Consider the following 72,089-nt stretch of genomic DNA (forward strand, 5'->3'; position numbering starts at 1 on the left):
ATCATTAATTTCAAACACTGACTCCACGACATAATATTTCCAACACTAATTCAACGTCATAATGTAAACAGAGAATCAATCCACATCATACAACTCAAACATTTTTGAGATCATATTTTATCGTGTATAGCCAATTAGTTAATGTCAAACTCTGACAATAACTAAATTTTTAACAAAATAAAATGACGAGCTTAACACATATAAATAATCAGGTGACTATTTTATAATTTATAATAGTTGAAAAACTCAGCAAAATAAAGAGAATATTTTATTACTTTTAATGGTTAAAAGATTCCACAAAACTATATCTTATAATCAAAAAAACCGTTTGTATACTTTACCCTGTACTTAAATTACGTCTTTTTACATTAACCAATCATTTGTATACGTATGTTCATTTATATATATATATACGCACACATATTCAAGCTCTTCACCATTTTTCATCACTTCAAGAAGAAAAAACCACCCCACTTTCACCAGTCTCCAATCCCACCTCCTTTGAGCTTTGTTCTTGTCATCTCCGTCCCCCCTTTCAAGGAAAGGAAGCCTTGATTAGGCAAATTTTCGTAAAAAACCTGCTGTGAGAGTCTTGATAGGGATGGCTGAAATTGCAGCTAATGAAGTTGATATCATTTATATATTTAGTATTGTGGAAATGACAACGCAGGTAGTTGGCGATCTGATTGATACTGTAATTTACGCGCAAGTAATCCTACAGGCAAACCAAGCAGCTGGCTGCAGCACCATTGCTTTAGTCGCTAAAGAATATGTATAATAATTCCAACTGGGTGCAATGGGAAATAAGTATGACAACAAAATGCAGTGTTTTTGTAATAGATATGGTGCAAAACAATTTAAATAGTCGGCTCATTATCCAATCACATAATTCTCTCGCATGCAAAAGACCAATAACTCAAAGATGCAAATCATATCCCAAGATGCTTGCAGTATCCCACAACTTTAGCATTGCAAATCCGTAATCCTGCCAGGACAAAATGAAACCGGTTAATCTTCAACTCACTTTGGCTAAATGATGATGATTACAAAAACAATGAAATTCTAATAATGCTATAATGATAAAACTAGTTTTCACTTTATTATGGTCCTTCCTCCTTCCCTGAATATTTCACAACCAATACGAATGTAGACCTGCTTGGTGCAAAAGCATACCATCCATTCAATCAAAATCCAGAAAGGAGAAACATAAAATTTAATGCTATAGTGCACAATCACAGTTTCTTTATATTAGACGGTTCAAATTTAGCATTTTGCAAACGGAAATTAGTGAAGGAAGATCTATATTAGAATAGAAACTGCAGGTATAATGAATATATCCAACGCAACAATCAAACAATAATTCAATTGAGGTAATTCACTCACTATCTTCTAGAAGATAATGCTGCCCGGTTGCCCTGCCATGGTATGAGACAGTTAAAAGCTTAATTAGTTGAGGCATAAAAATACACTTATAAATGACCATCATATATTTGCAGGGTTTTAATTTAAGCCATGTACCTGCCATGCTGCTTTCCAACAAAATTAGAATTAGACCTTCCAAGACCAGAGGCTTTGCTTTCAACATTAGTCACACTTGATCTCTCAGAATTTGTTCCATTAGATTTGCTCAGTATTTTTACATTTGAGAGATTTCCAGCCACACCAAAAGAAATGCCATTTGGATGTGGATTCTGCATCCCTAACAGCTGTGAATGATCATCAGCTGCATTTCTGGAGATGACCACATACCCCTTGAAAGCAGCATTCCCATTCTTCACATGATTGGAATCAGCTGATGGGAGACCACTCTTTGGTCGATTAGGCTGTGCCATTGGAGTAACAGCAACAGAAGGCAAAACGGGTGAGTAAGGAGATGAGGCTGCGGCTGCTGCAGCAACTTTAGCAACAGCAGCAGTGGCTGCTATCATCTCTTGTGCTCCCTCTCGAAGCTGAATATAATCCCCCTCAATCAGAAACAGCTGAAATCACAATTTCAGATCTTCAGAAAGTACAGTCCACAGGCCTATAAAAAGAAATGTAAAAGATGCAAGAAACAAACCTCAAGGTGAGTGGCAACAAAGTCATCCAGCTTTCCATACTTCTTGTAATCATGCCAGTGTAAAGGAGCGAGCATTTTCTCAAGCCTATTTGGTAGCTGCAATTGACGGACACAAGTCAAACCCCATTCATGCAGGACCTAATACCAAAGTTGACCTATGAAAAATTATTAGCAGACCAACCGTGGAACTGATCCGAATTCTGCCACCAGTTGGTATTGTGCGAACAATGCATGCCAACAATGACCTTTCATCAAGCAGAGCGGTCTCCGAAGTCTTAGCTGATATCAAGTTATTAGTCTGCTCAGTTGAGACCTTTTCGGGCAGAATGGCATCAGTTCCATTTTTTACAATTGTTTCACATAATTCAACAGAATGCACTGAAGTATCATGAGATGGGCTGCTAGCAGCAGCAGTACTTGTTTCCTCTGCCGTTCGAATTTGATCCTCCACTTGATTATTTATGTTTAAAATATTCTGTTCCTGTCCAGTTCAAATTGAAGTAGAGGTTAGAACTGAAAGATTCCCAACTGCTTGAAGACTAACCAAGCTGACAAACCTCAGGTTCACAGCTCAATCTTAATGCCTCGTGAAATTGTGAAGAAACCTGCGGCAAGGTTGGCTCAAGTTGAGAGCCCACAAGGTAACTTGCATTAATTGACTCAACAACCTGTAAAGAAATGGTCTCAGTAAGTAGCAATAACAGATAAAAACAGCACTGAGCACAGTGAGTAGAATAATTTTGATTTAAAGAACCTGTGCTTTCCCAGAAGATGATGGTATCACAGAATTCGGCTCTGGCACTTTGCTTACATGCTCTAGATACTCTGGACGAATGGTTTGCTCCTTTAGAGCCACGTCATATTCATACTTTACATCTGAGCTCCCAAGGTTTTGATCAGTTTGGGATAGTGGCATACGATCCTGTGCAGACAGCTGTAAACCCTCCGAAGAAGTCTGGAAAACATGAAGAAAAACCATTACAGATAACAACAAAAAACTTGTCAACAATTGATAATGTATAGGTTTTGACCATACCAGTTTCCTCTGCCACTGTTGGATGGACGGTGTATCTAGCATTGTGTAGTGTCCTCTAACATGCGGTGTCACAGAATGGGAAGCCCCCTGTTGTTGCAAGATAAACGAATGCAGAGCAGATACCTGCCCAGGTGGGAAATATGTAGGCATCCCAACTGGAGCAACAGGAACACTTGGAACATGGTCATTCTGATTCTGAAAGTAAATACAATCACTCAAAGAACAAAAAGATAAAAGTAATAAAACGATTCATACACAAAAGGATCACGAATTGACCATTAAAAAAAGCCTAAGCTTTACAGCTAAAAACTTACAAAATGAGTTTACAAGAACCATGTCATTTCATAAATTAGAAAAAATATAGAAAGATGGAGGGAGGGAGGGAGGGAGGAAGGGAGGGAGGGGAAGAGAGATCAACTATAAAACTAAAGAAAATAGTTGTATCAAATGTTGGCAATGAAATAAATTACCATATGAAGAAAGATGTACACCTATAGCACAGATGGTTATAAACATTAAATTTCAGATTACAACACAATTCAGCAATGACACTTCAGAAAAAACCAGCAATCTTACAGGATTTGGTGCATTGCTAGCTGGAACAAATTGCACATTGTCAGAAGCTCCAGTTGAAATGACCACAGTATTAGCATTTGCTGTACCACTTCCATTAGAATCCAATTGTTGTCCATTATTTTGACCAAACTGAGATAAATCTTTTGATTTTCTTTGGGAAATATGTGATTCAACAGTATAGGAACCATTCCTCTCTCTAACATCAGCCAACTCCAGTTGAAGCTGATGTATTGTATGTAAATGAAGTCTCTCCATCTCTGCAAACTAACATTAACAACCACAAACAAGTTCAACTTAAATTGCTGAAAATGACATGAAATCTATTTATTCAAGGAATGTAAGAAACTTGTAAACAAGAAAGTAACAACTCATCTACCTGTCTCTGACAGCCATGCCAAAGCTGGTTATATTGCTCCGTACGTTCTCGCAACTCAGCCTGTAAGGAATGGTTTGTACTTGACTGCAAAGCATCCATCTCCTGGACACGTGAAATCCATGTTTGGGCTTCTCTCAACTGTTCATCCCTATAAAGGATGGCTTCTTGAGCAGCACTATACTGAAGAATACGACTACCATTAGCAAATGCAGCTTGCTGCCTTCTAGAAATCAACATTATAGTTAATGGAAATTGTTACATGGCTTAAATGTCCCACACAAAAACAAATCTGTTTGTCATAGTTTTAGTTGATATGAAAGTATTGTAATTTTCAATAAACTTACAGATGCACACCAGGGCAGTATAACAATATTCACACCTTAATCTCCGGAACTAAGAATAGTAAAAGGTGAATTAAAATCAAGAAAATGTACGGACCTGTTCCTGCAACTCAATAAACTGCCTCTCTTTCTCTTGAACATGCTCTTGAAGATCTTGTATCTGATTTATATGCTGGGTTCTCTCAGCTTCTGAATGATTGTGTTCTCTTCTGCCAAAAGACAGAACAGGAACCCATAAAAGTTTTGGAAGATTCAGACCTCAGCTGCGAGTTTAATGCACTAAAAGCAGTAACCAATAAAAGAAGCTCCCAAGCAGTTGGGAATGTCATTTAGAAAATTTCAGGGTTATCATTCCCACAGCAACTGTAAATACAGATAAAGCATTCAGATCGATGGCAATCCTTTGAGTCTTATGTTCACCACAATTAAAAAAGGCCTTAAATATAAAACATAAATACAGACCTGAAAGTATCAAGTTCCTTGTTTTGTTCTCTGAGAAGGTCATCCTTTGCCCAGGCCTGAGAAGATAACCAAGAAGCGCTAATTTATACATGACTTACTAAACACCACACTTTATTTCAAAAGAAAAACAAAGCTCGTCAAAAAGCAGAATAAAAAATGGCCAACCTCTTCTTTATCCACTTTGATGGCATGCAATTCTCTGTCTCTCTCTTCCATTTCCCTTTCCAATTCATGTATGGTCTGCTCTCTTTCATGGAGTTGCTCCTATTCAAGTAAATAAAGAATAAATACAGATTGGAAGTCACAAAAAGACAGCAACACCATAGAACCTAGTTGTAGCATGCCTGGAAATAATTTCTCAAGTGTCAATGGATGTGATTGGTAATTTATAGACCACTCAAACATCACATATTCAATATGTGATTTCAAATAAATAACAATATGCCTTGTATACTAGTCCAGGAAAAAAGGGACAGGTCTTACTAATTGGCTTCAACAGTCAAAACATGATGACATATATTACTTAATGTTTATGATCTGAAATTCTACTTTCATTTTCTTGTTCATAAATCAAGATCATATTATCATTCATCAAAGCAATTAAAACTTCTCTTTTTCTCTGAAAGTTGAATTCCAGAATCATCATACTGTGAATCACATTCTAAATTCAAACCTCAAGCTTAGCAACACCATTGGCATGGGAAGCTACTTTAGCATCACAACTGCTCTGCATTTCTAGGACCCTTGACCTTGCAATTGCCTGTGCTCGGAGTTTAACCTCCATTTGCAGCAGCTCTTCTCTTTGTCTAGTAATATTGTCGATTTGCTGCTGTAAAATGTCATTTGAACTTCCATCAACCTTGATTGAGAAGTTAACATCAGAAGGCTCTCTCCCATGCTGCACATTGATAAGCATTCAAAAATTTTCACTTCTCATCATTCTAAAAAAAAGAATCTAATTTTAAGATTAAAAAGCCTTACCTCATAAATGGTTCTCTCATCTGATTGTCCCAACTTTGATCTGTCCATTTCCTGCATGTCGCAAGAAAACTGAATAAAACATTCAATGAAAGGTGATGGTCTATTAATAACAGCAACAATAATATTTCACAGCGTAATCAACATCACTTGATGCTCTTCTGCTCACAGCTGGACATTTCCCCATAGCAGTCACTAAACCAAAACACTTACTAAGCTCTTAGGATTACATAAACACTTAATCTAGTTGACATGAACCCAATTAACATTGCAAATTATTACAACAAACAATGGACCACAAACTTGTCACCAAAGTGAACTAAATGTTTTAACTTTTAATTAATGCATCAAAATGCTGCAATGTAGAGCACAAGATTGGTTCATAAATGACATAAAAAAATCTCTCTTTTTGCTAACAGAGAACAGAGAAAAAACCCAAACACTAGGCAAAACTAAATCAAACACGATAACTTTTTTTTACTTGTTCATAGGGCCCAAACAATGAGGACTTTTCGTCCTCAATTCAATATTATCTCAGAACCCAAATAATACCAAAAAAATGGAGGAGTATTCATCAACAAATTAAATAACCATTCATCCCATGATTACGAACCGGATGATGGTCGGAAATGACACGCCACTCCTTACGCGACGATGATGACATTGGGAGCGATCCGCTCCGTGCGGCGGCAACACTGGCCGCTACCTCCATTGAATCAGAATGTTCCACGACACACCAACTCTCACACTTTCTTTATCTACAAAATAGCAGACCCAAAAAGGAAAAGGAAAGAAAAATAGGGTTTCTTTTAAATTTCAATTGAAGATACAAACCAAACCCTAGAATCGAATAAATTTAGAAGAAAGTATGCAAATGCTAAAAGAGTAGAGGTGGAGAACAATGGGGGAAATTGGGTTTTAAAGATAGGGATTTGGAGGGGTTTTGGAGAATAATTAATTTCAGTTTGATAAACAGTGAGATTTTAACGCCATTGAGAGCGGGAGAGATGAGTGGGAGCGTGAAGTTTCGACCCAGGCAAGGCTCCCGCCATTTATAGGGCAAAGTTCATCGACAATAAGATTCCATCACGAATTCTGGTCGCGCGTGGTCTACACATTTCTGGTCAAGCAGTCAATATTTATGAGATAAATTTCCGTTACTAAATTATTATCATTATTTTTTATCATCTAACTATATTTTATATTTATTAATTAAATTTTAAAATTATTGAAATTGAGTATTTATGAGCTAAAAAAAACTAAGCCTCTGCTATTTTATAATTACTTTAAATTATTTAAAAAAATAATTTTTGTTGTATCTTATTTTAAAGTTAGAACTATGCATATGTTACTTACATATTTAATCACACAACTATAAATTTAGTTTCGTATTGGTTATTTAACTATTATTTCAAAATCAACACTAATGTTATGTTTAAATAGGTTATCGTGTCTATTTTAGAGTTGTAGATAATTATAAATAATGTTAAGTATTATACCAAAAATTAAGCTTATAATATTCAAATGTATATCTAAAATATTTAATTTTTAAATATTTAATCCTAATTTTGATAAACTAAAAGGAATTGTGAAAACCCAAATTGGAAAATTGGAAATGTTCAAATTTAAACCAAAAACAATTAAAGTCAAAACAAAAATTAAAATTGAAGTGCCAATTCGACAAATGAACTAATGGTATGCTGTGACTATTTAGTTTGGTCACCTACAAAGATCAAGTCATTGATATTTTAAATTATTGACTAAAAAATATTATATATTTAACAAAAATATGATAATTAATAAATGAAAATATATTTGGATTAATTATATAATTCTATTGTCTAACAATAAGCAAATGCTTTTTGCTTGCGAATTAAATTAAATAGTTATACCAACAACTAATTAATTTAGTAGAATGAGACATTAGATTCTTAAATGATCAAATTTAAAAAATTTAAATTTTGACGTTTGTGAATGGAGTAACTGAGCTGAAAGGATCACCTCCATGTTAGACCTATGATGATGCACAACATGACGTATTTCATATTAAATTAGTTAATAGATCGAATATCTGTGATTAATTAAAAAATAAAAATATTCATTGTCTTGTTGTCTCCGATCCAAACAGAGCCGTGACGATGCATTCAAAGCTGATTCACAACATGACGTATTTCCAACTCTTATAAATTTCATCAATCCTAAACTAACAATTAAAATAAAAACAAACATAATCTGATTATATAAATATGATAAATTAATTTTTATTTAAGAGTTAATTGCACTATTCATTCCTAAAGTATTATTCTTATTTTAATTTCATCCCCAAATTATACTTACATTATAAATTAATTCTCAAACTTTTGAACATTATAAGTTCATCCTCAAACTATGGCCCTCATTATATATTGGTCCCAAAATGATGTCGTTTTGTAAACATCATTATTGTTATAGAAAGATCTATCCACGTTGTTGTACCATTAAATTTTAATGGCTCAATGACATAATTGAAGTTAGAATCAAAATTTAATACTATAATTAGAAAAATAAAAGTTCAATAGTATAAATGATATATGACTTAAAATTTAGTGGTATCTAATATAGTTTTACCTAAAAATTGTTTAGAAACAACAAATTGAGTATATGGTATTGGTTTGTCGAGTCCCTCGACTATTAAAAGTTATAAAATTGTCTCATGAGTATTAGAATTTACTTTGTTGAGTCCCCTGACTATTAAAAGTTACAAAATGGTCACCTAACAATTCATATGTTCCAAACTTATCATTTTCTATTAAAAAATTTTACGGTATTTTGAGTTGGACGTTAACTTGTTGATTGAGATATGATAAAATTTGGTCTCATAATTTTTTAATATTTTGTGAATTGAGTCTCCATTTACATTATGTTTTCGAACTGATGCTTGAAACATTATGTCGTCAAGCTAGTGCTTAAAAGTAACGACGGTGCCGATATACATCATTAAAATATAATTTTATCATATCTCAATCAATAGGTTAGCGTCCGACTCAAACGACCATCAATTTTTTAACAGAAAATGACGAGTTTGAAACATATGAATAGTCAGGTGATCATTTTATAACTTTTAATAGTCGAAGACTCAACAAAACAATATCCTATAATCATGAGACTATTTTATAACTTTTAATAGTTGAGAACTCAACAAAATAATATTATATAGTCAAAGGACCATTTATGAATTTTACCCTAAATTCCGGCAGTTTGGGTCTTGTACGCATTCTGAATAGAAAAGCTTTGATTTTATTTTTAATATTTAAATCAAATTTCATTTTTAATATTTAAATCAAATTTCATTTTTTAAATCAAATAATTAAATTTAAAATACAATTAGGAGTTGGACCCACACATTTACATTTTTTGAACAAGGAAAGTGCGACTTTTCCAATTAATACTCACAGCTACCTGTGAATTGTGATTTGAACTTTTCTCATCAACTTTCAAATTTATAGTTCATTACCAACCTTTTCTCCTTCCTTTTCTTCTTCTTCTTCTCAATTTTCTCGCCGTGCTGGTTTCTCAGTTGCGAATCAAATCCTGAAGCTTTAGTTCTCACCGTCCGATGATTTGACTGAGAACGAACGGTTAGTGAGAACTCCTGCGTTCAGAATCATGGGCCATTGCTGCAGCAAAAACGTCTCCGCAATCGACAATGAAGCTACCTCCACCGCTAACCAATACCAGATGCCACCGATTCCGGCGCCGTCGACTCCATACGTCGAAACCAACTCTTACTCGTTTAGTCCATTTGGCAGTCCACTTCCCGCAGGAGTCGCACCGTCTCCATCCCCTGCTAGAACGCCGGGTAGGAAGTTCAGGTGGCCTTTTCCGCCTCCTTCTCCTGCTAAGCCAATCATGGTCGCGCTAATGAGACGAAAGGGGTCGAACAAGGCAGCTCTGGTGGAAGGAACGATCCCCGAGGACGGTGAAGGAGCAGTGCTAGATAAGAATTTTGGGTACGGGAAGAAGTTAGGGGTTAAATTTGAGCTGGGGAAGGAGGTGGGGCGAGGGCATTTTGGTCATACTTGCTGGGCCAAGGGAAAGAAAGGAGAGCTAAAGGGACAGACGGTGGCCGTTAAGATCATTTCTAAAGCTAAGGTATGTCGTTTTTGGTATGTTCTTTGTTTTGTTTTGTTTTGCTTTTTCAATTTATTTTTTCATGTTCCATGGTTCATGCTATTATTGACTAAGAGGAAGAAATTATAGTTTTCGCTGTTAGAATGTATTGAGTCACTTGAAAATGCATTTTGTTTCGAAGAGATTCCATTACAGTTTACAATGGCTGAATATCATGAGAATAAAATACTTGAAGTTAAGTCTTCAAAATTTGGATATATTGCAAAGATCGGAAAATGCCAAAAAAAGAGAGGAAAAAACTTATATTTACGTTATCAACAAACCTTTGGGGGGCTATCTTCAAATGCAATTCGCTGATGGCATGAAGATATGAATTCTGAACTCTAAACCCGTTGATTGAAGTTGAAAAACATAGCTGCATCATGCATGCTTTACTTATTTATTTTAATGTATTTAAGATGTGATGCAATTAAGATTTCTAAAGATAAAACCAAGGACGGAGCCAGAACTAAATATTGATAGGGTCGAAATATTGAATTATTTAAAAAATATATAAAAATTTATTAGGTATTTAAACTCAAAATTCAGCACGAACCAAGCGACCTTAGTGATTAAGGGATTATTTTTACCCTTGAGGTCTCGAGTTCGAGCACTTTGTATGTAGAGGTATGAGCGTTCATTGTCAACTAGTTAAGAGTCTTTATACATATACTACCTTGTATTCATCATAGATTTATTAAAAAATCTCAAAATTCGCAAAAGATAACTACTAATTTGTCTAATATTTAAACTTATAATGACTTAAATTATTATTAGACCAAAAATTTTGATAACACGGGTTATACTTCTTTAGTTTGGTCCTTGATTAAATATTTAATAAATTTTTATATTTTTAATTTAAATATTTATTTTTACATGAATCAAAATACTATTAGACTAAAATTATATCGAATATACAAATTTTAACATGGGCCGTGGCCCCTTTGGTCCCTCACTAAGCTCCGCCCGTAGAATGGTAACGTTTTTAGCAAGATAGTTCGATGAATGTGTGTTTAGTAATCAATGATTTGGGATATTTCAATGTATGCGTGGTTTGTAATGCATAACTTGGGACCGGCTTAAGTTTTGTTCCATCTTCAATGGAGAATTAAGATCTGGCTATAATCCTGAGTGAACCTCCCCTCGCCCTTCATGTCCGGAATGCTTTGCTGGAAACCAGTTGAGATATTTTATGCAATCATAGCTTTGTTCTTCATGCTTCTTAACTAACATTTTATTTTTAGACAAAATGCACCACTCAGGAATGGTTAATGGTTTTGAGAAGAATCGCTGACTGGATGTTATTTGGCAGATGACCGCAGCAATATCAGTTGAAGATGTTCGGCGCGAGGTCAAAATACTGAAAGCCTTATCTGGTCATAAACACATGATCAAATTTCATGATACTTTTGAGGATGCTAATAATATCTATATCGTCATGGAGTATGTTTGTTCTTGCTATAGTTTATTTTAAGATCTCTTATTATTTGTAGTAGTCCTTCCTCAGTCTTTAAGTTTAATCTTATCACCAATCATGCATGTCCGATACCTTTTCATAGATGAACTGATTAAAATGAAGCATTGCACCAGAATATTGAATAATATGCATCATTCATATAAATTAAGCCATAATATCAAAATAATATGCATCATGCATATGAATTTGTCTTTAAGCTAATCTGCAATTGGTCTAGGCGTGCATTCTACAACTTAATAGTGACATATTCTTTTGTTGTCAGATTATGTGAAGGTGGAGAACTACTTGACAGAATTTTATCTAGGTATTGAAGGACCGCTTTATTCTCTTGTACCTCTTAACTCTTAAGGCAATTCTTAACCTCATCGTTATGATCATGTTTAATATTGTTCCTTTGTTGCAGAGGTGGTAGATACACTGAAGGGGATGCTAAGAAAATAATTGTGCAAATTTTAACTGTGGTTGCTTTTTGCCACCTTCAAGGGGTTGTTCACCGTGATCTAAAACCAGAGGTATGCATAGAGGAATATGATGCGTAGATTTTAATTTAGTTCTATGCTGTGTTTTATTGTTAATATGTGGCACAATTATTCTTGTTCGATCCATTTCTAGTTATTAACCAATTATTTACTTCAATGTGGTCTGTTTTGCAGAATTTTCTTTTTACTACAAGAGATGAGGATGGTCCAATGAAAATTATTGATTTCGGTTTATCTGATTTTATTAGGCCAGGTAAGAGTTAATTGCCTTTTTCCATATTTTGATAAATTTTGGTGTTTCATTTGTCAAAGGCTTCCGATCTCACACTGACACAATTATTTTAATCCTGTAATAGACAACTCCCCTCCCCTCCATATCAATAATTTATCAGCAATTTGTTTGAACACAAAGCATTCAGTTTTCATTCATTTGCAGATCAACGTCTCAATGATATTGTTGGTAGTGCATACTATGTTGCACCGGAAGTACTACATAGATCTTACAGTGTTGAAGCTGATATGTGGAGTATTGGTGTCATAACTTATATATTGTTGTGTGAGAGCAGACCTTTCTGGGCTAGAACTGAATCAGGAATTTTTCGTTCTGTGCTCAGAGCTGATCCTAACTTTGATGATTCACCCTGGCCTTCTGTATCGACAGAAGCCAAAGATTTTGTGAAAAGGCTTCTGAACAAGGATCACAGGAAAAGAATGACTGCTGCCCAAGCTTTAGGTAAGTCATATTACAAAAATGATATTTAGTGTATGACCTCGTGTATAAGCAGCTTTTATAATTTTTGCTTCCTCTCCCTCTCTTTCTCTTGGCATAAAATATTTACAACATTGGTTTGAAGTTGCTAGTGTAATTATATATAATCTCGGAAACTAATAAAGACCTCTATATTGTCAGCTCATCCATGGTTACGAGATGAAAACTGTGTCGTGCGTTAGTCAAGTCATATATTCGTGCTACCCCTTTCAAACGAGCAGCACTAAAGGTAATTACTGGTTCCTATAATCAGTAAAAGGACACATTATTTGGAAAATAATATAGTATCTGAAAAGAAAAATGTTTGAATCAGCAAAATGGTTATGCTTGTTTTACACAGGCAGGCGTTTTAATAATATGATTGCACAGGGTTACTCTAGCATTCCTTTTAATGTTTTGTTATGGCTTCATTTTGTTGTTTGCAGGAACTTTCAAAAGCTTTACCAGATGGTGCACATGTGTATCTTATGACACAATTTCGGCTTTTAGAACCAAAAGATGGATGCGTATCCCTCAGTAATTTTAAAGCTGTTAGTTCTTGGTTTTACTAGTTTACTTCTTTCCAACTTTTCCAAGGAGAGACGTAGCTACTTTCAGGCTTGCTGTAGGCTGTAGCTATAGACTAGTTTTAAACCTATTGCTTTCAATTTGATATGTCCATCTTTAACTTGTTTTAGCATGTGTCATGTACACTTTGCAGTGATTTCTCATGACCATCATCATGAAAAATTGCAGGCTCTAACGAGGAATAAAACCAATGCCATGCAGGAGTCGAGGGTTTTCGACATTATAAATGTGGTGAGATATCCTTTTTTATGTTCCAGTGGCTCACAGATTTCATTTTATTGTAGATTGAATAGCACCGCTTATTTTAAAGAGTGTAGCGTGGTTCTAGCGACTTTTGTTTTCCATCTTTAAAGATTTATAGTGCAATTACGGCACAAAAGTTTTTTGCATGATTCGAGAGTAAGAGGATTTCGATATTGATACATGATTTCTCATTAGCATATTTTAAGATGAAGCTCAAGAGGAAATCCATTTTTCTTTGTATTAGAGCACCGATAGGAAAGCTATGCACGGACAATATTCGATTCCTAGAATCTTTTTGTATATACGACTTCTCGTGGGTTTGGGATGTGTTTTTAAATTTTAGCATGTAGTATAATGCAGATGGTTTTATTTTTTTTAAGATGGAACCACTGTATTACAAGAAGATGGACTTCGAAGAGTTCTGTGCCGCAGCTATCAGTGCATATCAGCTTGAAGCATTTGAAGAATGGGAGAGTATTGCAAGCAAAGCCTTTGAGTATTTCGAACAAGAAGGAAACAAGATCATTTCAGTGGAGGAATTGGCACTGGTATGCACTGTAAACCCGGAGTTGAGTCCAGTTTCGAGGTCGTTATCGGTGTTGGTTTTGTTGCAGGAACTAAATCTGGGTCCATCGGCTCATTCTTTGCTTAGAGATTGGATAAGGGGTTCGGACACCTCGGGTATATGAAATTTTTACATGGGGTGACAATTCGAGCTTCTAATACAAGACGTGGATAGCATTATAAGGATGTGGATATAGGGAATTTTTCTTCTTTTTTAGTAAATTTTAACAGAAAAAATATTTTGTTTTCTTTATATATATATATATATATATATGCAAAAGTGTTACGGGTTAATAGTGCATTCCACTTTAGCTTTTTTCCCCTGGTTGCATTTGGCCAATTTTAATTCTTATACTTCTCATTTGAATGAAATTGAGCCTAGATGATAAGATTGACAAATAAACAATTTTTTTACGATAATATATCAATAATTTTATTTATACTCTATTTGACTTATACCCAAGTTAACTTGAATTGATATAAAATCGATTAGTTAAATATTGACTCGATCTAAAAATTGGCTCAACTTAATTTGGCTTATCATATATTTGAACTAAATTCGGATTAAGTCTCATATCGAATATGAATCGAATGTACTCTTCGACCCAATTCGAACGATCCATTTACCATCTCTATTTAAAATGTATTTTTTGTTTCTTGTAGTAAAGTACCCTACTTTGTTCTTGATTAATCTTGGAGGAATTCTTAAAAAAAAAAAGTGGATATAAAAGTCAAATTGAAGAGCCGATAAAAGAATATTGATTTTTAAGCCACTTGTAAAACAGAAAATGGCAAACATATGAAAAAGAAAGCTCAACGATATCCCCAAAAATTAGCTGGAAATCACACGCATCAAATGAAAGAGAATATGCTTATGAAAATACCTCGAAAGCCATGTGGGTTGGCTGCATGCTTCAACAATTTGCTTACTTTTTTTTTTATAATCCAAGGTGATTAAAAAAATAATATAAATTTATAATCTTCCTGATCATTGATAATACATACACATCCTACAAACGAAATTATTAAAACATCATGCCATAAAAAATAATAACATTCCCTTCAACCAACTTCACACCACAATTAATGAAATACTCAAAGGCCATCACAAGAAGATGGACTTTTTAATAGGATAGTCAACAAAGTAATGTTGTATAGTGGAGACTATTTGTTTAATTTATCCTTAATAAAAGAAGCGTTTCTACAGTCATAACGAGGAGTGTGGGAAGCAAATCCTAGTGATCTACGAAAGGCCATTACAAGTAAACAACTATTGGAAGCGTTCACATTAACAAGAAAGTTGGAATGCAGAAACGAATGAATTTTATGTACAAAGAATAATCCTTTCATTCATTTTCTTTCTTGCAAAGACTAGAAAAGAACATAAAACAAATCAGCGTGATGACATTTTAAGAATCGAATAATTCAAACCCTAAAACACCAGACATGATGATGGTGATGTTCTTTATTGATCATGCCTTGAACATTACGAAACTCCTGGACATGGCAAGGGATGATGATGGGACCTTCATGATCGAATCCGTACTCTTCCTCAGCTTCCTTCAACAGTTGCATGAACAGCGGGTGGGTGATATGCATCAAAGGAATCACAAACCTCTGTTGCTCTTCCCCTTGACCCACCAGGATTGCCAGACTACCATTTGGGACATCTTTGAGCTCCTTGTTTTCCTGATGATGGAAATGAAACCCATGAAGATGAAGGTGAAATTTCACGTGCTGTTTTTGTCTCCAATAATCCCCATTTTTTTTATCTCCCGCAAAAGAGGTGTTAGAAGAAAACGAAAGAGAAAGGCCAAGGGTCAGATGAAGAAATGGCGAGCTTGAAGAGGGTAAAAGAAGAGTCTGTTAAAGAACTGGGAACGTTGCTCATCATAAGCCCAGAATCAAACAAGAAAAAGGAGAGAAATGAGAGATTGTTGGGAAGAAGATATGGGTATTTATAATACCCAGAAATGAAGAGAGGGTTTGCTTAGCCTATACACAATTTGACCAGGGCAAGGAGATGACCGTGTCCGTGTCTCTTGCCCCATCCATATTTTACCTCTCATCTTCATTTTACAGCTGGAACCAAATTTTAGGTCAAACTTGTTGGCATACATATGAAATCAACTATGAATATTTATAATTGCAATCAATTAATTAAATTTTATAGTCAAATACAAATAATTTTATTAGGATCTAAATAAAAAAAAATTAAGAGATTGTTGTTCTCTAAAGATCCTTGGTTCGAGTTTGCAAGGTGTATGATGTATTGTCAATGATTAATTTTTTTTTGAACAAATACTATACCGTAATCACCCCAAACAATTTAAAAATAATTAAAAGATAAACTATACCATATATCACTTAATTTTGAAAGATATATTGTTTATACCATTGAACTTTCAATTTATCTAATTAGAACACTAAACTTTAATTTTAACATTAATTATGCCACTGAATCGTTAAATTTTAACAGCACGGTGATATGGATGGATTTTTCCTTCATTGTGATGATATGGATAAAACGATATCATTTTGATGCAACTATTAATGTTTAAAACGATGCTAGACATTTGATTTTAAAATTGTATTCAATTTTAATACTACACTATAAAAAAAATCAGTTTTTGACATCAAATTTTTTTATCGCATTGACGGCTAATCGTTATTTGTCACCAGTTATTTTTCGCATAAAAATTGGTATCAAAACACTCATATTTAATACGACCTAATTTAATCCACTCACACATTTGATAAAAGTAATTCAGTGCCACATAATAAACGCCGACTTTCTTTGCTTCTATTCCTAGGGGTGTTCAAATTTTCGAATTAATTCGGTTAACTGATCGAACCGAATTAGTTCGGTTAATTTGATCGGTTACCGAATTAGTTCGGTCGGTTAATGGTTAAGAAAAATTTTAAAATTCAGTTAACGGTTAATTCGGTTCGAAATCGATTAATTAACCGAATTAAAATTTTAAATATTAAATATATTATATATAACATATGCTCAGCCCAAACCATTTAAAACTCAATTAATAATTTAAGATCCAATAACTTTTAAACCTAAATCAATATTAATTAATTAAAAATTATATAAAATTTTTATTTTATAATTATATATTATTTAAATTAATTGTAAACTGTTTATTTAATTAAAAAATATTAAATATATTATATATAACATATGGGCTCAGTCCAAACCATTTAAAACCCAATTAATAATTTAAGATCTAATAACTTTTAAACCTAAATCAATATTAATTAATTAAAAAAAATTATATAAAATTTATATTTTATAATTATATATTATTTAAATTAATTATAAACTGTTTTTTTGAATTATAAAATATTTAAATTTTTATATAAATTAGAAAATTTTAAAAAATTTCGGTTAATTCGAAAATTTACCGAATTAACCGAAATTTATTCGGTTCAGTTAATATTTTCGAAAAAAAAATCGGTTCGGTTAACGGGTAATTTTTTTTTGATTAATTCGGTTAATGGTAGTTCGATCGGTTCGGCCACCGAATTAACCGAATGAACAACCCTATATATTCCTACACACACTAATATTAATGAGATTCTATTATATCGTGTACAAAACTCTTCCTCACTTGAGATTTCGTATAAAATGTGTTTTCTTTTATACTTTGAAAAATATCTATTTATTTCTTAAATTTTATTTCTGATAAAATTTTAATTGTTTATTTATTAAATTATTATTTTCTTATTTATAATAATACAAATTGCAAATACAAATTTATATGTAATTTATTAAACTTAATAAGTTCAAGAGGTGGCTAACTGCAAGCAAATATCAAACAAATGCTCCTATTTCCCCCCAAGAACATAGGCGTTAATAAGCATATGAAGCCTATTGTCTTTCAAGTTCTGCTGAACCAACCATCCAGCTCATATAATTTTATATTAAAAGATAAATTTAAAAAAATTTAAAAATAAAAATAAATTATCAATAAAAATATATAAATTATAAAATAATTTAATTTTTTTAAGAAAACAAATACCCGTCAACCCATCCCCAATTCAATTCATCCTTCCTCACATTTGCAAACCCTCACATTTGCAAACCCTATCCACCGAAGTTTTAGACCATGACATGAGTCAACTCATTTCCGTGATTGACCTTGTGGAGTCCCTTGAGTCATTCATTAGCATTCGCCTACCTTTGCTTCATGGAACTCTCTGGGTTCATCATCCTATTGTTTTGCTCTATGGCAAGTAAGATTTCTTGAAGCAAAAAACGATGAACCCATAAAGTTTATTGAAATAAAGGTTAATGGATGCCAATGAACGACTCCAGGGACTGGGTAAGGACAATCACACAATGAAGTTTACTCGAATCATGTTCTAAAACTTTGGTGGAAAGGTTTTGCAAAATGAGGACATTCACCAATATTTGTGCTCTTATTTTTCATTTCAAGCTTGACTCTCTATGTGGAGGGGAAGGATTTCCCCACTTGTCCTTGCTTGACTTTAATAATCGTAGCTTGAAATCGAAAACAAGAGTACAAATATTCAAATTCATTGATGAGATAAATGCATAGTTGGCAAGATCGAGTCAAATATAGCTGTAAACTTTAAATAAAAAAAAGTAAATTGATAAAATTTAAGAAATAGATAGAATTTAAGATTAAGTGATATATATATATAAGGAGAAAAACAAATAATTTAGGAGAACAAAGATTAAATTAATAGAATTTTTAAATTAATCAAACCAGTCGAACTAGGAACGAACACCTTATAGATGTGTTTTTCTACATGAATGATATAAATTTTTAATATTATTTAATTTCTTTATGTAATTATAGATCCATGAAAATGGTGGCCAACTTATACAAAAAGTAGTTCCCCAACTCTTTGTTTCGGAATACGGCTATCGGATAGAGCAAATTTGTAACTGATAATTTAAGAAAATAAAAGTGAAGATAAAGAAGACACAAATTTTACGTGAAAAACTCCTAAATAACATATGGTAAAAACCACGAGCAACAGTAGAATAATTTCACTATGAGAAAAAAGGAATTACAACTTCTCTCGATCTACCAAAGGAGAAAACAATGATAATTCTTGTAACACCCCAACCCGTATCCGACCCGAATATGAATCCAAGATGTCACATTGACTTTTAAAAACTATATTCTTACAAAATATCAAAACATTTGAACTCTTTTTAAGAAAATACAATAATATATTGTTGAATCATGTTTGTTATAACTAATTTAAGAAAATATATGTTTTATGAACAGTGAACAATATCATATGAACAGTAATGAATAGTACCGTGAACAGTGCCGAATGTTAAAATTTTTTCAGATTGTTTGAGGGGAACCGATTCCCCTGCTACAGGGTATCGATTCTCTGCTACAGTACTTTCGTAAAAATACGTATAATTTTATAAAAATCTAAGTTTTCATATGTATAAAATTTATCAATTACATATACGCATTTAAAACATTAAAAACTCAATCGTATGACTTTTCAAAACCGATTAGAACATATCAGATTTAATCCTTTATTTACATGCCAACCACTATCCTTATTACAAAATACATACTATACATTTCTTTTCTGATCTGATCTTTGGAAAGGAGAAACTGACATGTCTTGCATAATTTTTACCAATCTTCCTCTTCTCGAAACCTACGCGTGAAACAATCACACGCTAAGTCGTTGACTTAGTGAGACATATAAACATATAATGGAAACCATAAAATATTTCATATAACAAAATGTATAAATGCACATATACCATCATTATCATGATCTCTATCATAATCATTAACATGCTTATCGGTACTTATATTACTATCACTAATTTCTTTTTATCATATAAGCATATACACATCATTTCATAACAGAGCACACATAGTATCACATCAATTAATTTATTTACTCTCTTAAAATCTTATGTATTAGCCCATGTATACTTTTGAGAACTTAAGGTATGTGAGTACATTGAGGTTGTGCACCACTATGCTGTCACCACAGCTCGTATAAATGTCTAGAAGGACCAGTCCATAGATTCCGAAGAACCAGTCCATAGATTCCGAAGAACCTAGGTAATCAGTCCATATGTCCCGATGAACATAGGTAAACAATCTATATGTCCCAAAGAACATAGGTAAACAATCTATATGTCCCAAAGAACATAGGTAAACAGTCCATATGTCCCGAAGAACATAGGTAAACCCTCGACCCTTGGCATGCCAACTATACCCCTAGCTCTTATATCACATAACATGGGCATTATCATTTATAACAGTTCACATTACTTAATCATATCATTTCTCTCATAAACACATATCTTTTCTTTTCAGTCACGTATCACATGTACGTGTAATCATTGATCTTATAATCACATGTTCCTTCTCTTCTGTCACATACCACATGTATGTGTAAACATATATCTAATATCATATAACATGTATCACATATTGCATATTCATGTAATCATATAGATCATGTCACATAGCTTATATCATTTCTCATATTCATATATATATATGGCTCATTTTCAAATATCACATATTCCTTTTCTCCTATTTTTCATATCACGTCTCATATAACCACATATGTCTGTCTTATCTCATATGCTTCACATACATCACATATATCACATTCATATCACATATTCATATAGGCTCATGATTTTATCACCCATCATGTCATTTCACATATACACTTTTATATCGCATAAACCCATATCCTTTTATCACATAGCTTCTTATTATATCATTCACATCATATAACTTATTGTCACATAATCTCATATCACATATACTATATTCACATACTTCAATATAATTTGACTTATTTCACTTTATTACATTAAAAGATATACATATAGTCTTATGTGCTCTATCAATAGTATCTGTTCATATGATCTCCTTTTAGCTTATCAGTAAATACTACTTATTTTATCTCATCTTTCCATTTATTTACATAAGTCACCTAGCATTTACAAGAACATATCCACTCATATAATCAAGCATACATACCTTTCATGTCATTCATTTCATTCTCTATATCCTTATCACATAACTTGTTCACATATATTTCCCATATAACTCATATTTTTTTATTCATATCTTATTCTTATATCTCGTATATGTTCATTCACTTAATCTTCTATGTTCATATATCTATATATATCACAACACATAGAACAACATGTCAAACATATCATAACATTTTAAGAGTTACTTCTTACCATAACAACTCTATCACTGGCTCATCGCAAGCCAATGTTTGTTCTATAACATATGCACAAATTAAATTGCACTCACCTTAGCCTTGCTTTGATTCGATCCTAATCCTTTGATTATTCCAAAACTTGTTTAGGCTCAATATCTACATAAATATAACATTTCAAAACAATTATCAGAAGCCTAAACCTTAAACTTGATGTTAATAACTTAAGCCAGTTTAATGAACCAAAATTCTATTTTTCATTTAAAGGGAATCGATACCCCCCAGGGGGAATCTGTACTCCCTGTGTAATCTGGAATTTTTCGTTCAAGCCCAGAAAATCACTGTTCATGTACGAAAATTCAATATATCAACTTAAATTCTTCATGTTTCATTCCCTTTCATATTCTTAACTCAAATATACATAGTTAAACTAATTTATATCCATTTATTTCATCTTAAACCTCAAAATTCTATTCTTCGTATAGAAATCAATAATCATGCCAAATTTTCCATGTTATCCAAACTTAATTCTAACATTTCTAACTTCATATTCTCATAGATGACAAGTCAAATTCATCCTCCAAATTCATTTAAACCTTTATATTCAAAATTTCACTTCAAAACCCATTTTCTTTAATATGCCATAACTCCTTTATCTTTTGATTTTAAGATAACTTAAGCTTTCCTTAAGCTTAATTATCATTTAATGATCAAAACCCAACTATAAAATCAATAAATAATCAACTAAATGAAAACTCACCTTTGCTCAGCACGTTGGAGAAGAAGAAAACAAGAAGAAGAAGAGTTTTTCAGATACTTTTCCCCCTCAATGTGTTTATCTCTTCTTAAAGAGATAAAAAAAATATCTTTCATGACAAATGACCATTTTACCCTTTAATTCCTTTAATAATTACTAATAACTTTCAGGAAATATCCACAAATAAATCATTGAAATATTCAACATTTCCACTTTAATCAACAAATTCTGAAATTTTACAATTTAGTCACTAACATGTAGTTTGGGATGTTACAATTCTCTCTTAATAAAAAGGAGAAAACAACTCTCAAGAAACTCTCTAAATTCTCTAGTATTGGGAGAAAGCTAGAATGCTTTGGGATGATTTTGAAGCTTAATGGGTTAGGGTATTTATAGTTAAAGCTTAAGGACTAATCTTGTAAATACCCTAAAGTACAATTACTAAATGTGTAATTTTACCATTGCCAAAAAATCAACAATTGCTAGCTACTTTTCGGTGCCATTAATTGTGCACTTTCGGTGCCCCCCAAATTTGACAATTAACTTGTACTTTCAACAATCTCCCACTTGAATATTTGATTTGAACAATCATTTCTTCATACCATTCTTTCTACCTTGTACCATCATGTTGCTTACGTCTCTGACAGGCCACAAGAGTATCGACACCAAGTAAATTTATCAGCATTGATCACCTTCGTTATGAAATCTGCTATATTGTCTTTGGTATGGATCTTCTGCATATTTACCGTCCTTTCTTCCACCTTTTCACGAATGAAATAGTGCTGAACTCGTATGTGCTTTGTCCTTGAATGAAATGTTAGATTCCTTGCTAGATGCAAGGCGCTTTGACTGTCACAAAACAGAGAGACATACTCTTGCTTGTGCCTAAGCTCCTCCAATAGCATTTTCGACCAAATTACTTCTTTACTGGCTTGTGTAGCTGCTACATATTCTGCCTCTGTTGTGGATGTAGCCACAACTAACTGTAATTTTGAAACCCAAATTACAGCTCCACCAGCAATTTTGAACACATATCCTGTAGTAGATTTGTTTCTATCCAAATCCCCTGCATAGTCAGAATCGACAAACCCATTGATAAGTAAGTTTGATCCTCCATAACATAATGCAACATCTGAGGTCCCTTTGATGTATCTCAGGATCCTCTTTATTGTATTCCAATGCTCTTTGCCTGGATTCTCCATGTACCGACTAACCACTCCCACTGCTTGTGCAATATCTGGTCTTGTGCATATCATAACGAACATTAAACTTCCCACTGCCGATGTATGCGACACTCGAGACATCTCCATCATCTCTTTTTCACTGTTAGGACTCATACTGGAGGATAATTTGAAGTTAATAGGAAGAGAGGTAGAAATTGAATTACAATCTTGCATGTTGAATCGTGACAAGATCTTTTTCAAGTAATTCTTTTATGAAAGCCAAATCTTCCTATTACTTATGTCTTAGTGAATTTGTATCCCTAGAATCTTGTTTGCTGATCCCAAGTCCTTCATTTCAAATTCCTTAGCCAGTTGTACCTTCAATTCTTCAATATGATCTTTGTTGGGTCCTGGAACCAACATGTCATCCACATACAACAACAATATAACAAAATCGTTATCACCAAACCTCTTGAAATAAGCACAAGGGTCTGCATTAAGTCTGTTGTATCCAAGCCAAATAATGAAGGAATCAAATATTTTATACCAACACCTCAGCGCCTGCTTTAGACCGTATAGAGATTTGTTCAACCTGCAAACCAAGTTCTTCTTTTCTTTTTCTTCAAAACCTTCAGGCTAGAGCATATAAATCTCTTCTTCAAGATTTTCATGAAGAAAAGCTGTTTTAACATCTAACTGCTCTAGATGTAAGTTAAATGTAGCACACATTGCCAAGACTACTCGAACTGTTGTTAGTCGAACCACAGGAGAAAATATTTCATTGAAATCAATACCTTATTTTTTGAGCATATCATTTGACCACCAGTCTTGCACGATACCTCTAAACTTGATCGTCACCATTTTGCTTGATTTTGAAGACTCATTTGTTACCAATTGGCTTCCTTCATTGTGGTAGTGGCACAAGGTCCCATGTATTATTTTTATGAAGGGCATCAATTTCTTCTTGCATCGCCATCATCCACAGTGAAGCATCTGAGCTGTTTATTACCTCTTGGAATGTTGATGGCTCACCGTCCTCTGTTAAAAGGCAGTATGCAATATTTCATTTTATAACATAATCTGAGTGTCAATTGGGACGTCTTTTCACATGATCTGATTGACGAGTTGTTGGAGCTTCAAAACTCTCTGGTTCTTGATCATCATGTGCTGGTTCTGCTTTAGATAAATCTCTTTGTTCAAACTTTTTTTTCATATGTATCTGTGTAGTCTCTGACCTTTCAACGCTATTATCGTCTTCTTTTCTTTGTAGTTTATCTTCTACAAAGATAACATCACTGTTGATTATCACTTTACGAGCAGTGGGATCCCATATGCGATACTCCTTTACTCCATTAGCATATCCCAAGAATTTGCATTTCCTGGATTTTGATTCCAACTTTGAAATTTCTTGGGAGTTGTACATCACGTACACAATACTTCCAAATACATAGAGGTTTGAATAATCAGCAGGTTTACCAGTCCATATCTCCATTGGTGTTTTCAGCTCTATTGTTGTTGATAGAGCTCAATTCACCAAATAACAGGCGGTATTGACTGCTTCTGCCCAAAATGATTTTTCTAGGCATGCAGCCCTCAACATTGCTCTTGTTCTTTCTAACAATGTTATGTTCATTCGCTCTTCCACTCCATTTTATTGTGGAGTGTTCGCCACTGTGAATTATCTTTTGATGCCTTATTTCTTACAAGTCATCAAATTCTTCACTTGTGTATTCTCCTCCTTTATTTGTTCTGAAACACTTGATCTTATTTCCAGAATCAAGTTCCATCCGCGCTTTAAAGTTTTTGAAAGTTGAAAACACGTCTGACTTTTTCTTAATAGGGTACACCTTACATCTTCTGGAGTAGTCATCAATAAATGAGACAAAGTATTTTGCTCCGCCTAGAGATGTAACTGGTGCTTGCCATACGTCAAAGTGAACCAATTCTAGAACATTTTTGCCTCTAGAATTTGATGTGTTGAATTTCAACCGATGTTTCTTACTTGTTATGCAATACTCACACAAAGTAAGTGATATCTTTGTTAAGCCTGGAAGTAGTTTTTGCTCCACAAGAACTTTCATCATTGTTCTGACATGTGTCCAAGTTTCTGATGTCATAACATTGCAAAACCTGAACTACTTGAGGCAACAGAGGCTTTTACTTCTAGTAAAGTCTCTCCCTTCAGCATGTAGAAGTTTGATGTTATATTTTCTCCTTTCAGCACCACAAGCGCTCCTCAGAACACCTTCATGATTCCTTTCCGTGTTTCAATCTTGCTTGCTTTATTATCCAACAATCCGTAGGATAATAAATTTTTCTTCAGACCTTTCACGTATCGCACATCTCGAACAACTTTAATAGTTTCATCATACATCTTCAATTTGATGGTTCTAACGCCAACGATCTCTAAGGCATGATCATTGCAACTATACACAGATCCTCCTGAGACATGTTCATAATAATGGAACCATTCTCTTCTTGAGGTCATGTGATATGTTGTTCCCGAATCAATGAGCCATATATCTGCAAATCTTTTTCTTCATTCCATAGTGGTTGACGCTTCATAACATAGAGCATCTACATCATTTGAAGTGTTTACTGTATTGCCTTGTGGATTGGAGTTTTTTTTAGACTCCAACAATCCTTCTTCAAGTGACCCTTCTTTCCACAGTTGTAACACTTTAAATTCTTCTTGCTTCTCGACTTTGATTTACCATGTTTGTGCCTGCTGCTTTAGCCACGTTCTGTTGATCTCCCTCTCATTGTTGTCAACGCTTCTGCTTATTGCAGATTTACTAGTCTGTCTTCCTTGTTCTTGCACCAATTTTCTTCTTATATAACAACAGTTGCAACGTCATCGAATACTAGATTGGTGACATTAATGTTTGTCAATTTGATGATGAGTTGATAATACAAATCCGGTATACTTTGAAGTAGAAGTTAAACACGTTCTTGTTCTTATATTTTATAACTTAAAGATGTAAGCTGAGAAAATAAAGTGTTCAGAGTGTTTCAGTGCTCCGTCACTGAAGTAGATTCTGGCATACGGAGAGTGTACAATTTCCTCTAAAGGAAAATTTTATTGTGCAACGATGTAGCCTCGTATAGTTTGGTGAGATGATCCCATATCTCCTTAGTTGTATTCTTCTCCTCGATGCTTGACAATACTTCATCTACTAATGCTATATGAAAGTTTTCCATAACATTCTCGTCCATTTCTATCCATTTGTTGTCATATGTGAAATCTACCGGCCTTTCACTGATAGTTGCTAGACAACCATCTTTCCTCAGGATGACCTTCATCTTCAATTTCCACAATGAGAAATTTCTCCCATTGAACTTTTCAATATCAAATTTCGTTGCCATAGCTTCTATTACGGATAGCTCCCACTATTTCACTATCGTGAATAGTTCTTTGGAACCTTCAAAGAATGGGTAATACCTTCTTACTTTCTTATGTTGGAGGATCCACCTTTTTTGGTGGCAACTGATAATTTGAGAAAATAAAAATAAAGATAAAGAAGACACAAATTTTACATGAAAAACCCCTAAATAACATAGGGTAAAAACCACGGGCAACGGTAGAAGAATTTCACTATGAGAAAATAAGAATTACAACTTCTCTCGATCTACCAAGGGAGAAAACAATGATAATTATCTCTTGATAAAAAGGAGAAAACAACTCTCAATAAACTCTCTAAATTCTCTAGTATTGGGAGAAAGCTATAATGCTTTGGGATGATTTTTTGAAGCTTAATGGGTTAGGGTATTTATAGTTGAAGTTTAAGGACTAATCTTGTAAATACCCTAAAGTACAATGACTAAATGTGTAATTTTACCATTGCCAAAAAATCAACAATTGCTAGCTACTTTTCGGTGCCATTAATTGTGCACTTTCGATGCCCCCCAATTTTGACAATTAACTTGTACTTTCAACACTCTTTGTTTGTAGGGAATCTACCGAGAATTCCACGCTTGCTCCAAGCTATCTTTAACATCTAGGAATAAACATTCCATCTTCTTTGAACTCGAAGAAGGCTGCCACGGTAAGAAATGATAACAACATCATGTGTTGTTGCACTTCATTTTGTGTCAGTCGACTTGTGAAACTCTCCTTGGCTTGACCTTAATTTTTCATATCTCAGAAGTGCTATAGACGAATCTTTGAGGATGTTGTGAACATGACGATGAAACAAAATTTGTTTATATATTTGACGTCGAAAGATGTCTTTTCGACGTATGACATACATACTACTTGCATATATACACATCCTTAAAGATCAATATGCAACACTTCCAAGACATTGAAAATCAAGGACAAGTCAAGGAGAGCCTCACAAATCGATTGACCCAAATAGAAATACAATAACACATGATGTTGTTGCTATTTCTTTCCATGGTACCCTCTTTTCCCTTTATAGAAATGCAATAACACTGTTTTTCCTCAAATATTAAAGATAGCTTGGGAAAAGAGTAGAAATTTCTTGATAGATTCCATATAAAGAAAGAGTTTCGGGCACTCTTTTCCCTTTATAGTTTCTCTACCTTCAAGTTGGTCACGAAGGGTTTTTGAACGGAGGCCATCTTTCAATAATAATAATAATAATAATAATAGTAGTAGTAGTAAAAACAAGCATGCATACTTACCAATTTAATTTGAGATAAAATACATTCAAGTTCACTCAATTATGTATTTGGTCACAAATAATTTTTTTCTAAACTATTATAACCACAAAATTAAAATTTGTTATAAACATGTCGCTCACCATATTAGATAAAATAATGATGTAGTCTAATATAATAATAATTTGAGTCTCTAAAATTTATACATTCTATCAATTTGGTCCTATTTTAAAATTTTTCAATAATTCTATCCATTTAAATTTAAAAATTCTATCAATTCAATTTGTATTCTCATAGATTGCTTGCTCTTCTCCGAGATATATTTGTTTTAACTTAAATTCTATCAATTTACATTAATTTTTGTTAAAATTTTACAGCTATATTTGGCTTAATCTTCCCAAATATGCATTTGTCTCATCATTGAATTTAAATTTGTGCTCTCTTTTTCATTTCAAGCGACAAGTATAGGGCTTTAATAATTGTGGCTTGAGATAGAAAAGAGAGCACAAGTATTTAAACCCAATGATAATAAAAATGCATATTTGATAAAATCAAGTCAAATATAGCTATAAACTTTTGATAAAAATTAAGATAAATTGATAAATTTAAGATTAAATCATATATGTTTGAGGAGAAAACAAGTAATTTAAGAGAACAAATATTATATTAACATAATTTTTAAATTTTAAGGTAATTATTTAAGGTCGGGTTGGTGTTGGTGTACCCTAAACCTAATTTTCCCCCTACCCCAATCCCCCTAAAATATTTTCCTAAATTCAATTCTCTAAAAATATTGGACCATATAAAACTAAATTATATCGGAATCCATCGATTTTAGATTTTTTAATTATAATTATATGTAAAAGTTTTCATTTTCTCATTTTTTAACAGTTCATACTGATTCACTTAATTTTTAATTTTACCCCATTAATCAAACCAGGCGAACTAGGAACTAACATTCTCTATGTGTTTCTCAACATGAATTTTAACATTACGAAATAATAAAAGAACATTACAAAAATATTAGAAAGATTCAAAAGTATATAAGTAATTTCCAAAATTATAATCAAAATTGTATTAATTAATTATGACGGCTTATATAGAAATTTGTTAAAGGTTACGGAAAAGTGTACCTAATTCTTCATTGTAAACCATATGGTGAAAACAATTATGACACGAAATAATAATTTAAGTTGTTCATCATTTACCAATGGAATGTGGTCATATTTTATTTTCATAAATTATTTCAGTTAATGTCAATATCTCGTTTTATAATAATTGTACCAATAATTTGTACCTAAAGAAAGCTAACAACTAATATTTATAATCTTATCCTTAGTGAAGTATATTGCGATCTCCATGATGCACATTCATGAGAGTTACCGGTATTCATGCGAACTCAAATTGAAAGAGCAATCTATTCTTGACCAGAACCCTCGCCGGGTTAGTTGTCAATATAATTGTTTTTATCTTCATATCTATAGTAGTCTGTGTCTTGTGTCTTAAAAGAGTTATTTTATGTAGTAATTTCTTGTCATGTCCTTCATTTACTTGAGGTCTATGGGTTTGTCCAAGATTCTCTGCCGCGTGACGTGCGTAGTTGCAGCGGAACACCCCCATGAGATGACGCCCGTTGAACAGAAGGGTGATGTTAATTTCATTTCACCCTCGCCATTTCATCCAACGGCTATGGCTGACAGATTCTCTCTTTCTTTTCTTTCAATTTCCATTTCAGAACAGGCACTTGTGATTCCAGTGGAACCCATCTCTGCCCCGCGTCCCATAAAATAATATTCTTCGCAACGCATGCGTGACGGATGCAAGTATAAGTCAAGATGAGTAAATATTATCATAAAATCTATTTTTTTTCTGTTAACTATTATTTTTAATAATGTCCATTTTTAAAATTTTGTTTGTGATCAATTCGTATGAAAAATTTATATTATTAATATATAATATAAATCATTAAAAATATTTTTATTAGGACAAGCTTTGTCTGCGCCTGAACTCATTTTATTGGAACTGTTGTGAAACGCCTCGTGCCCTATCCGTGTCAAGAAAACTTGGAAGCACCAGTGCCGAGTTAGGGGTTCGGGCATCCGCTGCAGCCATTCCGCTTGGCTTTTGCCTTTCATCTCAAATAGAGGTGGTTCGACTTCCGTTTTTAGTCTGCTACTGTTTCTACTAGATTTTAAGGAATTTACTAACGAATTATAGTTGTATAATAAACTTATAAATAACTTCAATATTAAAAAGAAATATTATTCTTTTTAATATTTTCAGGTTTAAGTAGTTTTGTATATTCTACAAAATATTTTATAATAACACGGTCTTTTTATTTATGATGTTCGTTTTCGTCTAATTATGATCTTGTTTAGTCTATTATCATATTGTGGCATCGTCTATTCGACCAAACTTTCAAGATGGATAGAAAATATTACAAGACTATAGAGTTTTTAGGCATTTTTTCAAAAGTTCTTTTCAACTGCAATATAAATGAAGAATTAGAACTAAATTTAGCGTGGGTTCTGTCAAGATTTAGGAATAATAATTAAAAAAATAAAAATTGAAAATAACTCTTGTAGTTTTTCAAAAAATTAACATGACTCAAATTATTTTTATGTGACCCTCCAACTCAGAGAACATATTTAATGTGATATTTTGACTGATATTTTTCGTGATTAACCGTTACAGTATTAGTGTGATATTACATAATATTGATGTAACGACTCACGATAATTGATGTAATACTTCACAGTGGCTGACGACATGGTAAATGACATGATAGATAAACTAAATTTGATTTTTTGGTCTTGTTCGAGAGTTAAATTAGTTTTAATTATATTTAAATATTCTTTTGGAACTCATCAAATAGCGTCGATAGTAAAAAGAAATGTTATTCTTCTTAAAAATGTTAAATCTAAACATCTACGTCTACAACATACATGTTGTAAAATGATTAAGAAAAAATAATTATAAAACAATAAAAAATTATATTCCTTTGAATACATTAATTATAATTAAAATATAGCCTAACAAAATTGTAGACAAGAATTTTCGCCCAAAGCCCAGATATAAGGGAAGTTTTGATATTTTTTCAATTAAAGACAATCGATAAATTAATTGGTACTGTAAGGACGGTTCAAAGGTGTTAATCTTTCCTTGACCGTAACTGACTCCCGAATTCGACACATTTCTGGTAAAATGCATATCAGATAAAATGATGTTCGATCCGCCTAAATGTTTGTTAAAGTGATCGGTGGTGACTCTAACCCAATTCTTCCAAGTCGAAGCCTAATTCCGGGCTCAACTAAAAAAATTAGAATAAAAATTAAACAAATCTAACCGACAGATTCAATCCATATTTTTCAACGCATGGAAGAATATAACACTTTAAAGTTCCATTCTCTCCGGTCAGAAAAGAACCAACTAAAGTGTAAGCGCACTAAACTCATCCCAACAAAGAACCAGGTTGACAAGTAATCCACTCTTGCAATAATTTAAGATTCTTTTTTTATTCGAAAAATCAAAACCCCATTTTTATATTATAAGACAATTTTGTTTCTTTTTTATTGCTAGTGAAATAACAGCAGCTGACAAATGTGTGTCCCTGTTTCATGTGCTCCCTCCCTCGAAAATTCTAAAATGCAACTTATTGATATAAGAGTAAAAAATAGTAGAAATCAATTATAATAATTTTTTTTATTAAAATTAAATGCAAAAATAAATGGGTAAATTATATTTAAAATTAATTTTAGGTGTGTAAAGAAATTTTTGGTAAAAATATGTGTCTAACATTTCAGATGTTACACTTTTAAGTATTTGCCGTTAAATTCGACTGTTAAATGACACATGTCATGATTATAAAATTTTAAATTTTTATTTAATTTTTTTTTGTAATTTTATATACATAACATGTATCACTTAACAATCGAATTTAATAGTATTAACAGTCCAAACACCTAAAAGTGTAACGTTGAAAATGATAGACAACTAATTTTAACAAAAAAAATTAGACACCTAAAATTAACTTTAAATATAATTTGAACCCTTATTTTTACATTAAACTTTTTATGAAAAATATAACTTTTTAAATTACATAACATTTTTTATTATAAATTTTAAACCATCTAATGTAATTTTAAATTAAATTGTTGCACTCTTTTTTTTATACACGCACTCTTTTCTTTTAATCAATTATTAATATCCGTTCTATTAATTAACTCGTCGAATTTTGCATATACCCACTTCTCTCTCTTTCATTTCATATTAGAAGTAGGCCAACATATGGACACCACACCACAAATTCTCCCTTTAAAGTGTTTCATTCTTTTTGGCTTTAAGACCAGCTCTTCCCTAGTAGAGTAGGTGATTTTCATCTCTTTGAAGACTCCATAGCTTTTCCTTTTCCCCCTTTTTCTGAATCTGTTATCCATGGATACCGCTCAGTGGCCGCAGGTAAAAGAAGGGTTTGTTTCTTTTATTAATGTTTTTTTTCACTTGAAATCATGATTTTTTTCTCTCTCTGGGTTGAGTTTTTCAAATCTAATTAGCTTTAGGTTTTGGGTTTATTTACTTGCTTTAAAGTTTCACTTTTTTGACATTAGATGATGTTGTTCACGCCACCACTAAAAGTTGAATTTATGTTGTTGTCGTTTAAGATCTTTCATTCTTTTTCTCTTTGAGAAAGTACTGCACCTTTTCTCTCTCCCTTTTCACCTGCGAAGCAGCATCCTTTGTTTTTGTGTCTTGTTTGTTCCTTATCTCATCTTTCGTTATATTTATATATCTTTTTAAAAATTTCAGGGAATTGGGGTAGTTAAGCCCTTGGAAGCTTCAAGAGGCATGGTGGAGAGGAGTAGGACTCAAAATGATCAAACTTTGAACTGTCCCAGGTGCAATTCAACAAATACCAAGTTCTGTTACTATAATAACTACAGTCTTTCTCAGCCAAGATACTTCTGCAAGACTTGTCGACGGTATTGGACAGAAGGTGGTTCCCTCAGGAATGTTCCTGTCGGAGGTGGTTCAAGGAAGAACAAGAGAGCTTTATCCTCACCATCACTATCATCATCAGCAGCAGCTCCTCAAAACCATAAGATCCATGGAGGTCAAGACCTTAACCTAGCTTACCCACCACCCACTGAAGACTATAATAGCTTACCCAAGTTCATTGAGGTGCCCTACAGCAGCACTTGTGACAAAACTCACCTTCAAAACTCCACCTCTTCTTCAACCCCAACACATCTCAATGCTATGGAGCTGCTTAAGACTGGTATTAACTCAAGGAGTTTGAGTTCGTTCATGTCCATGTCAATTCCTGATTCAAATACAGTGTACTCAAGTGGGTTCCCAATGCAAGAATTCAAACCAACTCTCAGTTTTTCTCTTGATGGATTCGAAACTGGCTATGGAAATCTTCAAGGGGTTGAAGAGAGTGGTGCAAGGATTTTATTTCCCACTAACGAATTAGAGCAGAATAGAGGGCAAGGAGAATCTTCTGGCAATTGGAGTGGAATGTTGGGTGGAGGGCCTTGGTGAAAATGAACAGTAAAAAATAACAACATGGTTAAAAAGGACGAAGATGGAGCTTATGCCTTTTACTTTACACGCATGGTTGGTACTAGTTGATGTTTGATTATTAACAGTCGGAACTTTAGGGGGGGGAATGAGGCTTCACTCTTTCTTTCTACTTTTCCTTTTTACCACATTTCGATTCCCCTTTTTTTTTAACTGTAATGCTGTAGTACATTTCTCTACTCTTTGATCAGTGTGGATGTTTGAAGCTTCTTTTTAGGTTTGCTTCAAAAGGAACTGGAGTTCTTGGCTACTTACTGCTTCTTGGGGTTGCATTGACCACAGTTACACTCACTTTCATCTTGTTCACATGTCCGGGAGTGTTGGAGTAGATACCCTAAGTAAAATGAATAACTAATTAAAGAAATTCGGGATTCAGGATGTACGCTTATCTATCCTGAACCACGCTTGCCTAAAAACAATATATGTAAATTAGCAGTTGAACTAAGAAACTGTGCTTGTCTGATTGGTGTACTTAGTTTTAAACATGGATTTTCTTTGGTAATATTTTTGGTTGAGGAGGAAGTGAGTTGTCAATCCTTTAATTTCTTGTTTTTCTATATTCTTTTCGCTTTTCGATGGGTCACAAAATGTCGGGGTCTTATCGGCAACATCTGGGTTTTGAGAGATTCTTCCAACTCCACTCCCACTCTTAAAAGCAAAGCCTTCATTAGTAAGTGTGTACCATATTGAGAAGGAATACCCTAAAATAATATGAACTACTTAGGTTAGATCTGACCCGTCCCTGCACATGCTTTTCCACTTTCTAATGTAGGCTTACCACTACGGCCGTAAATGAATAGGATTTTGAACGATGAATAAGATTGTGATTATATTTGTTTGTTTAATTTTTAAAGGTATTTTTGTTCAATTGATGTTTATTTAAATTTTTAATATCATGTTCGTGTTCTTTATTTATTTTTGAAGGTGTTTATGTTATGTTCGATTATCATTTGTGAATTTATTTATTTAACTTTAGCGAACATGTTGATTTATATATTCATTAACATATTTGTTTAGCGTTAATCAATATGTTCGTTTATATAGCTTGAGCCACCTCGACAACCAACTATATCTTTTTATCCTTTCATTTTTGTTAGCTAAAGAAAAATGATAAAAATTAGCCACTAGTCTTTAAACTCATTAGACTTAATGGTTTTAATTCCAAAGTTCACTTTGTATTCGATTTAATCTCTACCTTCAAGGATATTTAAAATTTAAGAAATAAAAAAAGAATCAAATAAACGAGCTTATAAATGACTCGATAAACAAGATTATAAACGAGCTTGTTCGTGTAATAAACAAATCGAACACGTCTTTTTTCGTGTTCGTTCGTTTATTAAATGAACATAATTGTTCTTATTTATTGAACTTAATAAATAAATATTATACGAACAATTCATCGAACGTTCTCTTCATTTACCCTTCTATTTATTCTATATCATTTTCTTTTTTTTTCTTTTAAATGAACATGAGAATAATTTATATTGATATTAGAATAATTCATAACATATTAGGCTATACATGCTTTTGTTTCTTATGTAGCAATGTACTTTCCCATTTACATGAAACATGGTTACTTGCACATTTCCCATGGTAATTTCCTTTATTTAAAAGCAAAATCCCATATATATTATGTGGTAATGGATAGGACCCACAAACATTCCTCTTGGGAGTGGCGCAGAATAATAATTTCCATCAAACTTGCAAAATCTTTGAGGAGAACCCTATGGTATTCCATGATTTATGTTCATACATAAAACTATATAATATATTAATATATGTGTAGGCCTAGCACTCCAAAGACAAATTGGTAGTTTTTTTTAATATTATTAATCTCCCAAGGTGTTCACCACTTAATGAACAAATGTGTTTCAAAGCCGTGAATTGAGGTTTACCATCCCCTCATCATGGAGGTCTTTTTCTTGCCAAACTTGGGTATCAAGTAATTGTATTTTATTCTATTTATTATTATTATTATTATTATTTTTTCCTTTGGGTATCAAAGCTTCGGTACTTCAATTTTTTGTATTCCAGTTATCTCATTCTTTGAATTTATATTATGCTATATTAAAATTTTAAATCTATGAGAAATATATGCTTATGTTATAAATAAATGCTTATACTTAGTAGAGACAAATCTAGAAATATTTTTTAGGGTACCCACATATATATTAATAACAAAAAAAATTTATATGGTGTAAACACAAATAAAATTTTATGTGGACATATATATATTAATAACAAAAACATTTCGTATGATGAAAGTACATATATACTAGAAACAACAAAAAATTCGTATAGCGTAGGTAGGGCCGTGGCTGGGGGGCACAAATTGCGCGACCGCGCAGGGCCTCCCAAAAAATGGGGCTCAAAAAAAATATATAGTGACATTTTATCAATAAACGCCACTATAGATAGACCTATTGCGACGTTTTTTCAAAAAAAAACACCACTATTATTGTGGCTTTATTGATAAAACGCCATTATAGATGGATTTATTGCGGCGTTTGTCAAGAAAACGCCACTATTATTACCCTAAAATCGAATATATCTAGAAAATAGGGGTCTCTTTATACGAATTTGTACAGGGCCCCCGAAAACCCTGCCACGGCCCTGAGCGTAGGCACAAATAAAATTTTAAGATGAACACCTTCAGTAAAATTAACAACTAAAATAAGAAAATCTAAATTTCAGAGTAGAGACGTACCCACCCTGACCTCCATGTACGTCCGCCACTAATACTTAGAATACTAAGATATCGAAAATTTATAAGAAAATGTCTTTTAAAACTTAAAGTAAACTCAACTATAAAAAAATGTTAATTTTTTTAAAATATTAGGTTTAAACATTTATGTTCGTAAGATGTATTTTAATATAAAAAATATCTAATAATTCAATCAAATTGCTTATAGCAAAATAATAATAATAATAATTTCATTATTTTTTCCCACTAAGGTTGCGTTTGGTTCACGGAAAGTAAGATTACCAGTGGGAATATGATTACTGTAATGTTGTATTTTGTGTTTGGTTGGTTTAACAGGAATGTAAGATTATCGTGTTTGGTTAAAGGAATAAAAGATTATTTGAATGTATATTTAACCAAATTGTCCTTATTATATATTTATTTTTTTAACAAGTTAGAAATTATTTATATATTTTCTTTAAAAAAAATTAAATTCATAAAATTTATATAATTTTTTTTACAAAATTGAAAATATAAAAAGGTTTAATGAAAGGGTAAAATTTTATTTTATCCCCTGAACTTTATATAAAATTTTAATTATATATATATTTTTTTATAAATCTAAAATAGTTTAAGAATAAATTTGTAATTTAACCTTCGTAGAATTTTATTATTCAATGACAGAATAATGATATTTTTTAAAGAAATCTTTTAAGGGCATTTTAGTCAAAAACGCCGGTAATCCAATAATACCTAAAGAAATGGAGGTAATATGCCCAAAAAATCTACTATTGATAATGTAAAATTACCGGAAATGACATTTCCGACCAACCAAACGAGAGAATGTATATTAAATTCCCAAAAGAATCTCACATTCTCCAAACCAAACCCACACAATTTGTAAATAGCTATGGCATAGGGAGGCATTGCGTATGGTGAATGTAGTAAAGCTACATTAAAATCTGTGATGGACAGGCTGAGGCTTTTGCAATGTCACCATCACATTCAACCTTCAATCCCTTTCATTTTCCTATTGGATAGTTATGATAAGTCGGTAATCTAATTTAAGATGATTTTAATCTATAATATTATTATGTTTAATTTATAAATTTATACACATTTATAACATATTCGATTGTGACTGAAAAATTACATTACGAGTGGTCTAGAATTTACAATAAAAAATGTTATAATAAAAGTAACATTTTCGATTACAATCAAAATTATTATAAATAATGTAACATTTTAATTGTAATCGAAAATATTATTCCGTCTAATCCAAAGAATTACCCTCTTGATAAGGTTTTTAATTATAACTAATTTCTATTATTAAATCTTATATTAACAAATTATATTTTAATTTTTTTTTTTACTTTGGGTTCATTTTGTTTACCATTATGAATCATCACAATTAAAGAACTAATCTTCCATACAACTTTGATACAGAAAATGATCGCAAATTCACATTAGGTGCAAAGGATTTCATTTCATCATAATCAAAGTTTTATAAGCAAAAGAGTCAAAGCTTGATACAATATTACAAGAAAAAAATAAATTGTGTATTTAATTATTTAACTATTTATGCGATTTTGTTTTGATTAAACAATTATTTTTTTTCAAAATCATATTTAACATTTTATTTTTTTATTTTGATTATCTGTCGTTAAAAAAATAACGATAATGATGATGTGAGATTATCTTGTAATGACGAATGACCAAAATGAAATCAAAACGTAACATTAAATATGATTTTGAAAAAAAAATAATTACACGATCGAATTTAAACAAAAACTCAAATAAATATATTAATTAGATTCAATTTAAAATTTAAAATCGATTTCTCTCTCGTACAAACAAGTAATGAACCTAAATTTGACAAGGTCCAGGTCGACCTCCAAAATACAACCACGAAGGGTACGAGGTTTTGGAGATATTACTGAAGATAAACCAAGCCAGCTTGGACTGTGAGTGGGTGACAGAAATCCAGCTATGACAAAATCCTTATCACATGAACCACAAACCCAGATTTTTCAAGAGATAAAAAGGAAAAAAATCCTAATGGATGTCCCACTTCTAAAACAAGCATCCAACAATCTCTTTGAAACAACACCAAAATGACATTCAGTTCAAATAACACTCCCTCAATCACCATACTCTTTTAACAGCTTATATGTGTTAAAAGTTATACTACATACAACTGATCTTTTGTCAAGAAGAAAATGGCTGCACTTGCTTCAATCACCCCAAACTCAACTTCATCCTCTTCAGTATACCCCAATTTTAGGTCCTCCCCATTGACTATCTCTTCCAAAATTACTCCAGATTGTTCTTGCCTTGTGACTCTAAGATCAGGTCATGCATCTAAGCAAAGACTAGCTTCGCAGACTCGGCGTGGCCTTATTATCCGATGTGCTGCAACAAAGCCTGCAAAGTCACCAGGTACTACTGTTCTTGTTTATAAGATGATTGATTGGTAAACAGAACCTCCTGCTTAGCTGACTTCAATTTTCTGCTCTTGTTTTGGAGGGATTAGCTGAAGAAGAATGGAAGGTTAAGAGGGAACTTCTCTTGGAGAAAAGGGTATTCATCTCCTACTATTTCTAATGCTTAACTGCAAGTTTTGATGCATAAGAAGACTACCCTTTCTTAGTTTGGACCAGTAGAAGCTAATCAACAATGGAGATTTGTTCCTTGCAGGTAAGAAGTGTGGATGCAAAGGAAGCTTTTCGCCTTCAAAAAGAGAATAACTTTGTGATTCTTGATGTACGACCTGAAGCGGAATTTAAAGAGGTCAGTTTCAACCGCGAGATAAATCGTTGGCGAAAGGGGTTTCGGTTCATTTTCAAACTTACACAATGACAGGAACAGAACAGCAAAGTTCTGACTCTAAATTTGATGCCTTTTGATGCAGGCTCATCCCACAGGTGCCGTTAATATTCAGATATATAGGCTCATAAAGGAGTGGACGGCATGGGACATTGCCAGGCGTGCGGCATTTGCATTTTTCGGCATCTTTTCCGGCACAGAAGAGAATCCCGAGTTCATCCAAGGTAGAACCGCGTTCCCTATGTTTCTTCTATTGTCTACCCACCATGTACTACTTAGCAGATATAAAGGAACCAAGTATTTGGTATTTAAGCAGGCGTAGAATCAAAATTTGACAAGGATGCAAAGATAATAGTGGCATGCACCACTGGGGGTACGATGAAGCCATCCCAAAATCTCCCTGAAGGTCAACAGTCAAGGTAAAGTATTTACAGCATTTTGAAAATATAAAGTGAAAAGGCAGTAATTATCATAGCATCAAACAAACTACAATCTTACATGTTTAAAACTACCACACAATAGTGTTACACTTGTATAGGTTTAATTTAACCACTTTACTAGAAACTTTTTACAAAATAATGACATGCATAGTGATATCATAATAAAAGAGATATCAAGATTTTAGGTGGAAAACTCTTTCGGGAAAATCACGGGCAGAAAAGGAGAATTTTCACTGATGTTGAAAATAAAAAAATACAAGAATATTTGCAGAATCGACTAATCTTCTAATCCTAATCTATTTAGTTCAAGTCTTATAGCTAGATGCAAATGCTACTTGCAGGTCACTCATAGCAGCCTACTTGTTGGTGCTCAATGGGTACAAAAATGTTTTTCACTTAGAAGGGGGTCTTTACACATGGTTCAAAGAAGAACTGCCATCGGAATCCGAAGACTGATGGATCAAATGATTAGATGGTGCTTCCATTGAAGCTCAAGTTTTGTCCCTAAGGCTGATTTCTCTCCCTTTTCCCTTTAGGTTTTGAATGTGAATTCTCTTTCGACATTTTAATGGTACCAAGAACTTTGTACCTTATCATCCTAAGTTTGGACATTTAAACTATATTCTTCATAACAGCACATTAATCATCTACATCATTAAACCAGTTCCAAGTCATACCTGGAATCAAAGTCTACACACCATACAAAGAACACTGTATTCAGGTAGTTTTTAAACCTCAGCTTTGGGGCTTTACACTTGCGCTCACGAGGAAGAGTGGAACCAAGAGCACAACTCGACATTAATCAAGTCTAATTAACTTTTTACAAGTCAAACCCGAATAGCTTTAGAGCATAGGTGTCTGAAAAACGTTCAGACTTTTATCTATGTACAGAGTTATTGTCCATTTCTTTTGGAATGCTTTTACAAATCAATGAAATCTTTGCATTTGAAAAGAAAAAGCCACCCTTATTATTACAAAGGATCGGAAAGATCCCAAAAACAAGGCCAGTCTCAAAAAGTGATCCACCACATAACATCCCAATTAAGATGAATCAACAGGGTAATTTATAAATAACACATAACTAAAAGATTTCGCTTCCTAACTTCCCCAAGCACCCTTGAATTTGCTGCATCTAATATTACGGGGGAAAAGAATTGGAGCCAAAAGCCAATTGGAAAGTTTAAACTAAAACCGTTTCAAAACTGCCATCACAAGCTTGAACCTGATCGCGTGGCGGCATCTGAGCACATAACTGCAAATTTCAGGTATCCTGGGAATCTGATCGAAGGTTAACAATTTGAGAAACTACAAGCTTGGAGAGTTCATTGATTGCAGCTTGAACCTGATAATCATCTGATTCCCTTTGCCTTGACCATCCAGATAACTGTGAACTTAACCTGCTATATTCATTTGCAGCAACCCCAGTCTTCTTTGATGTGGCAAGAACTTTCTCCAAATCAGTCTGTGATAATGGCCTTGGAGTCTGAAAAAAGACGATGGAAGATGAATAAAAAGCCTTGACATGATAAATAAACAACCATAAGTAGTTTAGAAAATTGCTAGAGGAAAAAGACCCAATTCAATCAATTACAATTTACACATGCAAAAATAAGTTTTATAATTACTTTATGTTTAAAAACAATAAAATGATCTTCCTTGAATCTCTCATTCCAACTATAATCATGTACTTGTGGCCAAGAAAAAGTTAGATTCAGTCTCTCATCGCAGAACAGAATTTTAAAATGTGTGAGATAATTCGTAAATATATACACAAAATATGCTTACTCCAGATGGTTTTCCTTTCTTCTCCTCATCTAGTAAGTCCCTGATAGGAAAGTAGGCTGCTTTCTTGCAGAGTTCAAGAAGATCCGAACCTGTGTAACCTTCACACAAACTAGCTATGTAGTCGAAGTCAATGTTTGGTTCAACCCTCTCACCCTTCAAAATTACCTTCAAAATCTCAGCCCTCTCCCTGCGGTCAGGTACTCCAATCTCAAAAGCCTGAGGGAGACGTCTGAGTATCGCTTCATCTAGTTCTGATGGACGATTTGTTGCAGCAAGAACCATAACTCGTGCATTCTCTGCATAACATTATAATATCATTAAATTTTACGTTTAATAACAATACCTAGACATTCTTCAGGGAACCCTTCATCAAAAACCAAATAGAATATAGTTGTAGGAGAACTGATAGCATTATGTAACAGCCTTTAGATAAAAAAATACTCACGATCAGTGGTAAATCCATCCCATAAAGCCATAAACTCAGTCTTCATGTTTGTCATTGCTTCATGATCTGTATTACGACGCTGTCCCAAGAAACTGTCGACCTCGTCAATAAATATAATAGCAGGCTGGAGTTTATAAGCCAAACTAAATACAGCTGCCACTGCAAATAAATAATTCAATCTGAGACATATGAAACAACAAACTTGCATGGGGTATTACAGCCATTAGAAAACGCATAGAACGTAGTTGTGATCACAAAACCATTTTTGGGCCACAAGCCAAAAGAGATGGTACAAAACCATCTTAGCGTGACCTTAGGATGGTCAAATGAGTAAACCTTCTCTTAAAAAAGTTCTTTTCACCTACATCTTGGTTTTAAAAAGCGTAAAGCGCCCTAAAGCACCTAGGGTCCTAGACGCCGAAGCGCTAAGCGCTCGCTTTATGCACATGAAGCGCCAGACAGACCGAAATTCACAAAAAAATACAGAATATTTACAAATTAACGTATAAATACTTAAATATCAAAGTGTCAATGCATATATTCAAAACTTATAAGTACTTAAACACCAAAATATAATTCTCAATTTACTTATAAGTTATAAATACTTAAATACTTATATACCATTAACCATACGACTATACGAGCATATTAATCTCAAAAGATGGTCTACACCAAAAGTAGTCTAAAGTGAGATGAACAAAAGTATTTTTCTAAACCCTCAATTCCTTATAACTAAAAATCCTCTAAATCGTCATCTTCATCAACTCGGACAACACCATCTCCTTCATCACTAGATACTCCAATATCTTCTTCCATCTCATCTTCATCAACTAAGCATCTACGAGATGGTCTACTAGAGATAGGATTATGAGCAGGAGATTTTCCTTTATCATTCCGCGATGGTTCGGCTAATGAGATTTTCCTGATAATCTAATAGCCCGCTAAACCCTAAACAAGCCCAAAAATCATATATCTGCTAAAGCCCAAAATCGTATCTTCTAAACTCGCAATTAAGCGCCGATTAGCGCTTTGCTAAAAGCGCTGCAAAAGCACCGATTACTACCGCTTAATGAATTCGTAGTGCTTGCTATGCTGAAGCGCCAGGGGCCTCGCTCGAGTCGCTTAGCGCTTTAATCACGCTTAAGCGGCGCTTTTTTAAACACAGACCTACATAACACCTCTTCTGATTTTTCAACTAGAATTTAACTCAAAAGGGGAAAAACAAGGAAAACAGATTGCAGTACAATTGCAATTCTGTATAACCATATACATTCCGGTATATTCAAAGAACTAAAAATGACAGCTAACCAAAAGGGATAGGATAATTGCTACAAATGCATACCGAGTTTTTGCGCATCGCCAAACCACTTGCTCATCAGATTTGATATCCTAACATTAATAAAAACAGCGCCAGACTCCTTTGCAATGGCTTTAGCAAGCATGGTCTTTCCGGTACCCGGGGGTCCATATAATAAAACCCCTTTCTGAGGACCAAGAAGCTTTCCATGCGAAAACAGCTCTGGTCTCCGCAATGGAAGAATCACTAGTTCATAAAGAGCCTGCTTGATGGCTTCCAATCCTCCAATAGATTCGAATTCGACATCAATGTGATCAGGGTTTATCACATCACAAGCTATTACATCCTGTTAAAATGAAATAAGTAACCACAGAAGCTAACACTCGGGATCCATTGCTTCTATTTCCAACACATTAATTCAAAGCAAATATTCCAACAATCAATAAAACACTAGGGAAATTAATCTCTCTTGCAGAAAAATTAGAAATTGACCGAAATAAGCTTGGACTTTTTAAAGGAATATATATTTATAAGGAAAAACGAAAAGGCTTGTTTTTGTTTCAATTCAGAAATAACAGTACCTCGTATGGATTGGTATGAATTAGAGGACGACCCAATCGATTGGCAATTTCCTTCTTGTGCTCCTGTGCTTTTTTAGAAGCTTCTCGGTTCGGGTCGAGGTGTCGGAGCCCCGCGAAGAGGACTAAGCAACTGAGGGCGGCGCTGGCGGCGTATAAAATAAGTTCTTGCAGGAGCTTCGTCTCCGATGAAGATGAACCCATCTTTCGCGATGATTTATCTACCTCCAATAGCTTTTAGTATTTATGTATAGAAAAATTAGGGTTTTTGAGTTTTACTGATGGAGAGAAATATTGCTTTGAAAATCAAGCAAAGGATTGAGATTTTTTTGTATGGTTTCTCAAAGATCCTTCTAGACGAATGATGAAGCAGAATGGGTTTTCTAATTCCATTAAATATACATTTGGTACTCAAATTAGGCATATTATTTTAAATTCATACTTCAAAGTCTTTTTGTTATCAAAATGCCATTCAACTTTAGTTTCTGTTAAGATATTTTATTTAGGATAAATTATAATATCCATCAGTCAGCTATTTTTTCACTACTATTCTGATTATTGAATTTTAAAAATTAATGATTTAATCATTAAACTTCCGAATTACTACGTTTTAATCATTATGATGAATTTATTAATGGATGGATATAAAAAAATATAAACAAAAATAATTAAAATTTTTAATTTTAAACCATAATTCCCAACCCAAACCTAACTCCCCCCAATCTAAAACCCACCAACATCACAATCTGACAACGTCGTTGGTTTATCTTGAAGTAATGCATGGCTTCTGTCAGTCGTCGATCCACCGCGCAAGGTGGTTTCAGTCGACGAATGCCTCACGGTCAAGGGAGCAGAGGTTATTCTCAGCTACTGATCGATATACCGTATCGATTCCAGTTGAGCCTTGTTATGAAGCGATGATGCTAAGAGTAGGGGCCTCAGTTGATGAAGATTGTGAGCTCAAGGCCAACGATGATAGCGTTGGAGACTTTGTTTTTTGAACTGTGGCTGGTGGAGAAGCAAAAGGAGCTAGTGAAGGGATAGCTGGAGGAGGAGAAGTGGGAGGTGAAAAGCCAATAAAGGAGTGGCAAGAGGTGGGGTTGCTAGACATGGAGAAATCGGGGAAGATAGGATAGGATTTTGAGATTTAAAGTTTGAATATAATATTTAGATGTATATTTTGGATTTAATTTTTTGAATCTTATTTGAAATTTAACATTAGTAAAACATGTAATGACATAATAATAATAAAATAATATTTTTCATTAGAGAGTAAAAAAAATAAAAGTAATTTTAAAATTTAGTGATTAAATTAAATTTTTTAACTTTAATGATCCAAAATAAAAATGACAAAATATTGAAGGATAAATGATAAAATTATTCTTATTTTACACCATTAATTTTTAATAACGAGGTAATATAAAATTATATTATATATTAATAACAATAATAATGTATTTTGTGCTTTTTTACATAAAAATATTTAAAATTTTTAAGAAGATTTCAAACGTGATGTGACAGATTATTCCTATATTCCCATACATTACTGTCGCATATGAAATTGTGGTGACACATCTGTATATTAACTTTATATCATTCGCTCGAAAACCTCATTTGTTTCATCATACCAATGTTTCCTATTTTAGATCTTTAGATTGAATTTAAATACATAATTTATCTTTGTAGATAAATTTTTATATTGTTTGACTCTAATTAATATTTTATCAATAATCTTTCAATAGTTTAATATCTTTTATGATTTATTTATCGATATAATTAGATTTGTATAAAATATATCATCAACCGTCGCAAAACATGTTATATTGAGCCATGCTTTTATGAAGTTTATTGTTTGATAAGTAACTTTACGACTTCATATTCAACGATGGTGGTTTCATCTTTTGGCGAATTTCTCGAAAAATCACCCTAATCTTTTTTTTATCTGTTAGGCATCGTTCAGATTTTATTTCTCGATCTAACACCCTTTGCAGAAAAGCACGCTTTAGGGGTGCGTCTTATGCTGATCTGGCGCCACGTAGGGTAAGGCGTGCCCCTGAAGCGTGCCTTGTGAAATATGTACAAAATTCAGGTGCTAATTTTGTAAATATTTTTAAAATAGTGCCTAATATGTAATTAATTTCTATTAGGGTGATATTTGTGTAAAAACTTCAACTTTATTTATTTATTTTTTCTGTGTGAAAAAAAACTTTCTACATTAAAATCTTTAAATATTGTTTTGCAAATTATTTTATAACTCGATAAATTTTTATTTTTGCATGAAATTAAACAATACGTATAATCTAATATAGAAAAACTTTGAGGGTAAGTATTTTAAAATATGAATAATTTTATAAAAGTTTTATAACTAGTATTTCTTTTTTAAAATGATGATGATAATAAATATTTTATAATTTTAAAAATTATAAATTTTATATATTTTTGAATTTTTTTTGACTTTATATTCTTTTTGTATTGAATTTTATTCACTTTTAATTCTTTTTTTATTGCATTTTTATACTTTAAATTACAATTGATAGATCAAATGAATTATTATTCACTTTTTAAAAAAATCAATAAAAATGTAATAAAAAAGAATTAAAAGTGAATAAAATTTAATAAAAACGTCAACTTTATTGATTTATTTTTGTGTGATATTATTTTTTAACTATTAATAATATTTATTGACTTTTAATATTAGTTGTTTAAAAATATAAAAATATAAAATAATTTTTTAATTACAATTGATAGATCAAATTAATTATTAATCATTTTTTAAAAAATCAATAAAAATACAATAAAAAAGAATTAAAAGTGAATAAAATTCAATACAAAAAGAATATAAAGACAATTTTTTTTCAAAAATATATAAAATTTATAATTTTTTAAATTATAAAATATTTATTATCATCATCATTTTGAAAAAGAAATACTAGTTATAAAACTTTTATAAAATTATTTATATTTTAAAATATTTACTCTCAAAGTTTTCCTATACTAGATTATACGTGTTGTGTAATTTCATGCAAAAATCAAAATTTTTCGAGTTATAAAATAATTTGCAAAAGAATATTTAAAGATTTTAATGTAGAAATTTTTTTTCACACAAAAAATAAATAAATAAAATTAACGTTTTTACACAAATATTATCCTGAAAAAATTAATTACATATTAGGTATTATTTTAAAAATATTTATAAAATTAACACCTAATTTTTAACACGCGCTTTTTTACGAAAGGGTGTTAGATCAAAAAATAAAATCTAAACGATAACTGAAAGTAAATAAAAAAAAGGTTAGGGTGATTTTTGGGGAAATTCCCCCCATCTTTTTCCTTAACGTCACTTGGACGAAACGAAGAACCTCGCCTCCTTTTGTTCTCTCTCATAAGTTAACCATCATACTATTATTTTAGGATAAATTATAATGAATATCACTCAACTTTAATTTTTTTACTATTGAATTTAAATTATTTTAACTTTAATATTTAAATTTAATTTTGAGTTCAATTTGGGAATAGGACGATAAATTATTAACGACGTGGAGTAATTATTGTTTTTTTTGTAAATTTTAATTTGTATATCGATTTTTCATTAAATTTTAAAAGACTTTAATTTTATACACTAAACTTTAGTTTGCATTTTAATTTGATCCATGCAGAAAATCGTCCAACTCTGATGACCTTCGATGTCGATCAATTGTTGCTTGTTATCGATCGCTATTCACAATAAGATCAATACCAAAACTTCACATTTCACTCTTCTTTCTTCTCCCCAGATTGATTTTCCACGAAATATACTCAAAATTGATTAAAATCTATTTAAAGGTTCAATGTTCTAGTGCTTCAATATTTTCTAATGGTGGTCACATGAAACTAGTTTTGAGACATATTGTTAGTCTTCTTAAAAAAATACATCTCACCGTTCTAATTTTCAAACAAACACTCCAAACCTCTTAAATCTTATAAATCTCCTAAACGCTCCAAAATGATGAAAATGATGATTATATGGAACAAAAATTACTTTTTTAACTTCCACATCAACAATATCAATATCAAGCTCATATCATTCGATTGTTATTGATTTAACGACGTAATACTTTAATTGAAACTAAAACTAAAATTCAGTGTTTAAATTTAATAATATATGATATATTTTATCCTTTATTTTATCATTTCTCCAATTTTCCCAAGTGCAAATCAAGCTCAAGATATTCAAACAAAATATTGAAGTGTAAATCAAGATGACTCTGGAGCAATATCATATATTAACATACTATTAATGAAATTTATTTGCTGAGAAAAATAAAATAAAACTAGTTGACACCCCCTTCACTCTCTATTTGGATCACGTAGTAATAGGATGGATGTAAAATTTTATATTAAAAATATAAATTTAAAAAATTATATTAAAAATTTAAGAGATTCGAAATTAGAAAATATGCATGGTTAGATTATTAATAAAAATACAAAAAAATACTTAAAATATACGAAAATTTGAAATTTCGATCGACCATAGTCCATCACACCTTCTATCCATCCCTGTGTTGTAGCAAATTCTTGGAATCTGAAAGATGAGTCCATGACCGACACTTATATACTTCCTGCTCTTTCTTCTTCGGAAGATCTCTTGTCGTCAACAGGTTGTCACCGGTTGCTACCATGTCTTCTAGCTCTTTTCATTTAACTGCTTGATTATTCAAAGTTCCCTGATATCAAACAGACCTGGAAATGTTTTAAGTCCAGAAGTTTAACCACTGAGAACTTGTGCTACATGAATGATCCAACATGGCCGCCGAATCAAGCCCATCAATCATCAGAAATTCTTCAGCGGCCAATCCCGTTTGCTTAACATCATCGCTGTTGTTCTCAGCCTGTCCGAAGCTTGGCTGTGCTTCGGCTTCAACTGCGCTGCTTCCATCAACACGGTTTCTTCCACGAGGCTCGGCCAGCAGTTCACTCAACTTCTGCATCTGCACGCCGTTGAAAAAAAAACATCAGTTCATATAAACTCACACTGAACATCTTCAACATGGGTTCCGGTTACCTGTAAAATCAAAGATTGTTTTTCTTTCTTCAACCATTCGAATCTCGATTCCAGGTTGTCGTAATTTGCTTTGAGTGTGTTGTAATCTTGCTCTATCCGTTTGGACTTCCATCTGGCTCTTCTGTTTTGAAACCATATAGCTACTTGGCGAGGCTGGAGCCCCAGCTCTCTCGCCAGTTGCATCTTCTTTCTCGGGTCGAGATTCGTCTCTGATTCGAATATCGACTCGAGCAACCTGATTTGCTCATCACTAAACCTCCTTTTGTTCTTCATCTTATTCTTCTTACTCCTTGGTTCTGCTCTTCCTTCATCTGCTGCTGGATCACACTCTCTATCCATTATTGGATTTTGAAGGGTAAATTAATGTGTTTGGGATTAGTAAATATATAGTTGAATTACACGGTTGCTTTCAAGTGCTTGAGACTGGAATTTAAATTTCGATTGTGATTGTATTTTTAGTCACCTTACGTTTATTGTAATTATAGATATAACAAATACTACTATGGTCATTGTAGTATCACGGTCGTATAATAATAATTGCAGATATAATGACTGCTATTTTGATAGTGGACCGCTATTTAAATATCTGTTTAAGATACATGATTGATAGGTTATCTTAACCGATAAGACCAGCTATCGTGTGATATTCTCTTTCTTATGCCTTGTGGATATCTAGTTGGGTGATTGCTGCCTGGATCAGGCTCTATTGCATGAACATATTTTATATATGGAAATCAATCTTTTCTTGTATACATGCAAATCAAAATCCCTGCTCAAACTAGAAAGAAGAGAAGTTTTAAAACATCTCCAACTACCATTCTTTGCTTGTGAAATATCTACCCTAAGTCATAGGAGCACATCACATGGGCTTGTTGTGGTCTATGCAAGAACTTGTTACATGTAAACATTTGGGATGTGAACTCAGGACTTCAGTTGTGGTGTAAAGGTTTTTGTTGTATTTCTTCCATTTCTCCTCCATATTATTTTTTTGATTATCTTTTTCATTCATCAAGGCCTATGGAGAACACTTGAGAGAATACTTTTGGATTATGGGCCGTTACATTCTTTAGGAAGTTGTGATCCTTTAATATGACCTCTGGAACACACAACGTAATATGTCAGAATTAATAGTTGATCATATCAATCAAACATGCTAATTAATGGGTAACCATAATAACTCTGCCTAACACTAATGTTAAGGGTAATTATAAAATCTCTCGATCAAGATCAAAAAGAGGGTTTTGGAATCTATCTCAACCACCTTTGGCCCTTCCTTCACTCTTTTTCTTCCTTATGAGAGAAGAATACGCAAATATCAATCAACCATATTATAATCATGGACTACGACTCTATTCAAACCAAAAGAAATTAACCACACAAGCAGTTTTGTTTATATAATGCAATTATACTTGGAGGTTGATGGAGATGAGATTTGAGGCTGGATTCAACTACTGCATGGTGGGCGAAAGCTACGTAACTAATAAAGTGTGATTACCTTGTGGACTTATTTGTTGGTAGGTACCTAATCCAAACATCACTATGGAGCTAGTGAAGTCTGGGGAATTCCAAATTATTCAAACTTTTTGACATTTTCTCCGTTTTCTTTCTATTTGTAGCTCTATGGTAGGGTACTTGTATTTATTTTATTTTTCATTTCACAAAGAAAGCTACAGTTGGGGGACATGGAAAAATATTGCAAATGTACTAAATGGCATTTTTGAAAAATAATTGTATGATCGATTGAACTAAACATAATTAAGTACTTGTAGATTTTTCTGTATTAGGCGCCCACAACCAACGGAGTAGTTAAATATATCTGTCCAAGCATTGAAGGTTCACATATATATATATATATATATATATATATAATTAGTCTACTTTAGAATTTCTTGCATTCTTTAATATTTCCTAATATTCCACGTTCAATGTTTCGAAAACAAGGATATTCGACTCTGCTTATAGTTTCGAAAATCTGTTGTAGCTTCGAAATTATAATTCAAAATTTTAGAAACTAAAAAAACAAAAGGTCTAAAACTTCAGAAAAAATTCTTGGATGCAATTGAAGCTCACAAAAGCATAAAACTATTCGATTATTTAAGATCAAGTAATTTAGACGAATTAAGCGAACTTGATAGGAAAAAAATTGTTACTATTCTTTAAGGTCTCGAGTTTGAGTTTTAGAATGTCAGGGGTATAAGTTATTGATATTAAATGATTAAGTGTTATATTTAAATAGATAATTCATTGTAGTCACTAAAGATGTACTACGCCTCTTAGGGGGTCAAATACATCTTATTATTTTGAGAAAATTATTTAATTTAATGTGTAAAAAAAATTACATATCTACTGTTTCTAAAAAAATATTAAAATTTCAAACTTTTATTCATAAAATTTTAGATTCGTAGCTAATTATCACTTTAAATTAATAAAAAAACAGAGATAAAATCATCTAGTCTATCCGTCTCACTAAAACTCTGCACCATATCACCCTGTCACAATCAAATTGAGTAATCAAGAAATATCTTCGTCTACTGCGCTTGCCAACAAGCGACAAACCTCACATGAAACAAACAAATTTTAAACATTGACGTAATAATAGTTATTATTTTTAAAGGTTTAATATTCGATTATTATATTAGAATTGTATTTGAAATTTTATTTTTAAATAATTGATAATTTTTCAAACATATATTACTTTTAATTATTTTAGATTAATAAAAAAGTTGTTTTCGAAAGAAATTTAAATTTAAATTTAAACTCTGGGTGTTGTTATGTTATCCAATGTAATATTTCCAACTCAATCAAGTCTTAAAATAGAATTTAGATTGTTATATTTACTGATATCAAAATTGAGATTTAATCGATCATAACACTAAATTAGGACTCAAATACATATATAAAGTATGTTTTGAAAATTGGTGCAACAACTTAAACCGAAGTAGCAAGCATTAATGCACTAAAAGGTGCAATGGATAAATTCAATATTCAAGCTTGATTTTGTTGACATTTGGTAAAGGGAAAATTACATAATTTAGTCACTGCACTTTAGGGTATTTATAATATTAGTCTTTAAGCTTCAACTATAAGTACTCTAACTCATTTAGCTTCAAAATCATACCAAATCATTCTAGCTTTCTCCCAATACTAGATAATTTAGAGAGTTTCTTGAGAGTTGTTTTCTCCTTTTTATCAAGAGAGAATTATCATTGTTTTCTCCTTGATAGATCGAGAGAAGTTGTAATTCCTATTTTCTCATAGTGAAATTCTTCTACCGTTACCCGTAGTTTTTACCCTATATTATTTAGGGGGTTTCCACATAAAATTTGTGTCTTCTTTATCTTCATTTTTATTTTCTCAAATTATCAATTACGATTTTGCTCTATCCAATAGCTGCATTCCGCAACAATTGGTATCAAGAGCCAGATTTAAGTGTGTAATATCTTCTTATTGTCTTTGTGGTTGCCACCAAAAGGAGGATCCTCCAATATGAGAAAGTAAGAAGATATTACTCATTCTTTAAGTTCTAGAGAACTATTCACAGTAGTGAAATAGTGGGAGCTATCCATAATAGAAGCTATGACAACGAAATTTGATATTGAAAAGTTCAATGGGAGAAATTTCTCATTGTGGAAATTGAAGATTAAGGACATCCTGAGGAAAGACGGTTGTCTAGCAGCTATCAGTGAAAGGCCAGCAAATTTCACAGATGAAAACAAATGGATCGAAATGGACAGAAATGCTATGACAAACTTTCATCTAGCATTAGCAGATGAAGTATTGTCAAGCATCTAGGAGAAGAAGACAACTAAGGAGATATGAGATCATCTCATCAACCTGTAGGAGGTCATATCGCTGCACAATAAAATTTTCCTTAAGAGGAAATTGTACACTCTCCGTATGCCAGAATCTACTTCAGTGACAGCATACTTAAACACACTGAACACTTTATTTTCTTAGCTTACATCCTTAAGATGTACAATAGGAGAACAAGAACGGGCTGAACTTCTACTTCAAAGTCTATTTGATTCGTATGATCAACTCACCATCAACTTGACAAACAGTAATGTCACTAGTCTAGTCTTCGATGACGTTGCATCTACTGTTCTACAAGAAGAAAATCGGCGCAAGAACAAGGAAGACAGACAAGTAAATCTGTAACAAGCAGAAGTGTTGACAACGATGAGAGGGAGATCAACAGAACGTGGCCAAAGCAACAGCCACAAACATGGTAGATCGAAGTCGAGAAGCAAGAAGAATTTAAGTGCTACAACTGTGGAAAGAAGGGTCACTTGAAGAAGGATTGTTGGAGTCTAAATAAAAATTCCAATCCATAAGACAATACCGCAAACACTTGAAGATGGAGACGCTCTATGTTGTGAAACGTCAACCACTGTGGCAGGTAGAAAAATATTTGCAGATATATGGCTCATTGATTTGGGAGAAACATATCACATGACCTCAAGAAGATAATGGTTCCATCATTATGAACCTATCTCAGGAGGATCTGTGTATAGTTGCAATGATCATGCCTTAGAGATTGTTGGTATGGGGACTATCAAATTGAAGATGTATGATGGAACAATTAAAGTTATTCGAGATGCGCGGCATGTGAAAGGCTTGAAGAAAAATTTATTATCCTACGGATTGTTGGATAATAATGCAAGAAAGATTGTACATGCTGAAAGAAATCATGAAAGGAATCATGAAGGTGTTCTGTGGAGCACTTGTGGTGATGAAAAGATAGCAACAAACTTGTACATGCTGAAAGGAGAGACTTTGCTAGAAGAAAGCCTTTGTTGCCTCATGTAGTTTAGATTCTGCAATGCTATGGCATCAGAAACTTGGACACATGTCAGAACAAGGAATGAAAGTCCTTGTAGAGCAAAATATACTTCCAGGCTTAACAAAGGTATCACTTACTTTGTGTGAGCATTGCATAACAAGTAAGCAGCACCGGTTGAAATTCAACACATCAAATTCTAGAGGCAAAAATGTTTTAGAATTGGTTCATTCTAACGTATGACAAGCACCAGTTACATCCCTAGGCGGAGCAAAATATTTGTCTCATTTATTGATGACTACTCCAGGAGATGTTGGGTATACCCTATTAAGAAGAAGTCAGATGTGTTTTCCACATTCAAAAACTTCAAAGCACGGGTGGAACTGGATTCTGGAAATAAGATCAAGTGTTTCAGAACACATAATGGAGGAGAATACACACGTGAAAAATTTGATGACTTTTGCAGGAAAGAAGACATTAAAAGACAGTTCACAATGGCGAACACTCCTCAATAAAATGGAGTGGCAGAACGGATGAACAAAACCTTGTTAGAAAGAACAAGAGCAATGTTGAGGGTTGCAGACCTACAAAAATCATTTTTGGTAGAAGCAGTCAATACCGCCTGTTATTTGGTGAATCGAGCTCCATAAACTGCAATAGAACTGTAGACACCAATGGAGACGTGAACTGGTAAACCAGTTGATTATCCAAACCTCCATGTATTTGGAAGTATTGTGTACGTGATGTACAACTCTCAAGAAATTTCAAATCTGGATCCAAAATCCAGGAAGCGCAAATTCTTGGGGTATGCTGATGGAGTAAAGGGGTATCACTTGTGGGATCCCACTGGCCGCAAAGTGATCATTAGCAGGGATGTTATCTTTGTAGAAGATAAGTTACAAAGAAAAGAAGAAGATAGTAACGCTAAAAAGTCAGAGACTACACAGATACATGTGGAAAATGATGTTGAACAAGAAGATTCTTCTAAAGCAGAACCAGCACATGATGAACAAGAACCAGAGAGTTCTGAACCTCCAAAAACTCGTCAATCAAATCGTGTGAGAAGACATATTAATTGGATTTCATATTATGTTATAGAAGGAAATATTGTATATTGTCTTTTAACAGAGGACGGCGAGCCATCAACATACCAGGAGACAATAAACAACTCAAATGCTTCACTGTGGATGATGGCGATGCAAGAAGAAATTGAAACCCTTCATAAAAATAATACATGGGACCTTGTGTCACTACCACAAGGAAGGAAGCCAATTGGTAACAAATGGGTCTTCAAAATCAAACGAAATGGTGACGATCAAGTGGAGAGGCATCGTGCAAGACTAGTGGTCAAAGGATATGCTAAAAAAGAATGTATTGATTTCAATGAAATCTTTTCTCCTTTAGTTCGACTAACAACATTTTGAGTAGTCTTGGCAATGTGTGCTACATTGAACTTATATCTAGAGCAGCTAGATGTTAAAGCAACTTTTCTTCATGGAAATCTTGAAGAAGAGATATATATGCTCCAGCCTAAAGGTTTTAAAGAAAAAGAAAAGAAAAACTTGGTTCGCAGGTTGAACAAATCGATGTACCGTCTAAAGCAGGCGCCGAGGTGTTGGTATAAGAGATTTGATTCCTTCATTATGTGCCTTGGATACAACATACTTAATGCAGACCCTTATGTTTATTTCAAGAGGTTTAGTGATAATGATTTTGTTATATTGCTATTGTATGTGGATGACATGTTAGTTACAGGACCCAACAAAGATCATATTAAAGAATTGAAGGCACAACTGGCTAGGGAATTTGAAATGAAGGACTTGGGATCAACAATCAAGATTCTAGGGATGCAAATTCACCGAGACAGAAGTAATAGGAAGATTTGGCTTTCACAAAAGAATTACTTGAAGAAGATCTTGTCACGATTCAACATGCAAGATTGTAAGCCAATTTCTACCCCTCTTCCTATTAACTTCAAATTATCCTCCAGTTTGAGTCTTAGCAGTGAAGAAGAGAGGATGGAGATGTCTCGAGAACCGTATGCATCAGTAGTGGGAAGCTTAATGTTCGCAATGATATGCACAAGACCAGACATTGCACAAGCAGTAGGAGTGGTTAGTTGGTACATGGCAAATCCAGGCAAAGAGCATTGGAATAAAGTAAAGAGGATCATGAGATACATCAAAGGGACCTCAAATGCTTCATTATGTTATAGAGGATCAAACTTATTTATCAATGGGTATGTCGATTCTGACTATGCATGGGATTTATATAAAAGCAAATCTATTACATGATATGTGTTTAAAGTTGCTGATGAAGCTATAAGTTGGGTTTCAAAATTGTAGTCAGTTGTGGCTACATGCACAACAGAGGCAGAATATATAGCAGCTACTCAAGCCAGTAAAGAAGCAATATGGTTGAAGATGCACCTTGCATCTAGCAAGGAATCCAACATTTCATTCAAGGACAAAACATATACTAGTTTAATACCATTTCATTTGTGAAAAGGTGGAAGAAGAGACGGTAGATATGCAGAAGATCCATACCAAAGACAACATAGCAGATTTCATGACGAATGCGATCAATGTTGATAAATTTACTTGGTGTCGATCATCTTGTGGCCTGTTAGAGACATAAGGAACATGATGGTACATGGTAGAAAAAATGATGTGAAAATATAATTGTTCCAATTAAATCTTCAAGTGGGAGATTGTTGAAAATTGGTGCAACAACTTGCACCGAAAGTAGTAACCATTAATGCACCGAAAGGTGCAATGGATAAATTTAATATTCAAGCTTGATTTTTTTGACATTTGGTAAAGGGAAAATTACATAATTTTGTAACATCCTCAATATCAGGCTAGTGACCTAAAGGTGAATTTTGAAAGCATTGTGTTCAATTTCGAAATAAGTTAAAAGTTTAGAATTTTAATTGGAGAATTTTAAGGTTGGATTTAATAGTAAAGTTTGAAAGTAATAAGGGTATTATGGTCTTTTCTAAGAGAAGATTTTTTTATTTCTCTTTTATGGGATATAAAAACGTGGGAAATGAGTTTCTAGAGTTTTCTTCTTCTCCTTTCTTCTTCACGCGTGGAAGCCAAGAGCAAAGGTAAGAATTTTTATTAGTTGATTATTATTTGAATTCTAAGTTGGTTTTGATTCTTTGGAAAGTAAAAAAGCTTAAAGAAGTCTAAAGATAAGTGAAAACTCAAAGATGAAGAGGTTAGAAGAGATTAAAGAAAATGTGTTTTTAAGTGAAATTTTGAATAAGAAGGTTTAAATGAATTTGGAGGATGAATTTGACTTGTCATCTATAAGAATAAGAAGTTAGAAGTGTTAGAATTAAGTTTGGATAACATGGAAAATTGGGTATGATTATTGATTTCCATATGAAAGATGGAATTTTGAGGTTAAATATGAGATAAATGAATATTAATGAGTTTAAGTATGTATATGTAAGTTAGGAATATGAAGGATTTAATCCAAAAAGAATGAATTTTCGGGTTCAAAAATAGGATTCTGGGCAGAGTGCATCGATGCATATTCATAGTGCACCGATGCATCAAGATTAAAACCCATAAATTGTTTGAAGATGTATCGATGCACATTGTAGTGCATCGATGCACTCTTTTAATCTAAAAACATTGAATGCAATTGGTGCATCGATGCATAAGGCATGCATCGATGCATCCCAGTAATAAATAAACATCGAATGTATTTTGTGCACCGATGCACAAGTAGTGCATCGATTCATCGGTAGGGAATGCATCGATACACTGTGCAGTGCATCGATGCATACCTTCATTAAAAGATGAAATGGGCTTTTCTTTTAGCCTAAGAAGTGACAATTTAGAAGATATCAATTAGTATACTGATATGTATCAATGTATTATTATGATGTAGATATAGAATGAAGCTTGTTCCGGAACAATCTAAGGATTAATATTGATTTAAAGTAAACAAGGCTAAGGTGAGTGTACATTCTCTAGTATATGAGGTTCAAGGGAAAATAAGACTTGTGATAAGTCTATTTCCAATAGTGAAAAACATGAATTCATAGAAGTATGTATTTGTTATGATTTATATGTGTGCATGAGTATATGTGTTATTGATATGAATATGGTAAGTAAAAGGGATTAATGGTGATGATAAGAATAATAATAAGGATAATGAAATGATAGGTATATGTGAATATAGGTATTGAGGTGTTTTTGTATGTATTGTAAGATTATATGTTTATGTGATAACATGATGAGATGACAATGATTTACATATCATATGAACACATGAGAAATGTTATGAGCTATATGAAAGAGAAAGTATATGTGATACGTAAAGGTGAATCATATGTTTATATGAATATGAACTCATATGAGAATTGACATGAACTACGTGATTACATGTATATGTGAATGAAACCATGAGCTTATATGAATATATGATATGGTTACATGAATACGAAAAAGGATATAAAAGATAATGCCCATGTTATGTGTCATGAGAGCTAGGGGTATAGTTGGCATGCCAAGAGTCGAGGGTCTATGTGGTCCTTCGGGATATATATGTATTCTTTGGAACATGTGTGAAGTCTGGTGAGACACATACTTGATCCTTGGCATATGTATATGATTCTTAAGGAATGATATGTGGTCCTTCGGGACATATATGTATTCTTTGGAATATGTGTGAAGTTTGGTGAGACACATACTTGATCCCTAGTATATGTATATGATTCTTAAGGAATGATATGTGGTCCTTATGGACATTATTATATGGCACTACGGTGTAATTCTACGCGGCACTCCAGTGCAATTATATGTAGCACTTCGGTGCAATTATATGAGCTGTGGTGACAACATTAGTGCACAACCTCTATGTACTCGCATATCTTTAGTTCTCACATGTGTATCATGGGCTATTAAATAAATAATATTAATAAAAATGAAGATGATATTATAGTTGCCTGGGTGTACGTGTTTTATGATAGTATATATGGTATATGTTATATGATATACATGAGTACAGGTTAATGTATATGTGAATTAGTATAATTGATTGAAATGATGATATAATAATAAGTTTATAAGATATATGATATGGAAATAAGAGATCATAGGAACATGAGATAAGAGATATGAATGATAATGACATATATGTATGTATATATATTTGTTACATGTAAAAGTATGAGTTGTATGAAATGATAGTAGTAATTGTTTATGTATGATTATTAGTTACCGTTTACCTTATATGTTTATTGCCTCACTTAGTCTTTGACTTAGCTTGTAAGTGATTTACACGTAGGTTTCGAGAAGAGTAAAGAGCAATGTGGAGCAAGACAGGTCAGCTCTCCTTACTAAAGGTCAGATCAGAAAAGATGTGAATAATATGTATTTTAGTATATAAAGTTCTAGTTGGCATGTTTTCAAAAGAATATATTGTTTAAGCTATGAACAGTTTTATAAATGTTTTGAATAGTTATATGTAAATAAATTAGTGAAATATACACGCTCTGATTGGTTTTGTAATAATGAAAATGTCTTTTATGTAAATTAGTCATTTATATGTTATAAAAGTTTTAAATTACTCACTATTTTATACAAGTACATGTTTTAAAAGGTCAATGTGACACCTCGGATTCGTATCCGGGTCGGATACGGGTTGGGGGTGTTACATTTAATGGTATCAAAGCTACGGTTAATCGATTCTAGGCATCAATCGAAGTAAAAAGTGTTTTAAAAAGTATACATGCCAACATAAAGTGAATAATTTATGATATGATAGTGTAAGGAGTGTATTGTCTTGCTAATAGAATTAAAATGTTATGTTATATTAGATGTATGATCATGAGAGCTTCCAAAGTGAAGCACAAGGCAATAGACTGAAGGTAATAGCATTTTCCTGCCCTGGCCAGGCAGGGAGAAGAGCGAAAAACCTCATGAAGTGCCTGTATAAACTTAGGGAATGCCTTCACCATGTTGAAGAATATTCTGATGAATTTTCAATTTATACTTTTTTTTAACTCATAAAATGAATGTATCGAATTAGTTGAAAAGTTAAGAGCACCCGAGTTCAAGGATGGATTTGAGGAAGGTTCTGTTGTTACAGACCTATGGTTAGATGATATGATAGAAGGTTTTTATTTCTCCAAAGAGGAGAAATTAAATTGAGTAGTTTCGTTACTACTTTGGCAAGTTAGAGTATGGCAGATAAATGAAGCTCGAATATATGAGCTTGAAGCAAGGGAATTACCCATGCATGTGTATGAAAGTAAGTTTGATAAGTTAAGCAGATTTATTGTTGAATTGATTATATGATTAAGAAGGATAAAAAGGATACATGTGATTGATTGTTTAAGGCTTGTGCCTTAAATTAAAAGAGTTTTACTGGTTTTGAAATTATTTTCATTTCAAGAAATGGTTGATCGTGTTAAAGCTCTAGAGAAAGCTAAGAATAAAAGGATTGAAAAAAAAAATCTCAGATGATTAAGAGAATTAGTGCTTCATAGAATTTAACACCATCAAAGAAAGGTAGAGATTGTGGTTCAACTTTAAACCAGACATGAATTAGTTGTATTCTCTGTCAGAGAATCAAATCAGATGAGAGTTTGACAGACTCCAATAGTAGGTTTGATCTTGAAAGATTAAACAAAGAGTTAATTGAGGATAAGTCAGGGTTAAAGACAACCCTTGTGAATTGGGTTAAAAGCTCTTTTAGAAGTTATGTAAATCGAAGCAGAAAAAGTATTTTAAATAGATTAGATGAGTATTGAAATCTGGTGATTTTTGAAACAAGTGGAGAAAACATAAGTATAAGAATGGTAAAGAATAAAGTTTTGTGCAAGTAAAGTTGACTATCAAAGTAATGAAAATGTGATAAGGAGTGATAGTTAAGGATAAATATATGTGATATAAAAGAGCATGAGAGTATGAAGAACATGATATGGTTTAGTTATGTATAAGACAATGCAGATTATAAAAGGATAAATGGATAAAGACCAAGGAATGTATTAAGTGTTTTGCTAGAAATTAAATAATGTGAAGGTTAAGAAGTATTTTAAATGTATCAAGTGAGGTAGATACTGTTTTTGTATTTAAGATGGAAAGAGTTAGGGTGGGCTAACAAGATTATGGGACGTAATGTATTGGAATTATAAGATTTCAAGACATGGTGGGTTATGATAACCAAATATGAAGTGGATATGGATACAATTGTATATATATATATATTCTGATCATAGAAATATGAAATAGTGAAGGAAGTGAGGATTAATATGTTTGAGTAAAACTAAGGATTGATAAGAAGAGTTTAAGTATGAGTACATCAATGATCAGTTTATAAATAAAGGAAGTTATAATGTTAAGCTTGAACAATGGAAGTGACATGGTGTATGAGATTAAATGTTTATTTGATTAGTTGAGTAAACCATTGTTGAAATAATTTTGATTGCAAAGAATATATAGGAATGGTTCGATGAAAGTTTACGTTTTAGATTTGAAGAACTGATGTTGACTAACATAGTTATAAGATAGTAGTGTATTAAAGTTAAAGGATTAGAAGATGATTTCAGGGTAAGCTAATTAAGTATGGTGTGGATTGAAATATGGTTATGTATTTTAATCATTGAAATGAAAGGTAATAAAGGAGACAAGGCATAATACTGTATATGAATGAGAGCATGGGTTCAATAAGTGAATTACACTGGGTTGATTTTAACTGAAATGATGTTTATGATTAATTTGATCAGGGCTTATGCCCTAGATTGAAAAGTTGTTATTAATTAGCTGTAATGGCATGGATGTTAGAGTTATCAGATTTGAAGGAAACATAATGTAAGTTAATCAAATGAGATACAAATCTGGATGTGGTTGTGTATTTTGATCATATAGATATGATATAGGCAAGGAGATAAATATTTATTTGTTTCAAATAAAGTTTTGAAGGAAGAAAATACAAGCAAGATACGATAAAAATGAGGTTCTGTATAAGTGAAGTTGATTAGTAAAGTTATAAAGATATAATAAAGATTGGTAATCAAAGATAAGTTTAAGTGATAGGAAAAGAGTATGTGAACATGAAAGAAAGATATGATTGGTGTATAAGAAGATTTTGATTTATGAAGAAAATGAAAGGATGAAGTTTAAAGAATTAGATGTGATAAAGATTATGTTGAGATATATGTTATAAGTTTAACCAGAAGTAAGAAAGGTATGTAAGGTAATATGAGAATTTGTTTAGTTATGCAAAGAGTATGTTTAATCAGCTATGATGAAGATTTAAGGTTATGTTTCTTGGTCAAGTGGATGTAGTCAGAGAAATGAAGAAAGATTTATATGTATTAAGGAAGTTTTGGAGTCAGTCAAGTAAGGATGAAATAAAAGTTTGGTGATTCTTGAAAGACAATTGAAGATTGATAAGGAATTTGATTGATTTATGAGTTTGGGTAATAAGAATTAATGTTATTGTCTATCTGATAAGTGACATGATAGGAGATATAAAGTAAAAAGGTAGTCGAATAATTGAAAAGATAAGAACCAAGTTATTAATGATGATACAAAAGATTAAGTTCAGAAAGCAGCATGAGAACGTTAGAAGATATGTTCTTCTCAGGATGTGCAGTGAAAATTCGGGGATGAATTTTCTTAAAAAGGAGGGAAGATTTGTAACATCCTCAATATCAGGCTAGTGACCTAAAGGTGAATTTTGAAAGCATTGTGTTCAATTTCGAAATAAGTTAAAAGTTTGGAATTTTAATTGGAGAATTTTGAGGTTGGATTTAATAGTAAAGTTTGAAAGTAATAAGGGTATTATGGTCTTTTCTAAGAGAAGATTTTTTATTTCTCTTTTAGGGGATATAAAAACGTGGGAAATGAGTTTCCAGAGTTTTCTTCTTCTCCTTTCTTCTTCACGCTTGGAAGCCAAGAGCAAAGGTGAGAATTTTTATTAGTTGATTATTATTTGAATTCTAAGTTGGTTTTGATTCTTTGGAAAGTAAGAAAGCTTAAAGAAGTCTAAAGATAAGTGAAAACTCAAAGATGAAGAGGTTAGAAGAGATTAAAGAAAATGGGGTTTTAAGTGAAATTTTGAATAAGAATGTTTAAATTATTTTGGAGGATGAATTTGACTTGTCATCTATAAGAATAAGAAGTTAGAAGTGTTAGAATTAAGTTTAGATAACATGGAAAATTGGGTATGATTATTGATTTCCATATGAAAGATGGAATTTTGAGGTTAAAGATGAGATAAATGAATATTAATGAGTTTAAGTATGTATATGTAAGTTAGGAATATGAAAGGGGTTGAAGTATGAAGGATTTAATCCAAAAAGAATGAATTTTCGGGTTTAAAAAGAGGATTCTGGGCAGAGTGAATCGATGCATATTCATAGTGCACCGATGCATCAAGGTTAAAACCCAGAAATTGTTTGAAGGTGTATCGATGCACAGGTAGTGCATTGATGCACTCTTTTAATCTAAAAACATCGAATGCAATTGGTGCATCGATGCATCCCAGTAATAAACAAACATCGAATGTATTTTGTGCACTGATGCACAAGTAGTGCATCGATTCATCGGTAGGGAATGCATCGATACACTGTGCAGTGCATCGATGCATACCTTCATTAAAAGATGAAATGGGCTTTTCTTTTAGCCTAAGAAGTGACAATTTAGAAGATATCAATTATTATATTGATATGTATCAATGTATTATTATGATGTAGATATAGAATGAAGCTTGTTCCGGAACAATCTAAGGATTAAGATTGATTCAAAGCAAACAAGGCTAAGGTGAGTGTACATTCTCTAGTATATGAGGTTCAAGGGAAAATGAGACTTGTGATAAGTCTATTTCCAATAGTGAAAAACATGAATTCATAGAAGTATGCATTTGTTATGATTTATATGTGTGCATGAGTATATGTGTTATTGATATGCATATGGTAAGTAAAAGGGATTAATGGTGATGATAAGAATAATAATAAGGATAATGAAATGATAGGTATATGTGAATATAGGTGTTGAGGTGTTTTTGTATGTATTGTAAGATTATATGTTTATGTGATAACATGATGAGATAACAATGATTTACATATCATATGAACACATGAGAAATGTTATGAGCTATATGAAAGAGAAAATATATGTGATACGTGAAGGTGAATCATATGTTTATATGAATATGAACTCATATAAGAATTGACATGAACTACGTGATTACATGTATATGTGAATGAAACCATGAGCTTATATGAATATATGATATGGTTACATGAATACGAAAAAGGATATAAAAGATAATGCCCATGTTATGTGTCATGAGAGCTAGGGGTATAGTTGGCATGCCAAGAGTCGAGGGTCTATGTGGTCCTTCGGGACATATATGTATTCTTTGGAACATGTGTGAAGTCTGGTGAGACACATACTTGATCCTTGGCATATGTATATGATTCTTAAGGAATGATATGTGGTCCTTCGGGACATATATGTATTCTTTGGAACATGTGTGAAGTCTGGTGAGACACATACTTGATCCCTAGTATATGTATATGATTCTTAAGGAATGATATGTGGTCCTTATGGACATTATTATATGGCATTACGGTGTAATTCTACGCGACACTCCAGTGTAATTATATGTGGCACTTCGGTGCAATTATATGAGTTGTGGTGACAGTATTAGTGTACAACCTCTATGTACTCGCATATCTTTAGTTCTCACATGTGTATCATGGGCTATTAAATATATAATATTAATAAAAATGAAGATGATATTATAGTTTCCTGGGTGTACGTGTTTTATGATAGTATATATGGTATATGTTATATGATATACAAGAGTACAAGTTAAGGTATATGTGAATTAGTATAATTGATTGAAATGATGATATAATAATAAGTTTATAAGATATATGATATGGACATAAGAGATCATAGGAACATGAGATAAGAGATATGAATGATAATGACATATATGTATGTATGTATGTATGTATGTATGTATATATATTTGTTACATGTAAAAGTATGAGTTGTATGAAATGATAGTAGTAATTGTTTATGTATGATTATTAGTTACCGTTTACCTTATATGTTTATTGCCTCACTAAGTCTTTGACTTAGCGTGTAAGTGATTTACACGTAGGTTTCGAGAAGAGTAAAGAGCAATGTGGATCAAAAGAATATATTGTTTAAGCTATGAACATTTTTATAAATGTTTTAAATAGTTATATATAAATAAATAAGTGAAATATACACGCTCTGATTGGTTTTGTAATAATGAAAATGTATTTTATGTAAATTAGTCATTTATATGTTATAAAAGTTTTAAATTACTCACTATTTTATACAAGTACATGTTTTAAAAGGTCAATGTGACACCTCGGATTCGTATCCGAGTCGGATACGGGTTGGGGTGTTACAAATTTAGTCCGTGTACTTTAGGATATTTACAATATTAGTCCTTAAGCTTTAACTATAAATATCCTAACACATTTAGCTTCAAAATCATTCAAAATCATTCTAGCTTTCTCCCAATACTTGAGAATTTAGAGAGTTTCTTGAGAGTTGTTTTCTCCTTTTTATCAAGAGATAATTATCATTGTTTTCTCCTTGGTAGATCGAGAGAAGTTGTAATTCCTATTTTCTCATAGTGAAGTTCTTCTACCGTTGCCCGTGGTTTTTACCCTATATTATTTAGATAGAAAATAACCTCAGTGACCGAAAATGCCTTATAATATACGATTTTAATCAACTTTTTTTGGATTTTCCAAAACGACTAACAAATTCGCAACGCGAACTCCAATTTCGCAACCCAGTTTCCAATTTCGCAACACAAAAGTCAAATTCGCAACGCGATAGTCAAATCTGCAACACAAAAGTCAAATTCGCAATGCGAATTTGTAAATCGCAACAAAGAAGTCAAATTCACAACGCGATAGCCAAATTCGCAACGTAAAAGTCAAATTCGCAACACTGAATTTCAAATTCGCAACATAAAAGTCAAATTCGCAACGCGAAACTCAAATTCGCAACGCGAAATACAATATTAATTTCGCAACACAAATGTAAACAGTTTTATCGCAAATCATAACCTAAAACCCTAAATCACAACTCTATCCCATCTCCATCTCTCACTCTCTACGGTGACATCCGTCCCCATCTCCAACGAAATCCATCCCCATCTCCGGCGAAATCCGTCTATCTTCATCTCTCAGAGCAACCCTCACAACCATTCACGGTCAGAAATGGAAAATCAACCACCGAGGGTTAGTTTTTTAATATCTTATTTTTATTTTGAAATTTTTGTATTATTATTAGATTTTTCTTATATTGATGATAAATTTACTGGTAATTTCAATATATATAAAGATTAACCATTTCACTCAGATTGTTTAGTAAATTCATTCGGTTGCTGCCAATACTGCTAAACTGTTTAGTCTTTAACCCTGTGAAGTTAGCATTTGTCTTTGTTTTGTCTTTTTGTTGAAGAAATACAATTCATTCAAGTTTTAATTTGTAGAAGAATAGTTTTTGAAACTTAAATTCGCAACACGAAAATAAAAATCGCAATACCAAAATCGCAACGCGATTTTAGTTTCACGTTGCGATTTTCATTTCCGCGTTGCAATTTTCTCGTTGCGAATTTAAGTTTCAGAAACTACTCTTATTCTGCAAATTGAAACTTTAATTAATTGCATTACTTCAACAAAAAGACAAAACAAAGACAAATACTAACTTCACAGTGTTGCTAATTTAAGTTTCAAGAATAAACTACTACTCTTTATATTGTCCTTGAACCTGCACTAAACCTCTATGTTGTCATTTTAAATGTTTATATAAGTGCTTACTTCTGGAATGTTATTTGATGCATTTTGTGAACTATGATAGAATAATGACAGCATGTGAATACCGTGCTAGTTTGAAACATATTTGGCTTTGTTTTCACTGTATAATATCATGTCTGTTTATAGTGTATAATTTTTAGTTTTTGGTATATCTAACTTGGTATGTTTATTGTTTTTGTAGAAATATTTTTTGGCTACATTGACCTTAAGGAATAAATTAAGCCTAGCCACTAAAATTGCGTCGACGCTTACACCTCTACAAAGAAAATTGTTTGAGGATACTTGCTTTGGGCCATGGTTGAAAGTACAACATACGGCTGGAGATGCTATGTTGACACATTTGTTTCTTCAGACCATGACTAACGATCTACCCGAGAGGATACAACGTGGTGATTAAGAGTTATGGTTTCATTTTCCTCCGGCACCGGCGTATACTTATTTTAGGCAGGCGGAGTTTTGCTTAATCACTGGTCTACGCTTCGGACACGATGAAGTAACCCGGTACACTAGTCATATTTCCTGCCCATCATGGTTATCTCGGGTTTTTCCTGAGCTGGCAAAGTCGAAGCCGAGTTTACACGTCGATGACTTGAAGAGATTATTTGTTAAAGATGGTTTTACTCAGATGGATGACCTTGATGTTGTCTGAGTATGCCATTTATTACTTTTGCATGCTGGCTTTTTAGGCAAAGAGGGCAGACAACCTATCTCTGAGGACCTAATATTATTGGTAGAGGACCTAAATGCATGGAACCTATTTCCGTGGGGTTCATATATATGGAAAGCTACTTGAAAGAAGTTATCTTCTGCCTTTGAGGACCGAAAAAGTTTGCTGGGTGATGGTTCTAAATACACTTTGACATGCTTTACTTGGGCCTTTAAGGTAATAATTTCTATATAATGTTTCCAAAATTATAATTAATTATTTAACAATTACTAATGTTTGTGTATTATATTGTTTGTAGATTTGGATATTTGAGGCTTTCCCCAGCATACGAACATATGCGATAAAAAGATCAAATGATATTCCTAGGGTTATTACCTGGAAGAGGATCCGCATGTTGTATTGGGAAGAGTTACTCTCATATACGACGATGAATGATGTAAGTTAACACACAAATAATATCATATATAAACAAGTTATTACTAGTACAAGTTTAACTTTGTTTGAGCTTTTATATTGTTAGGAGGCCAATTATCCATTACAGAGGCTGACACCCACAGTGGCTGAGCTTGCCACTGATTGGTGGCAAGCTAGTAAGCGGTTTTTTGATGGGACGGATGATGAGCACCCCCCACTTCGAGAGCTATCACCTGATCGGGTCGATTCTACAACTCGACACCCGGAGCCATCACCTGATCGAGCCTCTTCTCCACCTCTACCATCACCTATTCCATCACATCATCGAGCCTCTTCTCCACAATCACCTCATGATAGGCGACCGACAAAGAGGCCACGACATTTATCTCCCTTTTCCCCACCTCCACGGGATGAGTTAGGGGAGTTACGTGATGAGGTCGGTTCTTTGCGTCATGAGGTCGGTATTTTTCGTGAAGATAATAGTGCATGGTGTGATGAGGTTCGATCTTTACGTGGTGAGGTGGATTTTTTACGCGATGACAATGGTACGCTACGTGGTAAGGTATCTACTTTACATGATGAGGTTGTCGTTCTAAGCGAGATTGTTTTACAGAATGAGGTTCATACTCTACACAATGAGGTAAATTTGTTTAATACTATACTAAATATGTAAATAACATTTTTTTCGGCATTATTTATTTATTTATTTACTGATTTATGTATTAATTTATTTTCAGTGGCCTGATAAGGTAGATGCCTTATGTCGGGTTTTTCTTGCACGACGGGGTTCACGCATCATACGTCGTGTACGTGCCATTACGTCTCTATTCACCCCACTAGTGCCAAGACTCCGTAAGAAGAAGACCGATACACCTATCATCATTCAAGATGCGCCTCCTATCGTTCAAGAGGCCCCCTCTCACCGTTCAAGAGGCCCCTGTCATCGTTCAAGAGGTCCCACCTGTCGTTCAAGAGCCCGATTCACATGGCGTCATATGTCGACATATTAATAAACCCCCTCCCGTGCCTGATATGATGGATGCGAGTTGGCTTTCGTATATGTTACCGGCCAGTACCATTCCTTAGCAGGAGAGGAAAACACTACCGGACACAATTACGGATAATACCCTTTAGGCTAAGACCACAGTTGATTTTTATCTACATGAGCGGAGCAAGGGGTGTTATTCTGACCTATGTCAACTCGACGATGTTATGCATTTGTTTCTTGATCGGTCTTGGTGGGGTATTTTATTAGGGGTTAAAGATAATGGCTATCTCAAAGGGGTGATAAGTCTTATATTCTTCTTATATTGCATTTTGATTAATTTTTTTAAAATTATTAATAAATTCACTAATATATGTATTTTTTTTTATAAAACAACATATTGATGCATGAGTGTCACGTCTTCTAATAATAAGGAAATTGAGGAAAATAAGAAATACTCGATGGACTATTATGCCGACGTCTTTTCACGTAGCTCACTTGAAGGATCCGAGAGATGCTTCATATACGTTGGGTAATGGAAAAGCTAAACTTTATCCTGCGTGGTGGGAGGTCGATAAGGTTAGTATTTATTTTTGAATATTTTAAAGGTTTTCATAAATTTTATTTGATGTGCGCAATTATTTATGATTGTAGGTGTTTATCCCTGTTTTGGAACATCGTCATTGGCTTCTCGTTGAGCTTCAGCTCCCATCCCTGAAGACAATGGTATATGACAACATGTTGAATTACATATCATTGTCTGATTTGAGAGATATTATTTGTAAGGGATGGAGCGCTCATTTGGTGAAATACTTGGACGCGATTGATTATTGGACTAATTCTGGAAACAAGAAGCCAAAAAAGTTCAAAGTTACAATGATCAGAGACGATACCGCGCCACAACAAAACGGAGGGAGCCAGAGGGGATTGTGGTCCTCTTGTATGCATGTGCTTGGAGCGTTTGACGATAGGAAGTAAACACCTTCTACCTCCCACAGATAGAGATAGAGGTGCAGTAGGCTTATGGTTTCGGCATTTTATGGCTCGAGCGATATATGTGAGACGTTGTCTACCTGTATCCATGTGCTGAAAGTTTGCATAAACAATTGGTAAGTTTGAGCAAGTGTTGTTAACATATATACTCTTTGTTGGTTTGAAAATGTTTGGTTAAGTACCTAGAATTCAATAATTTGTTGTTTGTTGGTTTTAGATGTGTAGAAAGTGTTGTTTGAGCAAATGTTTGGTTTCTGCAGGTTATTCTTGACGTGAGTTGCATGAAATTGATGTATTTGTGCATAAATAACAGTCTGGGGTACACTTTTTTTTGCTTGTTTAATTGAATTTTACATTAAAAGTTGATTTGTTTAATTGATGAGGAAATAAGAATTATTTTTTGCTTGTTTAATTGATTTGTAAAAGTTGATTTGTTTAATTTGATGTGTAAATAAGAATTATTTTTTTTCTTGTTTAATTGATTTGTAAAAGTTGATTTGTTGTTTTAAATTCAATCTGCATTATGTTGAAGGCAAAAAAGACCTGTTGAAGGTACAAATTCGCAACGCGAAAATCAAATTCGCAACGCGAAAGTCAAATTCGCGTTGCGATTTCGTGTTGCGAATTTGACTTTCGCGTTGATCGCAACATACAACATCAAGTTATATACAACATCAAACACATTCCAAGCTATAAATACAAGCTAAGGACACTTGAAGAAGCAAGAGAACAACTATCCAAGCAATCAAACACAAGTGAAAATCCCAACATGATAACAACTGAACAGATCATAGCAATGTTCAAACTCAAGTTACTAATGAATGTCTAACTGAAAATGTATGCCTTCATACATAAAATACACATAATAAAACGTTTGCATTTAAAAATCACCTAAGTTAATAAGTCCCAAAAGGTGAAGCCGGTTGTGATTGAGATTTTGATTTTGATTTTGATTGCGATTTTGATTTCCTTTTGCTTGGCACCATATGAGCTTTGTATTTTGATGAGGATCCATTTTTTGGTAGAGGAAAAGATGATTGTGATGGCACCGGTGATCCGCATATCAACCTTGTATGACCACTTTCCTTGCACCGACTACATGTCGATATCCTATTCTCTTCACCCTTAGACGGTATACGATCGTGATTTTTTGGTCAGCCAGGTAGCCTGCTGTCCATGACTGGTGGCAAAACTATTTGTAAGTCATCTGGTATGTCACACTCAGAAGGATGTGGACATGGGTAGACAATCTCGGCATAAGTCTGTCGATATACTTCTGTAGTGTAGCAATCCATAGCATATGCGCTTGAATCATCTTGGTTTAGATGAAGAGCAACTTTTATAACATGACCACACGGATAACCAGATGTTTGCCATTTCTTACAACTACACGTATTTGCATTTATATCGACAAGCCATTTAAGTTATTATCTAATACTTCAAACAAAGTGTTTGAACATGGTTCAACTCTCCGTGACGTTGACTTCACAACACGTTTCGTTATCTTTTATAACAAAGTGTTTGAACATGGTTCATAACATAGTAATGGGTAATTTCCGGGAATGACGACTTAGAGCTTTGATTGATTCTGCACTATTAGACGTCATAAAACTATATCTTGCTCCAAGTTGATGTACGCTTGACCATCTTTCAAACCCGACATCTTTTAGTGTTTGAGCACATTGAGGCAAAACACGTCTTAAACAATTTATATGCTTATTAAAATCCACTTCCCGATAAGCTTTTATAGCCTTCCAGTATGTCCATTTGTGTTTTTTTTATACCAGCAGACCTTGATTTTAGATTTCTGTACAAATGAACACCACAAATCCCATGAAAAGCATCTGGGAAACACATTCTAACAACGTTATCAATTGATTTTGCCCTATCGGATATGATTGTTAGTTGCTAATATGACCTATGCAATCCCTAAGATGCCCCATAAACCATGTCCATGAATAAGAGGTTTCAGACTTGCCAACCCCGTAAGCTATTGGTAGTATCTCATTGTTAGCATCCATGGCTACTGCTAATAAGTTTACTCCAATGTATCGACCTTTCAAATGTGCTCCGTCAACTATAATAACTGGGCACATGCAAGTAATAAACGAACGAATCTACAAAATCATATACACAAGAAATATAATCATTTAAATGTGAAATGCATACAACTAACAAAAATGAGTCAACAAAATTATAATTATTTACTAACCGCAGCACCAATGGCGATAAACAACAACTCAAAGCGTCCATCTCTATCTGTTTTGATATGAGTTACCGACCCAGGATTTTTCAGCTTTAAATTGTAACAATAAGTCAACAGTTGGGCAAACGATGCTTCTGGCGACCCCCTCAATAATTCCAAGGCATAACATTTGGCTCTCTAAGCTTGAGAATATAAGATACTAATCTTGAACCGAGCATTCATGTCAGTCATAATTTCATGTCCCCGATATACCCTTCCATTCAAAAACATTAACTCAGCCAGAAAACCACCCAACACCTTTTTGTTTGCCTGTCTATGGTGAGGAAAAACTTGGGTTCTTAAAACATGTATGTTTATCAATAAAAGTCCTAACTTGAAACATTTCACAATCTTTTATCCTCTTTGCAATCATACGCCACGTACAGTTTTTGTCAATCATACACTTTGTTTTGAAACGATCTTTGCTTGATTTGTTAACTTTTAGTTGATAGACATCTTCCACACATTTCGTATACAAAGCTATCTTCAAGTATTCTTTGTATCAAAACAATCATCTTTCTTGATACGAATAACTTTTGTGTAACAATCAACTGCTATCTTTACCAACTCTTCTTCCGATATCTGAAGTAATTTTGGCATATTCCAGTTATACTCCCGTGGCATTTTCTTCTTTTTCTTTTCTTCAGGG

The 72,089-nt window shown here is 33.0% G+C and overlaps 5 protein-coding genes, 1 long non-coding RNA gene and 1 pseudogene across 12 annotated transcripts; 3 read left to right on the forward strand and 4 right to left on the reverse strand.

Annotated features, from left to right (window-relative positions):
• Positions 1 to 778: 778 nt before the first annotated feature.
• LOC120139956 lies at positions 779 to 6,965 on the reverse strand. 3 transcript variants are annotated; one of them, XM_039155044.1, is made up of 16 exons: positions 6,442 to 6,965; positions 5,832 to 5,882; positions 5,524 to 5,748; positions 5,016 to 5,114; positions 4,851 to 4,906; positions 4,486 to 4,597; positions 4,048 to 4,227; positions 3,672 to 3,935; positions 3,096 to 3,290; positions 2,814 to 3,014; positions 2,617 to 2,727; positions 2,241 to 2,540; positions 2,060 to 2,155; positions 1,519 to 1,979; positions 1,384 to 1,415; positions 779 to 985 (listed from the first exon to the last, which is right to left on the reverse strand). In XM_039155044.1, the coding sequence occupies exons 1-16, from the start codon at positions 6,538 to 6,540 to the stop codon at positions 930 to 932; spliced, it is 2,538 nt and encodes an 845-aa protein (XP_039010975.1). In that variant the 5' UTR covers positions 6,541 to 6,965; the 3' UTR covers positions 779 to 929. The 3 variants fall into 3 exon arrangements, with proteins under 3 accessions (XP_039010975.1, XP_039010977.1, XP_039010976.1); XM_039155046.1 differs by having other exon boundaries at positions 780 to 985; positions 6,420 to 6,552; XM_039155045.1 differs by having other exon boundaries at positions 780 to 985; positions 5,524 to 5,754; positions 6,420 to 6,552.
• Positions 6,966 to 9,358: 2,393 nt separating this feature from the next.
• On the forward strand, positions 9,359 to 14,304 carry LOC120139952 (annotated as a pseudogene).
• An 11,002-nt stretch (positions 14,305 to 25,306) lies between these two features.
• LOC120139953 lies at positions 25,307 to 38,727 on the reverse strand. Its single transcript, XR_005517690.1, has 3 exons — positions 38,296 to 38,727; positions 38,238 to 38,240; positions 25,307 to 25,321 (listed from the first exon to the last, which is right to left on the reverse strand). It is a non-coding gene; the product is annotated as an uncharacterized LOC120139953 (long non-coding RNA).
• LOC120139950 (dof zinc finger protein 1-like) lies at positions 29,539 to 33,667 on the forward strand. 4 transcript variants are annotated; one of them, XM_039155038.1, is made up of 3 exons: positions 29,539 to 29,558; positions 32,626 to 33,158; positions 33,228 to 33,666. In XM_039155038.1, exons 2-3 carry the CDS (start codon positions 32,683 to 32,685, stop codon positions 33,376 to 33,378), a joined length of 627 nt encoding a protein of 208 aa, XP_039010969.1. In that variant the 5' UTR covers positions 29,539 to 29,558; positions 32,626 to 32,682; the 3' UTR covers positions 33,379 to 33,666. The 4 variants fall into 4 exon arrangements, with proteins under 4 accessions (XP_039010969.1, XP_039010970.1, XP_039010968.1 ...); XM_039155039.1 differs by having other exon boundaries at positions 29,551 to 29,569; XM_039155037.1 differs by lacking the exon at positions 29,539 to 29,558 and adding an exon at positions 32,093 to 32,295 and having other exon boundaries at positions 32,638 to 33,158.
• Positions 38,254 to 39,984, forward strand: LOC120139951 (rhodanese-like domain-containing protein 14, chloroplastic). Its single transcript, XM_039155041.1, has 6 exons — positions 38,254 to 38,539; positions 38,634 to 38,680; positions 38,798 to 38,890; positions 39,012 to 39,150; positions 39,243 to 39,345; positions 39,708 to 39,984. The coding sequence occupies exons 1-6, from the start codon at positions 38,320 to 38,322 to the stop codon at positions 39,820 to 39,822; spliced, it is 717 nt and encodes a 238-aa protein (XP_039010972.1). The 5' UTR covers positions 38,254 to 38,319; the 3' UTR covers positions 39,823 to 39,984.
• Positions 39,985 to 40,370: 386 nt separating this feature from the next.
• Positions 40,371 to 43,690, reverse strand: LOC120140041 (ATPase family AAA domain-containing protein 1-like). Of its 2 annotated transcripts, XM_039155101.1 has the most exons (6): positions 43,475 to 43,690; positions 42,939 to 43,239; positions 41,597 to 41,755; positions 41,152 to 41,447; positions 40,709 to 40,849; positions 40,371 to 40,636 (listed from the first exon to the last, which is right to left on the reverse strand). In XM_039155101.1, the coding sequence occupies exons 1-6, from the start codon at positions 43,673 to 43,675 to the stop codon at positions 40,628 to 40,630; spliced, it is 1,107 nt and encodes a 368-aa protein (XP_039011032.1). In that variant the 5' UTR covers positions 43,676 to 43,690; the 3' UTR covers positions 40,371 to 40,627. The 2 variants fall into 2 exon arrangements, with proteins under 2 accessions (XP_039011032.1, XP_039011031.1); XM_039155100.1 differs by having other exon boundaries at positions 40,371 to 40,849.
• A 4,318-nt stretch (positions 43,691 to 48,008) lies between these two features.
• Positions 48,009 to 48,866, reverse strand: LOC120139861 (homeobox-leucine zipper protein ATHB-12-like). Its single transcript, XM_039154974.1, has 2 exons — positions 48,513 to 48,866; positions 48,009 to 48,438 (listed from the first exon to the last, which is right to left on the reverse strand). The coding sequence occupies exons 1-2, from the start codon at positions 48,849 to 48,851 to the stop codon at positions 48,202 to 48,204; spliced, it is 576 nt and encodes a 191-aa protein (XP_039010905.1). The 5' UTR covers positions 48,852 to 48,866; the 3' UTR covers positions 48,009 to 48,201.
• Between the last annotated feature and the right edge of the window lie 23,223 nt (positions 48,867 to 72,089).

This window comes from Hibiscus syriacus, unplaced genomic scaffold (genome assembly GCF_006381635.1).
Source record: "Hibiscus syriacus cultivar Baekdansim isolate YM2019G1 unplaced genomic scaffold, ASM638163v2 tig00110777_pilon, whole genome shotgun sequence".
In the NCBI taxonomy this organism is placed as follows: Eukaryota; Viridiplantae; Streptophyta; class Magnoliopsida; order Malvales; family Malvaceae; genus Hibiscus; species Hibiscus syriacus.

Excerpts from the sequence above, each read along its gene's own strand:
- LOC120139956 (XM_039155044.1), bottom strand. The coding sequence starts at position 6,540 with ATGGAGGTAGCGGCCAGTGTTGCCGCCGCACGGAGCGGATCGCTCCCA. Across the intron at positions 2,541-2,616 it reads GATTGAGCTGTGAACCTGAG|GAACAGAATATTTTAAACAT; the intron begins GTTTGTCAGCTT and ends TGAACTGGACAG. Across the intron at positions 2,156-2,240 it reads GAATTCGGATCAGTTCCACG|CTACCAAATAGGCTTGAGAA; the intron begins GTTGGTCTGCTA and ends CGTCAATTGCAG.
- LOC120139950 (XM_039155036.1), top strand. The coding sequence starts at position 32,272 with ATGGATACCGCTCAGTGGCCGCAG. Across the intron at positions 32,296-32,643 it reads ATACCGCTCAGTGGCCGCAG|GGAATTGGGGTAGTTAAGCC; the intron begins GTAAAAGAAGGG and ends TAAAAATTTCAG.
- LOC120139951 (XM_039155041.1), top strand. The coding sequence starts at position 38,320 with ATGGCTGCACTTGCTTCAATCACCCCAAACTCAACTTCATCCTCTTCA. Across the intron at positions 38,681-38,797 it reads AACTTCTCTTGGAGAAAAGG|GTAAGAAGTGTGGATGCAAA; the intron begins GTATTCATCTCC and ends TGTTCCTTGCAG. Across the intron at positions 39,151-39,242 it reads GAATCCCGAGTTCATCCAAG|GCGTAGAATCAAAATTTGAC; the intron begins GTAGAACCGCGT and ends GTATTTAAGCAG.
- LOC120140041 (XM_039155100.1), bottom strand. The coding sequence starts at position 43,675 with ATGGGTTCATCTTCATCGGAGACGAAGCTCCTGCAAGAACTTATTTTA. Across the intron at positions 41,448-41,596 it reads GGATGGATTTACCACTGATC|AGAATGCACGAGTTATGGTT; the intron begins GTGAGTATTTTT and ends AATGTTATGCAG. Across the intron at positions 40,850-41,151 it reads AGAAAGGAAAACCATCTGGA|ACTCCAAGGCCATTATCACA; the intron begins GTAAGCATATTT and ends GTCTTTTTTCAG.
- LOC120139861 (XM_039154974.1), bottom strand. The coding sequence starts at position 48,851 with ATGGATAGAGAGTGTGATCCAGCAGCAGATGAAGGAAGAGCAGAACCA. Across the intron at positions 48,439-48,512 it reads AACAATCTTTGATTTTACAG|ATGCAGAAGTTGAGTGAACT; the intron begins GTAACCGGAACC and ends AACGGCGTGCAG.